The 72089-nt window shown below is 38.9% G+C and overlaps 1 protein-coding gene across 2 annotated transcripts; it reads left to right on the forward strand.

Moving 5' to 3' along the window:
* Positions 1-31039: 31039 nt before the first annotated feature.
* On the forward strand, positions 31040-55136 carry LOC132561615 (uncharacterized). Of its 2 annotated transcripts, none has more exons than XM_060226314.1 (3): positions 31040-31170; positions 42411-42572; positions 43451-43723. In XM_060226314.1, exons 1-3 carry the CDS (start codon positions 31119-31121, stop codon positions 43639-43641), a joined length of 405 nt encoding a protein of 134 aa, XP_060082297.1. In that variant the 5' UTR covers positions 31040-31118; the 3' UTR covers positions 43642-43723. The 2 variants fall into 2 exon arrangements, with proteins under 2 accessions (XP_060082297.1, XP_060082296.1); XM_060226313.1 differs by lacking the exons at positions 42411-42572; positions 43451-43723 and adding exons at positions 53020-53160; positions 53622-55136 and having other exon boundaries at positions 31051-31170.
* Positions 55137-72089: the final 16953 nt, after the last annotated feature.

Below are 72089 nucleotides of genomic sequence, written 5' to 3' on the forward strand. Positions count from 1 at the left end.
TTACCAAGACTTGATCTTTGTTTTCCAAGACTTGATCTTTGATTACCAGTACTTGATCTTTGTTTACCAGGACTTGATCTTTGTTTATCATGACTTGATCTTTGTTTACTAAGACTTGATCTTTGTTTATCACGACTTGATCTTTCTTACCAGGACTTGAACTTTGTTTACCAGGACTTGATCTTTCTTACCAGGACTTGAACTTTGTTTACCAGGACTTGATCTTTGTTTATCACGACTTGATCTTTGTTTATCACGACTTGATCTTTGATTACCAGTACTTGATCTTTGTTTACCAGGACTTGATCTTTGTTTATCACGACTTGATCTTTGTTTATCACGACTTGATCTTTGTTTACCAAGACTTGATCTTTGTTTATCAATACTTGATCTTTGTTTACCAGGACTTGATCTTTGTTTATCACGACTTGGTCTTTGTTTACCAAGACTTGATCTTTGTTTACCAAGACTTGATCTTTGATTACCAGGACTTGATCTTTGTTTACCAGGACTTGATCTTTGTTTACCAGGACTTGATCTTTCTTACCAGGACTTGATCTTTGTTTATCACGACTTGATCTTTGTTTACTAAGACTTGATCTTTGTTTATCACGACTTGATCTTTCTTACCAGGACTTGAACTTTGTTTACCAGGACTTGAACTTTGTTTACCAGGACTTGATCTTTGTTTATCACGACTTGATCTTTGTTTACCAAAACTTGATCTTTGTTTATCATGACTTGATCTTTGTTTATCAGGACTTGATCTTTGTTTATCACGACTTGATCTTTGTTTACCAAGACTTGATCTTTGTTTGTCACGACTTGATCTTTGTTTACCAGGACTTGATCTTTGTTTACCAGGACTTGATCTTTGTATATCATGACTTGATCTTTGTTTATCACGACTTGATCTTTGTTTATCAAGACTTGATCTTTGTTTACCAAGACTTGATCTTTGTTTATCAATACTTGATCTTTGTTTACCAGGACTTGATCTTTGTTTATCACGACTTGATCTTTGTTTACCAGGACTTGATCTTTGTTTATCACGACTTGATCTTTGTTTACCAAAACTTGATCTTTGTTTTCCAAGACTTGATCTTTGATTACCAGTACTTGATCTTTGTTTACCAGGACTTGATCTTTGTTTATCACGACTTGATCTTTGTTTACCAAGACTTGATTTTTGTTTACCATGACTTGATCTTTCTTACCAGGACTTGATCTTTGTTTATCACGACTTGATCTTTGTTTACTAAGACTTGATCTTTGTTTATCACGACTTGATCTTTCTTACCAGGACTTGAACTTTGTTTACCAGGACTTGATCTTTCTTACCAGGACTTGAACTTTGTTTACCAGGACTTGATCTTTGTTTATCACGACTTGATCTTTGTTTATCACGACTTGATCTTTGATTACCAGTACTTGATCTTTGTTTACCAGGACTTGATCTTTGTTTATCACGACTTGATCTTTGTTTATCACGACTTGATCTTTGTTTACCAAGACTTGATCTTTGTTTATCACGACTTGGTCTTTGTTTACCAAGACTTGATCTTTGTTTACCAAGACTTGATCTTTGATTACCAGGACTTGATCTTTGTTTACCAGGACTTGATCTTTGTTTACCAGGACTTGATCTTTCTTACCAGGACTTGATCTTTGTTTATCACGACTTGATCTTTGTTTACTAAGACTTGATCTTTGTTTATCACGACTTGATCTTTCTTACCAGGACTTGAACTTTGTTTACCAGGACTTGATCTTTGTTTATCACGACTTGATCTTTGTTTACCAAAACTTGATCTTTGTTTATCATGACTTGATCTTTGTTTATCAGGACTTGATCTTTGTTTATCACGACTTGATCTTTGTTTACCAAGACTTGATCTTTGTTTGTCACGACTTGATCTTTGTTTACCAGGACTTGATCTTTGTTTACCAGGACTTGATCTTTGTATATCATGACTTGATCTTTGTTTATCACGACTTGATCTTTGTTTATCACGACTTGATCTTTGTTTACCAAGACTTGATCTTTGTTTATCAATACTTGATCTTTGTTTATCACGACTTGATCTTTGTTTACCAGGACTTGATCTTTGTTTATCACGACTTGATCTTTGTTTACCAAAACTTGATCTTTGTTTATCATGACTTGATCTTTGTTTATCAGGACTTGATCTTTGTTTATCACGACTTGATCTTTGTTTACCAAGACTTGATCTTTGTTTGTCACGACTTGATCTTTCTTACCAGGACTTGATCTTTGTATATCATGACTTGATCTTTGTTTATCACGACTTGATCTTTGTTTACCAAGACTTGATCTTTGTTTGTCACGACTTGATCTTTCTTACCAGGACTTGATCTTTGTTTACCAGGACTTGATCTTTGTATATCATGACTTGATCTTTGTTTATCACGACTTGATCTTTGTTTACCAGGACAAGTTCTCCATCAATGACACAGTGTACTGATAGTGAAATTTTTCTAATCATTAAACACTAACATATTTTAGTAGTTAATTTGTTCCTTATATCTCAGTGAAGACAATACATACTCTAAGTTGTAATTGAATATGATTATAACAAACCGTGTTTTTTTTACTTTGTGTTAAATTTACTGTTGTTTTGTTCTTCATGTCAGTTTAGATAAGAATCTCGGTTGTACACCATGCTATTGCTAAGCTTTCAAGAAAATTACTTTGTTTTGTTTTTAGTCAGCCTAAGTATACTGTTAGGATGTAGAGAGTTGTGTGTTTTGTTTTTAGTCAGCCTAAGTATACTGTTAGGATGTAGAAAGTGACATTTGCTATTTTTTTCACTTTTAATTACTTTCACATATATGTTCTTTGTCTTCCCACATGTTTCTATTGCTTTGTCACTTGACTCTGCATGGACTAATTCCAAACCAATAGAATGAAATATCTTCTCCAGCAATACATTTTACAATCAAAATGGATAATTTTACCCTCAATTATTGTATTGACATATACTGACTTGGCATGGGAAACAATCTTGGTAAACTGACGTGCCTAAATTGTACACAGAAGACCAAATGTAGACAAATGTATGTGAAGTTAGAAAAGTCTGCCAAATATGACAAAATTTACATTTTTGTTTAATTACGAATGATGTCAACCAGGAGGAATCTCAGTCCTACACACTATACCTGACTCAGTGCTACACACTACACATGACTCAGTCCTAACACACTATACCTGACTCAGTGCTACACACTATACCTGACTCAGTGCTACACACTACACATGACTCAGTCCTAACACACTACACAGACTCATTCCTAACACAATATACGTGACTCAGTCCTACACACTTTACGTGACTCAGTCCTAACGCACTATACATGACTCAGTCCTATACACTGTACGTGTCTCAGTCCTAACACACTATACGTGACTCGGTCCTAACACACTATACGTGACTCAGTGCTACACACTATACGTGACTCAGTGCTACACACGCTACACACTATACGTTACTCAGTGCTACACACTATATGTGACTCAGTGTTACACATTATACATGACTCAGTGCTCCACACTATACGTGACTCAGTGCTACACACTATACCTTACTCAGTGCTACACACTATACCTGACTCATGCAAATTCCTTGTAAAGAAACATATTGTTAATTTTATGTATATTTTGTGTGTTTTATTCAGAAGTTAAATATTTTATGAACTAAACAGAATTGCTTGCTTTATTGTATTGACCAGAACTAATGGATATCAGAAATCAAAATACATTTATATTTTCAATTTGCTTTGAGGACGAGCTAACCTTATTTGGTGTTCATCACTTAAGGATGATACATGTGTATATTTGCTAGAATCATGTTCAAATTTATTTCTTCCTGTTCATATTTTTACAGAGTTGAATCAAAATTGAGTAAGTAGATAGTACAAAAGAGACACAAATTAATACAATATAGCACCCTTTAAGAATTAGATACCGTAGAGCTAAAAAATGAATTAAAATTATCATACAGCTGTTTCATCCTTCAAGGGCGCGCCATTGATGGTAAGAACCTAATTTAACTATGTGACACATTGATTTTGGGAATGAGTGACCTGGGTTTTTTTTTAACTGTTTGTTGTATAATTTGTTCTCGAATACTAGTATAAATCGTTTAATGACCAAAAATACCTTGATATTTCTGTCTTTATTTTCTACTAAGATGGCGTTAAAATCTGGACAAATGGACTTGGAAAGGGATGATGTTGGACATAGAAAGGGATAATGCTGGACATGGAAAGGGGTGATATTTGACTTTGAAAGGGTTAATATTGGACATGGAAAGGTATGATGTTAGACATGCAAAGGGATGATATTGGATATGGAAAGGGGTGATGTTGGACATGGAAATGGATGATGTTGGACATGGAAAGGGGTGATATTGGACATGGAAAGGGTTGATGTTGGACTTTGAAAGGGATGATATTGGACATGGAAAGGGGTGATGTTGGACATGGAAAGGGGTGATGTTGGACATGGAAAGGGATGATGTTGGACATGGAAAGGGGTGATGTTGGACATGGAAATGGATGATGTTCGACATGGAAATGGATGATGTTGGACATGGAAAGGGATGATGTTGGACATGGAAAGGATGATGTTGGACATGGAAAGGGATGATGTTAGACATGGAAAGGGGTGATTTTGGACATGGAAAGGGATGATGTTGGACATGGAAAGGGGTGATGTTGGACTTTGAAAGGGTTGATATTTGACTTTGAAAGGGTTTATATTGGAAATGGACAGGGAGATGTTGGACATGGAAAGGGGTGATGTTGGAAATGGAAAGGGGTGATGTTGGACATGGAAAGGGGTGATATTTGACTTTGAAATGGTTAATATTGGACATGGAAAGGTATGATGTTAGACATGCAAAGGGATGATATTGGACTTTGAAATGATGGTGCTGTACATGGAAAGGGGTGATGTTGGACATGGAAAGGGATGATGTTAGACATGGAAAGGGGTGATGTTGGACATGGAAAGGGATGATGTTGGACATGGAAAGGGGTGATGTTGGACATGGAAAGGGGTGATGTTGGACATGGAAATGGATGATGTTGGACATGGAAAGGGGTGATGTTGGACATGGAAAGGGTTGATGTTGGACTTTGAAAGGGTTGATATTAGACTTTGAAAGGGGTGATGTTGGACATGGAAGGGGTGATGTTGGACTTTGAAAGGGTTGATATTAGACTTTGAAAGGGGTGATGTTGGACATGGAAAGGGATGATATTGGACATGGAAAGGGATGATGTTGGACATGGAAAGGGGTGATGTTGGACATGGAAGGAAAGGGATGATGTTGATGTTGGAAGGGGTGATGTTGGAAAGGGATGATGTTGGACATGGAAATGGATGATGTTGGATGGAAAGGGGTGATGTTGGACATGGAAAGGGATGATGTTTGACATGGAAAGGGGTGATGTTGGACATGGAAAGGGGTGATGTTGGACATGGAAAGGGGTGATGTTGGACATGGAAAGGGAAAAGTCTCAACTACAGTCAACATGTTGAAACTCGACAGGGATGATGTTGGACATGGAAATGGATGATGTTGGACATGGAAAGGGGTGATGTTGGACATGGAAATGGATGATGTTCGACATGGAAATGGATGATGTTGGACATGGAAAGGGGTGATGTTGGACATGGAAAGGGATGATGTTGGACATGAAAAGGGGACATGGAAAGGGGTGATGTTGGACATGGAAAGGGGTGATGTTGGACATGGAAAGGGGTGATGTTGGACATGGAAAGGGATGATGTTGGACATGGAAAGGGGTGATGTTGGACATGGAAAGGGATGATGTTGGACATGGAAAGGGATGATGTTTGTTCAACATGGAAAGGGGTGATGTTGGACATGGAAAGGGATGATGTTGGACATGGAAAGGGATGATGTTGGACATGGAAAGGGGATGATGGAATGGAAAGGGGTGATGTTGGACATGGAAAGGGTTGATGATGGACTTTGAAATTGTTGACATTAGACTTTGAAAGGGGTGATGTTGGACATGAAAAGGGATGATGTTGGACATGGAAAGGGGTGATATTGGACATGGAAAGGGGTGATGTTGGACATGGAAAGGGGTGATGTTGGACATGGAAAGGGATGATGTTAGACATGGAAAGGGGTGATGTTAGACATGGAAAGGGGTGATGTTGGACATGGAAAGGGATGATGTTAGACATGGAAAGGGGTGATGTTGGACATGGAAATGGATGATGTTGGACATGGAAAGGGGTGATGTTGGACATGGAAAGGGTGATGTTAGACATGGAAAGGGGGATGTTGGACTTGGAAAGGGGAAAGGGGATGATGTTGGACATGGAAAGGGGTGATGATGATGTTGGACATGGAAAGGGATGATGTTGGACATGGAAAGGGGTGATGTTGGACATGGAAAGGGGTGATGTTGGACATGAAAGAATTTTGGAATGGAAAGGGTGATGTTGGACATGGAAATGGATGATGTTGGACATGGAAAGGGGTGATGTTGGACATGGAAAGGGTTAATATTGGACATGGAAAAGGGTGATGTTGGATATGAAAAGGGATAATGTTGGACATCGAAAGGGGTGATGTTGGACATGGAAAGGGATGATGTTGGACATGGAAAGGGATGATGTTGGACATGGAAAGGGTTGATGTTGGACATGGAAAGGGGTGATGTTGGACATGGACATGGATGAAGATCGAAATAGAAAACGAGGAAAATCCACAAGCAAAGGGGTGAAGGTGGACTTGGAAAGGGTTGATATTGGACATGGAAAGGGATGATGTTGGACATGGAAAGGGATGATGTTGGACATGGAAAGGGGTGATGTTGGACATGGAAATGGATGATGTTCGACATGGAAATAGATGATGTTGGACATGGAAAGGGGTGATGTTGGACATGGAAAGGGATGATGTTAGACATGGAAAGGGGTGATGTTGGACATGGAAAGGATGATGTTGGACATGGAAAGGGGTGATCTTGGACATGAAAATGGATGATGGATGATGTTGGACATGGAAAGGGGATGTTGATGTTGGACATGGAAAGGGGTGGGATGATGTTGATGTTGGACATGGAAAGGGCATTGGGAAAGGGGTGATGTTGGACATGGAAAGGGGTGATGTTGGACATGGAAAGGGATGATGTTGGACATGGAAAGGGGTGATGTTGGACATGGAAATGGATGATGTTGGACATGGAAAGGGGTGATGTTGGACATGGAAAGGGGTGATGTTGGACATGGAAAGGGATGATGTTGGACATGGAGAGGGATGATGTTGGACATGGAAAGGGGTGATGTTGGACATGGAAATGGATGATGTTCGACATGGAAATGTATGATGTTGGATATGGAAAGGGGTGATGTTGGACATGGAAAGGGTTGATGATGGACTTTGAAATTGTTGACATTAGACTTTGAAAGGGGTGATGTTGGACATGAAAAGGGATGATGTTGGACATGGAAATGGATGATGTTGGACATGAAAAAGGGTTGATGTTGGACATGGAAAGGGATGATGTTCGACATGGAAATTGATGATGTTGGACATGGAAAGGGGTGATGTTGGACATGGAAAGGGTTGATGTTGGACATGGAAAGGGATGATGTTGGACATGGAAAGGGATGATGTTGGACATGGAAAGGGGTGATGTTGGACATAGAAAGGGGTGATGTTGGACATGGAAAGGGATGATGTTGGACATGAAAAGGGGACATGGAAAGAGGTGATGTTGGACATGGAAGGGGTGATGTTGGACTTTGAAAGGGTTGATATTAGACTTTGAAAGGGGTGATGTTGGACATATTGGACATGGAAAGGTATGATGTTAGACATGCAAAGGGATGATATTGGATATGGAAAGGGGTGATGTTGGACATGGAAATGGATGATGTTGGACATGGAAAGGGGTGATCTTGGACATGGAAATGGATGTTGGACATGGAAGGGTTGATATTAGACTTTGAACGGGGTGATATTGGACATGAAAAGGGATGATATTGGACATGGAAATGGATGGTGTTGGACATGGAAAGGGGTGATGTTGGACATAGAAAGGGTTGATGTTGGACTTTGAAAGGGTTGATATTAGACATGGAAAGGGGTGATGTTGGACATGGAAAGGGATGATGTTGGACATGGAAAGGGATGATGTTGGAAATGGACAGGAAGATGTTGGTCATGGAAAGGGATGATGTTAGACATGGAAAGGGGTGATGTTGGACATGGAAAGGGATGATGTTGGACATGGAAAGGGGTGATCTTGGACATGAAAATGGATGATGTTCAACATGGAAAGGGGTGATGTTGGACATGGAAAGACATGGAAAGGGGTGATGTTGGACATGGAAATGGATGATGTTGGACATGGAAAGGGGTGATGTTGGACATGGAAATGGATGATGTTGGACATGGAAAGGGGTGATGTTGGACATGGAAAGGGATGATGTTGGACATGGAAAGGGGTGATGTTGGACATGGAAAGGGAGATGTTGGACATGGAAAGGGTGATGTTGGGAAAGGTGATGTTGGACATAGAAAGGGATGATGTTAGACATGGAAAAGGGTGATGTTGGACATGGAAATGGATGATGTTGGACATGGAAAGGGGTGATGTTGGACATGGAAAGGGATGATGTTAGACATGGAAAGGGGTGATGTTGGACATGGAAAGGGTTGATGTTGGACTTTGAAAGGGTTGATATTAAACTTTGAAAGGGGTGATGTTGGACATGGAAAGGGGTGATGTTGGACATGGAAAGGGATGATGTTTGACATGGAAAGGGGTGATGTTGGACATGGAAAGGGATGATGTTGGACATGGAAAGGGATGATGTTGGTCATGGAAAGGGATGATGTTGGACATGGAAAGGGGTGATTGTAGACATGGAAATGGGATGATGTTGGACATGGAAGGGTTAATATTGGACATGGAAAAGGGTGATATTTGATATGGAAAGGGATGATGTTGGACATAGAAAGGGGTGATGTTGGACATGGAAAGGGATGATGTTGGACATGAAAAGGGGACATGGAAAGGGGTGATGTTAAATATGGAACGGGTGTTGTTGGACTTTGAAAGGGTTGATATTAGACTTTGAAAGGGGTGATGTTGGACATGATATTGGACATGGAAAGGGGTGATGTTGGACATAGAAAGGGGTGATGTTGGACATGGAAAGGGGTGATGTTGGACATGGAAAGGGATGATGTTGGACATGGAAATGGATGATGTTGGACATGGAAAGGGGTGATGTTGGACATGGAAATGGATGATGTTCGACATAGAAAGGGATGATGTTGGACATGGAAAGGGGTGATGTTGGACTTTGAAAGGGTTGATATTTGACTTTGAAAGAGTTAATATTGGAAATGGAAAGGGGTGATGTTGGACATGGAAAGGGGTGATGTTGGAAATGGACAGGGAGATGTTGGACATGGAAAAGGGTGATGTTGTACTTATATAGGGTTGATATTTGACTTTAAAAGGGTTAATATTGCACATGGAAAGGTATGATGTTAGACATGGAAAGGGATGATATTGGACTTGGAAATGATGGTGCAGTACATGGAAAGGGGTGATGTTGGACATGGAGAGGGATGATGTTGGACATGGAAAGGGGTGATGTTGGACATGGAAATGGATGATGTTCGACATGGAAATGTATGATGTTGGATATGGAAAGGGGTGATGTTGGACATGGAAAGGGTTGATGTTGGACTTTGAAAGGGTTGATATTAAACTTTGAAAGGGGTGATGTTGGACATGGAAAGGGGTGATGTTGGACTTTGAAAGGGTTGACATTAGACTTTGAAAAAGGTGATGTTGGACATAGAAAGGGATGATGTTAGACATGGAAAGGGGTGATGTTGGACATGGAAATGGATGATGTTGGACATGGAAAGGGGTGATGTTGGACATGGAAATGGATGATGTTGGACATGGAAAGGGGTGATGTTGGACATGGAAAGGGATGATGTTGGACATGGAAAGGGGTGATGTTGGACATGGAAAGGGATGATGTTGGACATGGAAAGGGGTGATGTTGGACATGGAAAGGGATGATATTGGACTTGGAAATGATGGTGCTGTACATGGAAAGGGGTGATGTTGGACATGGAAAGGGATGATGTTAGACATGGAAAGGGGTGATGTGATGATGATGATGTTGGACATGGAAAGGGATGATGTTGGACATGGAAAGGGGTGATTTTGAACATGGAAAGGGATGATGTTGGACATGGAAAGGGGTGATGTTGGACATGGAAAGGGGTGATGTTGGACATGGAAAGGGATGATGTTGGACATTGAAAGGGTTGATATTAGACTTTGAAAGGGGTGATGTTGGACATGGAAAGGGATGATGTTGGACATGGAAGGGGTGATGTTGGACATTGAAACGGTTGATCATGAAATGGATGATGTTGGACATGGAAAGGGGTGATGTTGGACATGGAAAGGGGTGATGTTGGACATGGAAAGGGATGATGTTAGACATGGAAAGGGGTGATTTTGGACATGGAAATGGATAATGTTGGACATGGAAAGGGGTGATGTTGGACTTTGAAATCGTTGACATTAGACTTTGAAAGGGGTGATGTTGGACATGAAAAGGGATGATGTTGGACAAGGGATGATGTTGGACATGGAAATGGATGATGTTGGACATGGAAAGGGGTGATATTGGACATGGAAAGGGGTGATGTTGGACATGGAAAGGGATGATGTTGGACATGGAAAGGGGTGATTTTGGAAATGGACAGTGTGATGTTGGTCATGGAAAGGGGTGATGTTGGACATGGAAATGGATGATATTGGACTTGGAAATGATGGTGCTGTACATGGAAAGGGGTGATGTTGGACATGGAAAGGGATGATGTTAGACATGGAAAGGGATGATGTTGGACATGTTCGACATGGAAATGGATGATGTTGGACATGGAAAGGGATGATGTTGGACTTTGAAAGGGTTGACATTAGACTTTGAAAGGGATGATGTTGGACATGGAAAGGGATGATGTTGGACATAGAAAGGGGTGATGTTGGACATGGAAAGGGATGATGTTGGACATGAAAAGGGGTGATGTTGACTTTGATGATTTGGAAAGGGATATTGGACATGAAAGGGGGGTTGGACATGGAAAGGGGATGATGTTGGACATGGAAAGGGGATGTTGATGTTGGACATGGAAAGGGATGATGTTGGACATGGAAAGGGATGATGTTGGACATAGAAAGGGGTGATGTTGGACATGGAAAGGGATGATGTTGGACTTTGAAAGGGTTGACATTAGACTTTGAAAGGGATGATGTTGGACATGGAAAGGGATGATGTTGGACATGGAAAGGGGTGATGTTGGACATGGAAAGGGGTGATGTTGGACATGGAAAGGGGTGATGTTGGACATGGAAAGGGGTGATGTTGGAAATGGACAGAGAGATGTTGGTCATGGAAAGGGGTGATGTTGGACATGGAAAGGGATGATGTTGGACATGGAAATGGATGATGTTGGACATGGAAAGGGGTGATGTTGGACATGGAAAGGGATGATGTTGGACATGGAAAGGGATGATGTTGGACATGGAAAGGGATGATGTTGGACATAGAAAGGGGTGATGTTGGACATGGAAAGGGATGATGTTGGACATTGAAAGGGGTGATGTTGGACATGGAAAGGGGTGATGTTGGACATGGAAAGGGATGATGTTGGACATGGAAAGGGGTGATGTTGGACATGGAAAGGGGTGATGTTGGACATGGAAAGGGAGGGGTGATGTTGGACATGGAAAGGGATGATGTTAGACATGGAAAGGGGTGATGTTGGACATGGAAATGGATGATGTTGGACATGGAAAGGGGTGATGTTGGACATGGAAATGGATGATGTTCGACATGGAAATGGATGATGTTGGACATGGAAAGGGATGATGTTGGACATGGTAATGGATGATGTTGGCCATGGAAAAGGGTGATGTTGGACATGGAAAGGGTTGATGTTGGACGATGATGGACATGGAAAGGGTTGATGTTGGACATGGAAAGGGGATGATGTTGGACATGGAAAAATGGGACATGATGGATGTTGGACTTTGAAAGGGATGATGTTGGACATGAAAAAGGGTTGATGTTGGACTTTGAAAAGGGTGATGTTGGACATGGAAGGGTTGATATTAGAGTTTGAACGGGGTGATATTGGACATGAAAAGGGATGATATTTGACATTGAAAGGGGTGATGTTGGACATGAAAAAGGGTTCATGTTGGACTTTGAAAGGGATGATGTTGGACATGAAAAAGGGTTGATGTTGGACTTTGAAAGGGGTGATGTTGGACATGGAAAGGGGTGATGTTGGACTTTGAAAGGGTTGACATTAGACTTAGAAAGGGATGATGTTGGACATAGAAAGGGACTGACGTTGTCTGGACATTTATTGTGATAGAAAGGGATGATGTTGTCATGGATTAGGGATACTTTGATGGAAAGGGACTGATATTGGTACTTGATAGAAAGGGATTATTTATTTATACGGTGATAGAAAGGGACTGACGTTGTCTGTATTACTTTTGTGATAGAAAGGGACTGACATTGTCTGGATTATTGATACTGTGATAGAAAGAGACTGAAGTTGTCTAGATTATTCATACTTTGATAAAAAGGGACTGACGTTTTCTTGACTATTCATACTGTGATAGAAAGGGACTGACGTTGTCTGGATTATTTATACTGTGATAGAAAGGGACTGACATTGTCTGGATCATTTATACTGTGATAGAAAGGGACTGACATTGTCTGGATTATTTATACTGTGATAGAAAGGGACTGACATTGTCTGGATTATTTTTGTGATAGAAAGGGAGTGACGTTGTCTGGATCATTTATACTGTGATAGAAAGGGACTGACGTTGTCTGGATTATTTTTGTGATAGAAAGGGACTGACGTTGTCTGGATCATTTATGCTGTGATAGAAAGGGACTGACGTGATAGAAAGGGACTGACGTTGTCTGGATCATTTATACTGTGATAGAAAGGGACTGACATTGTCTGGATCATTTATACTGTGATAGAAAGGGACTGACATTGTCTGCATTATTTATGCTGTTATAGAAAGGGACCGACATTGTCCGGATTATCTATACTGTGATAGAAAGGGACTGACATTGTCTGGATCATTTATACTGTGATAGAAAGGGACTGACATTGTCTGGATCATTTATACTGTGATAGAAAGGGACTGACGTTGTCTGGATTATTTATACTGTGATAGAAAGGGACTGATATTGTCTGGATCATTTATACTGTGATAGAAAGGGACTGACATTGTCTGGATCATTCATACTATGATAGAGAGGGACTGCCATTGTCTGGATTATTTTTACGGTGATAGAAAGGGACTGTCATTGTCTGGATCATTTATACTGTGATAGAAAGTGACTCTCATTGTGTGGATCATTTATACTGTGATAGAAAGAAATTGTCTGGATTATTTATACGGTGATAGAAAGGGACTGACATTGTCTTGATTATTTATACTATGATAAAAAGGGACTGACGTTGTCTGGATCATTTATACTGTGATAGAAAGGGACTGACATTGTCTGGATTATTTATACTGTGATAGAAAGGGACTGACATTGTCTGGATTATTTATACGGTGATAGAAAGGGACTGACGTTGTCTGTATTATTTTTGTGATAGAAAGGGACTGACATTGTCTGGATTATTTATACTGTGATAGAAAGGGACTGACATTGTCTGGATCATTTATACTGTGATAGAAAGGGACTGACATTGTCTGGATTATTTATACTGTGATAGAAAGGGACTGACATTGTCTGGATTATTTATACTGTGATAGAAAGGGACTGACGTTGTCTACATCATTTATACTGTGATAGAAAGGGACTGACGTTGTCTGTATTATTTCTACAGTGATAGAAAGGGACTGACCTGGTCTGGATTATTTTTGTGATAGAAAGGGACTGACGTTGTCTGGATTCTTTATACTGTGATAGAAAGGGACTGACGTTGTCTGGATTATTTATACTATGATAGAAAGGGACTGACGTTGTCTGAATCATTTATACTGTGATAGAAAGAGACTGACGTTCTCTGGATTATTTATACTGTGATAGAAAGGGACTGACATTGTCTGGATCATTTATACTCTCATAGAAAGGGACTGACATTGTCTGGATCATTTATACTGTGATAGAAAGGACTGACAGTGTCTGGATTATTCATACTATGATAGAGAGGGACTGACATTGTCTGGATTATTTTTACGGTGATAGAACGGGACTGACGTTGTCTGGATTATTTATACTATGATAAAAAGTGACTGACGTTGTCTGGATTATTTATACTGTGATAGAAAGGGACTGATATTGTCTGGATTATTTATACGGTAATAGAAAGGGACTGACATTGTCTTGATTATTTATACTATGATGAAAAGGGACTGACGTTGTCTTGACTATTCATACTGTGATAGAAAGGGACTGACGTTGTCTGGATTATTTTTGTGATAGAAAGGGACTGACGTTGTCTGGATTATTTATACTGTGATAGAAAGGGACTGACATTGTCTGGATTATTTATACTGTGATAGAAAGGGACTGACATTGTCTGGATTATTTACACTGTGATAGAAAGAGACTGACGTTGTCTGGATCATTTATACTGTGATAGAAAGGAACTGACGTTGTCCGGATTATTTATACTATGATAGAAAGGGACTGAAGTTGTCTAGATTATTTATACTGTGATAAAAAGGGACTGACATTGTCAGGATTATTTTTGTGACAGAAAGGGACTGACGTTGTCTATTATTTCTACAGTGATAGAAAGGGACTGACGTTGTCTGCATTACTTATACTGTGATAGAAAGGGACTGACGTTGTCTGGATTAATTATACTGTGATAGAAAGGGACTGACATTGTCTGGATTATTTTTGTGATAGAACGGGACTGACGTTGTCTGGATTATTTATACTGTGATAGAAAGGGACTGACATTGTCTGGATCATTTATACTGTGGTAGAAAGGGACTGACATTGTCTGCATTATTTATACTGTGATAGAAAGGGACTGACATTGTCCGGATTATCTATACTGTGATCATTTATACTGTGATAGAAAGGAACTGACGTTGTCCGGATTATTTATACTATGATAGAAAGGGACTGAAGTTGTCTGGATTATTTATTCTGTGATAGAAAGGGACTGACATTGTCTGTGATAGATAGGGACTGACATTGTCTGGATCATTTATACTGTGATAGAAAGGGACTGACGTTGTCTGGATTATTTATACTGTGATAGAGAGGGACTGACATTGTCTGGATCATTTATTATTGATACTGTGATAGAAAGGGACTGAATTGTCTGGATACTTTGATAGAAAGGGACTGACGTTGTCTGGATTATTTATACTGTGATAAAAAGTGACTGACTTTGTCTGGGTCATTTATACTATGACAGAAAGGGACTGACATTGTCTGGATTATTTATACTGTGATAGAAAGGGACTGACATTGTCTGGATTATTTATACTATGATAGAAAGGGACTGACGTTGTCTTGACTATTCATATTGTGATAGAAAGGGACTGACGTTGTCTGGATAGAAAGGGACTATTTGGATACTGTGATAGAAAGGGACTGACGTCTGGATAATTTATACTGTGATAAAAAGGGACTGACGTTGTCTGGATAATTTATACTGTGATAGAAAGGGACTGTCATTGTGTGGATCATTTATACTGTGATTGTCTGGATCATTTATACTGTGATAGAAAGGGACTGACATTGTTTGGATTATTTATACTGTGGTAGAAAGGGACTGACATTGTCTGTATTATTAATACTGTGATAGAAAGGGACTGATGTTGTTGTCTGTGATGACGTTGTCTGGATCATTTATACTGTGATAGAAAGGGACTGACGTTGTCTGGATTATTTATACTGTGATAGAAAGGGACTGACGTTGTCTGCATTACTTATACTGTGATAGAGAGGGACTGACGTTGTCTGGATTAATTATACTGTGATAGAAAGGGACTGAGATTGTCTGGATTATTTATACTGTGATAGAAAGGGACTGACGTTGTCTGGATCATTTATACTGTGATAGAAAGGGACTGACGTTGTCTGGATTATTTATACTGTGATAGAAAGGGACTGACGTTGTCTGGATTATTTTTGTGATAGAAAGGGACTGACGTTGTCTGGATTATTTTTTTTATAGAAAGGGACTGACGTTGTCTAGATTATTTTTGTGATAGAAAGGGACTGACGTTGTCTGGATTATTTTTGTGATAGAAAGGGACTGACGTTGTCTGGATCATTTATACTGTTATAAAAAGGGACTGACATTGTCTGCATTACTTATACTGTGATAGAAAGGGACTGACGTTGTCTGGATTATTTATACTGTGATAGAAAGGGACTGACGTTGTCTGGATTATTTTTGTGATAGAAAGGGACTGACGTTGTCTGGATCATTTATACAGTGATAGAAAGGGAGTGACGTTGTCTGGATTATTGATACTGTGATAGAAAGGGACTGACGTTGTCTGGATCATTAATACTGTGATAGAAAGGGACTAACGTCTGGATCATTTATACTATGATAAAAAGGGACTTACGTTGTCTGGATTATTTATACTGTGATAGAAAGGGACTGTGATAGAAAGGGACTGACATTGTCTGGATTATTTATACTGTGACAGAAAGGGACTGTCGTTGTCTGGATTATTTATACTGTGATAGAAAGGGACTGACATTGTCTGGATTATTTATACTGTGATAGAAAGGGACTGACATTGTCTGGAATATTTACAATGTGATAAAAATGGACTGACATTATCTTGTACATTTATACTGTGATAGAAAGGGACTGACGTTGTCTGGATTATTTATACTATGATTGAAAGGGACTGACGTTGTCTGGATTATTTATACTATGATAAAAAGTGACTGACGTTTTCTTGACTATTCATACTGTGATAGAAAGGGACTGACGTTGTCTGGATTATTTATACTGTGATAGAAAGGGACTGATATTGTCTGGATCATTTATACTGTGATAGAAAGGGACTGACGTTGTCTGGATTATTTATACTGTGATAGAAAGGGACTGACGTTGTCTGGATTATTTTTTACTGTGATAGAAAGGGACTGACGTTGTCTGGATCATTTATACTGTAATAGAAAGGGACTGACATTGTCTGGATTATTTAAACTGTGATAGAGAGGGACTGACATTGTCTGGATCATTTATACTGTGATAGAAAGGGACTGTCATTATGTGGATCATTTATACTGTGATAGAAAAGGACTGTCATTGTCTGGATAATTTATACTGTGATAGAAAGGGACTGACATTATCTGGATAATTTATACTGTGATAGAAAGGACTGACATTGTCTGGATTATTGATACTGTGATAGAAAGGGACTGACATTGTCTGGATTATTCATACGGTGATAGAAAGGGACTGATGTTGTATTCATTATTTATCCTATGATAGAAAGGGACTGACGTTGTCTTGACTATTCATACTGTGATAGAAAGGGACTGATGTTGTCTGGATCATTTGTATAGTGATATAAAGGACTGACAGTGTCTGGATTATTTATACTAGGATTGAAAGGGACTGACATTGTCTGGATTATTTATACTGTGATAGAAAGGGACTGACGTTGTCTGGATTATTCATACTGTGATAGAAAGGGACTGACGTTGTCTGGATCATTTATACTGTGATAGAAAGGGACTGACATTGTCTGGATTATTTATACGGTGATAGAAAGGGACTGACGTTGTATTCATTATTTATCCTATGATAAAAAGGGAATGACGTTGTCTTGACTATTCATACTGTGATAGAAAGGGACTGACGTTGTCTGGATCATTAATACTGTGATAGAAAGGGACTGACGTCTGGATTATTTATACTGTGATAAAAAGGGACTGACGTTGTCTGACGTTGTCTGGATTATTTTTGTGATAGAAAGGGAGTTACTGTGATAGAAAGGGACTGACGTTGTCTGGATGATTTATACTGTGATAAAAAGGGACTGACGTTGTCTGCATTACTTATACTGTGATAGAAAGGGACTGACGTTGTCTGGATTAATTATACTGTGATAGAAAGGGACTGAGATTGTCTGGATTATTTATACTGTGATAGAAAGGGACTGACGTTGTATGGATTATTTATACTGTGATAGAAAGGGACTGACGTTGTCTGGATCATTTATATTATGCTAGAAAGGAATTGTCTGGATTATTTATACGGTGATAGAAAGCGACTAACATTGTCTGGATCATTTATACTGTGATAGAAAGGGACTGACATTGTTTGGATTATTTATACTGTGATAGAAAGGGACTGACGTTGTCTGGATTATTTATACTGTGATAGAAAGGGACTGACATTGTCTGGATTATTTATACTGTGATAGAAAGGGACTGACATTGTCTGGATCATTTATACTGTGATAGAAAGGGACTGACATTGTCTGGATCATTTATACTGTGATAGAAAGGGACTGACATTGTCTGGATTATTTATACTGTGATAGAAAGGGACTGACATTGTCTGGATTATTTATACTGTGATAGAAAGGGACTGACGTTGTCTGGATTATTTATACTGTGATAGAAAGGGACTGACGTTGTCTGGATTATTTATACTGTGATAGAAAGGGACTGACATTGTCTGGATTATTTATACTGTGACAGAAAGGGACTGTCGTTGTCTGGATTATTTATACTGTGATAAAAATGGACTGACATTATCTTGTACATTTATACTGTGATAGAAAGGGACTGACGTTGTCTGGATTATTTATACTTTCATCGAAATGCACTGACATTGTCTGGATTATTTATACTATGATAGAAAAGGACTGACGTTGTCTGAATCATTTATACTGTGATAGAAAGGGACTGACGTTGTCTGGATTGATTTATACTGTGACAGAAAGAGACCGACGTTGGATGGATTATTTATACTGTGATAGAAAGGGACTGACGTTGTCTGGATTATTTATACTGTGATAGAAAGAGACTGACGTTCTCTGGATTATTTATACTGTGATAGAAAGGGACTGACATTGTCTCGATCATTTATACTATGATAGAAAGGGACTGACGTTGTCTGGAATAATTATACTGTGATAGATAGGGACTGACATTGTCTGGATCATTTATACAGTGATAGAAAGGAACTGATGTTGTCTGGATTATTTATACTGTGGTAGAGAGGGACTGACATTGTCTGGATCATTTATACTGTGATAGAAAGGGACTGTCATTGTGTGGATCATTTATACTGTGATAGAAAAGGACTGACATTGTCTGGATCATTTATACTGTGATAGAAAGGGACTGACGTTGTCTGGATCATTTATACTGTGATAGAAAGGGACTGACGTTGTCTGGATTATTTATACTGTGATAGAAAGGGACTGACGTTGTCTGGATTATTTATACTGTGATAGAAAGGGACTGACGTTGTCTGGATTATTTATACTGTGATAGAAAGGGACTGACATTGTCACGATCATTAATACTGTGATAGAAAGGGACTGACGTTGTCTGTGATAGAAAGGGACTGAGATTGTCTGGATTATTTTTGTGATAGAACGAGACTGACGTTGTCTGGATTATTTATACTGTGACAGAAAAGGGACTAACCTGGTCAGGATTATTTTTGTGACAGAAAGGGACTGACGTTGTCTATTATTTCTACAGTGATAGATAGGGACTGATATTGTCTGGATTATTTATACAGTGATAGAAAGGACTGACAGTGTCTGGATTATTTATACTAGGATTGAAAGGGACTGACATTGTCTGGATTATTTATACGGTGATAGAGAGGGACTGATGTTGTCTGGATTATTTATACTGTGATAGAAAGGGACTGACGTTGTCTGGATTATTTATACTGTGATAGAAAGGGACTGTCATTGTGTAGATCATTTATACTGTGATAAAAAGGGACTGACGTTGTATTGATTATTTATACTGTGATAGAAAGTGACTGACATTTTTTGGATCATTTATACTGTGATAGAAAGGGACTGTCATTGTTTGGATAATTTATACTGTTATAGAAAGGGACTGACATTGTCTGGATCATTAATACTGTGATAGAAAGGACTGACATTGTCTGGATTATTTATACAGTGATAGAAAGGACTGACAGTGTCTGGATTATTTATACTAGGATTGAAAGGGACTGACATTGTCTGAATTATTGATACGGTGATAGAGAGGGACTGATGTTGTCTGGATTATTTATACTGTGATAGAAAGGGACTGACGTTGTCTGGATTATTTTTTACTGTGATAGAAAGGGACTGACGTTGTCTGGATTATTTATACTGTGATAGAAAGGGACTGACGTTGTCTGGATTATTTATACTATGATAAAAAGGGACTGACGTTGTCTTGACTATTCATACTGTGATAGAAAGGGACTGACGTTGTCTGGATCATTAATACTGTGATAGAAAGGGACTGACGTCTGGATTATTTATACTACGATAGAAAGGGACTGACGTTGTCTGGATTATTTTTGTGATAGAAAGGGACTGACGTTGTCTGGATTATTTTTGTGATAGAAAGGGACTGACTTTGTCTGGATCATTTATACTGTGATAGAAAGGGACTGACATTGTCTGGATTATTTATACTGTGACAGAAAGGGACTGACGTTGTCTGGATTATTTATACTGTGATAGAAAGGGACTGACGTTGTCTGGATTATTTATACTGTGATAAAAAGGGACTGACTTTGTCTGGATTATTTATACTGTGATAGAAAGGGACTGACATTGTCTGGATTATTTATACTGTGATAGAAAGGGACTGACATTGTCATGATCATTTATACTATGATAGAAAGGGAATGACGTTGTCTGGATTATTTACACTGTGACAGAAATGGACTGACATTGTCATGATCATTTATACTGTGATAGAAAGGGACTGACCTGGTCTGGATTATCTATACTGTGAAAGAAAGGGACTGACGTTGTCTGGTTTATTTATACTGTGACAGAAAGGGACTGACGTTGTCTGGATTATTTATACAGTGATAGAAAAGGATTGATGTTGTCTGTGTTATTTATACTGTGATAGAAAGGGACTGACGTTGTCTGGATTATTTATACTGTGATAAAAAGTGACTGACTTTGTCTGGATCATTTATACTATAACAGAAAGGGAGTGACATTGTCTGGATCATTTATACTGTGATAGAAAGGGACTGACGTTGTCTGGATTATTTATACTGTGATAGAAAGGGACTGACGTTGTCTGGATTATTTATACTGTGATAGAAAGGGACTGACATTGTCTGGATCATTTATACTGTGATAGAAAGGGACTGACATTGTCTGGATTATTTATACTGTGATAGAAATGGACTGACGTTGTCTGGATTATTTATACTGTGATAAAAAGGGGCTGACGTTGTCTGGATCATTTATACTATAACAGAAAGGGAGTGACATTGTCTGGATCATTTATACTGTGATAGAAAGGGACTGACGTTGTCTGGATTATTTATACTGTGATAGAAAGGGACTGACGTTGTCTGGATTATTTATACTGTGATAAAAAGGGGCTGACTTTGTCTGGATCATTTATAATACGACAGAAAGGGACTTACATTGGCTGGATTATTTATACTGTGATAGAAATGGACTGTCGTTGTCTGGATTATTTATACTGTGATAGAAAGAAAATTGCGTTGTCTGGATTATTTATACCGTGATAGAAAGGGACTGAATTTGTCTGGATTTTTTATAATGTGATAAAAAGTGACTGACTTTGTCTGGATCATTTATACTATAACAGAAAGGGAGTGACATTGTCTGGATCATTTATACTGTGATAGAAAGGGACTGACGTTGTCTGGATGATTTATACTGTGATAAAAAGGGACTGACGTTGTCTGCATTACTTATACTGTGATAGAAAGGGACTGACGTTGTCTATTATTTCTACAGTGATAGAAAGGGACTGACGTTGTCTGGATTATTTACACTGTGATAGAAAGAGACTGACGTTGTCTGGATCATTTATACTGTGATAGAAAGGGACTGACGTTGTCTGGATTATTTATACTGTGATAGAAAGGGACTGACGTTGTCTGGATTATTTATACTGTGATAGAAAGGGACTGACGTTGTCTGGATTATTTATACTGTGATAGAAAGGGACTGACGTTGTCTGGATTATTTATACTGTGATAGAAAGACAATTGCGTTGTCTGGATTATTTATACTGTGATGGAAAGGGACTGACGTTGTCTGGATTATTTATACTGTGATAAAAAGGGACTGACTTTTTCTGTATCATTGATACTATTACAGAAAGGGATTGACATTGTCTGGATTATTTATACCGTGATAGAAAGGGACTGACGTTGTCTCGATTATTTATACTGTATAGAAAGGGACTGACGTTGTCTTTATTATTTATACTGTGACAGAAAGGGACTGACATTGTCTGGATCATTTATACTGTGATAGAAAGGACTGACATTGTCTGGATTATTTATACTGTGATAGAAAGGGACTGACATTGTCTGGATTATTTATACGGTGATAGAAAGGGACTGACGTTGTCTGGATTATTGATACTCTGATAGAAAGAGACTGATGTTGTCTAGATTATTTATACTGTGACAAAAAGGGACTGACGTTGTCTGAATTAATTATACTGTGATAGAAAGGGACTGACGTTGTCTGGATTAATTATACTGTGATAGAAAGGGACTGACGTTGTCTGGATTATTTTTGTGATAGAAAGGGACTGAAGTTGTCTGGATTATTTTTGTGATAGAAAGGGACTGACGTTGTCTGGATTATTTTTGTGATAGAAAAGGACTGAGGTTGTCTGGATTATTTTTGTGATAGAAAGGGACTGAAGTTGTCTGTATTATTTTTGTGATAGAAAGGGACTGACATTGTCTGGATCATTTATACTGTGATAGAAAGGGAATGACGTTGTCTGTGTCATTTATACTGTGGTAGAAAGGAACTGACGTTGTCTGGATTATTTAGACTGTGATAGAAAGGGACTGACGTTGTCTGGATTATCTATACTCTCATAGAAAGGGACTGACGTTGTCTGGATTATTTATACTGTGATAGAAAAGGACTGACGTTGTCTGGATTACTTATACTGGGAGAGAGAACAATGGAATTAGCACTTGAACACTAGAAAGATGTAATCGGTAAAAGCTGCCGAAGTGTTCCGATATCAAGGAAAGGTAGATATACCTAAATCACCCACTGACGACCATGGTAACATCCCTGTCAGCAATCCATTTACATATTTGTCATTACCTTGTTTGAAGCAACCCTTAAATGTTTTTGCTTGCTTGTGTGTTTTAGTACATTTTACAAGTACATGCAGTATAAAAGTTTCAGACAGCAACAATTTCACTATTTCACAATTACTGACATAGAAATACGTCACTTTTTCCAAAGATAAAGAAAAATTGAACATCTAATTTAATACGTCTCATTCATAGCCAAAGTTGTTTCACCACAACTTAGAAGTAACGTTGTAATTCATGCAAATCTTCCATTTTGTGGTCTAAAAAGATCCTTACATTTAATAGTGCACACTATTTTTCCACATAAATAGCATTCCAATGCACATAAAAACGTCAAGCGGGAATGGTGTTTTATCGCGGTAAATCCATCATACAAACTTGGCTAGGTGACAATACACAGACGGGGAGGCTACTAGGTGACTAAAATACACAGACGGGGAGGCTACTAGGAAATTACAATACACAGACGGGGAGGCTACTATGTTATTACAATACATAGACGGGGAGGCTACTTGGTGACTACAATACACAGACGGGGAGGCTATTTGGTGGCTACAATACAGTCTTTTTTTTCCAATTTCTAGAGGATGTCGTGTGACGGTATGAAAATATCAATGACGGGGATAATACCAGCAAATGAGTTGTGGCGCAGGGTCTGTCAATTTAGAAAAAATTAGTCTTTGATTACCAAAGGACCTTGATACAAAGTCAAAGTCAAATTTGTTGGCCTCCCCCGAGAAGGTAAATGACTAGAATCATTACATTTTGCCAAGAGAGCGCGAAAAGTCGTTTAAAGATTAAAAAAAGGAAACATTTGCTCTTTTTTAAAACACTTACATGACGTATTTTACTGAAATTGATGAAAGTTTCGCAGTTTCGGGCTTAAGATTTCGAGAATCGGACAGGGGTTATCCGATAAAGAAAAGAGGTTAGTGAGGTGAAGCCGGACAAAAAGGATTGACATCTGTATAAGGTGACAGAGGTCAAATTTGCTAAAAACATTTACTCGGTATCTTCCGATAGGTTAAAAGAAATATGATTCACATCTTTGTCTGATATATATAGTACATATATATGTATATGCACACGTTTATGTTTATGAACACTTTCAAGTTTTCCTTATGGTCATGTTTTAATCTATATTATTTCATTAGTGTGTTATTACAACTGGCGCTGCCATCCAATGAAAGTTTTTGTACTCTATTTTTAGACATAGTCTTAATCATTTAAATGTTTGTTCTAATTTGTAGTAAGTATGGAAGAATAGATCTGTTGGACGAAAGTGAAGGCATGCGGTGTGAGATCCTTTTTCTACCAAATGTTAAGAAACCACCAGGGCCTGATAATATATCTCCGAAAATAATCAAAATGCTTTCTTCTTCTATCTCAACACATGAATACTTATTTGATAATATCCAACCATTTATAACAATTTGAAAGATTCAATGTATCAACTTCGAAATAACAGAATCTTTAATGAACCTACTTGTCGAACTGTTAGCTATATGGATAGTTTCTTTCCAAACATGATATCTGGATTTGATATAAAAAGTAATCTGATAACTAATATTCACTCTGTTAGGCACTTTGAAAAACACGGTTTAGGACAAATCATCCAGCTTGTAAGAATAACATATTTTTTAGAGAATGGGGACCAAGGATATTAAATATTTTCTGTCAGCTAAGGAATTCAGCCAGCTCTCTAAATCATGGTCTAAATAAAGACCATCTTTATGGTGACCCATCTTGTGCATGTGGTACCCCAACTGAAACAGCTCAACATTTCTTTTTTGACTGCCCTAGATATATTAACCTTAGACAAAGTTTATTACAAACCCTAAACAACCATAATCATAACCACTAGGAACTAAACTATGTTTTGCATGGCTGTCCAGTCTGTACCACCCACATCAATAAACCATAGTTTATTACTGTAGTTAAGTATATTGATGACACAGAGAGGCTTTAAAGTCTAACTAAACATCTACTGACATAAGATAAAAATTATAGAACAAATCTAAAACTAAGACAAAATTTAATTGGAAAAAAAATCTTTCTGATTTTATTTCCAATATTTCAGTTATCATCTTATAATAAGGAAACAACTCTGATCAGTTCTTTATCTTGGTCAGAATATCCTTTTTGTTTAGAATAATAATCCTTTGATATAAGAAAAATGTGCTTTATGTGTACTTGCTCCCACACTGAACTGGGAGAGGGCGAACTTTTATATCATGGACATTCTGACCCAAACCCCTTTTATATGGAAGAGAAAGTACATGTAATGCACATTTAATATTATAAGCCATAGTAAACTGAAAAGCTGGTGGATTGTTAATTATCTTCTTATAATCATAAGATTAAAGTATTAAAAATAACAATTTGTCTCCCATAATTTAAAATTGATTCGTCTGTCAACACTAAATTTATGATGTATGTATGTAATGTAAGGTGTGTGCGTGAGTGTGTACATGCGTGTGTGTTTGTTTATGGTGTATTATGTTTATGTCTGACCACCATGTTGTCTTGGGAGAAGACTTATATAGGTTCTAGCCTGCTCTCTAATCCTGGTGATTGTTTATATCAATAAAATATTCTGAAATAAAAATGAGAAAAGAAATTACTTTGACCGCGAGGTAGCATTAAACAGTTAATTTGCATTTTTCCTGAAATTGTAGGTCATGTTTGAGATATACAGGTATAACAGTTTGGTTATGAAAACTACATCATTACATGTACATATATTTATAAACTTCCTCACAATTACATTAATAGAAGAGAGATAAAATTTGAGTAAATCAAAAAAATCCACTGATTTCTGACATGTGATAGTCATGGTTACCAACCGAATAAAATGCTAAAAATGCCAAAATACTGCTAATTCCAACCTAACACTACAACTTTATACAAGAAATTTATTTCTGAACACCTGTTTTAAAATCAACAACAGTGTCATGGTAACAAAGTACTTACATATCAGCAAATTCCAATTCGGAAATCCTTGACAACATGACCACATCTAAACACTATGAAATTTGACATCCAGTAAAGCTAGTTTTTGGTGCGTAGACACAGATTCAAGACTACCAAAATATTAATCTCAGACGCAAAACTAAAATACTATTTTGAAAAAAAATGAAACCCCAAATTGTCCACTCGAACATGACAAGACTAATTTTAACAAGGATTTATTCTTTTAAATTTTAATTAAAACCTTTATAATGGGCAATCCAATGAACAGAAATATCATCCAGGCCACTCCGAGAAACTGTGTACTTCTGTCTATAGGAGTAGAGTGTAACATTCTAAGTGCTTCTGCTATTACATGGTTCATAAGAGGCGACTTAATTTTGTTCTGTCTTTCTAAACAACTCTTCGTTCCTACTGTCTCTCTTAGCAACTGCTTCATACTGTCACTGTAAAAACAACTACTTCACACTGTCTCTAAAAAGAACTACTTCATACTATCTCTAAAAAGAACTACTTCATACTATCTCTATAAACAACTACTTCATATTGTCTATCTAAACAACTACTTCATACTGTCTCTCTAAACAGACACTTCACATTGTCTCTCTAAACAACTACTTCATACTGTCTCTCAACAACTACATCATACTGTCTCTCTAAACAGACACTTCACATTGTCTCTCTAAACAACTACTTCATACTGTCTCTCAACAACTACATCATACAGTCTCTCTAAACAACTCTTCGTTCATACTGTCTCTCTAAATAACTACTTCATATTGATTCTGTAAACAACTACTTCATACTATCTATTTAAACAACTACATCATACTGTCTCTCTAAACAAGTATTTCATACTGTCTCTCTAAACAACTACTTCATACTGTCTTTCTAAACAACTACTTCATACTGTCTCTATTAACAACTAATCCATACTGTCTCTCTAAATAACTAATTCATATTGATTCTCTAAACAACTACGTCATACTGTCTCTCTAAACAACTACTTCATACTGTCTGTCTGAATAACTACTTCATACTGTCTCTCATAACAACTAATTCATATTGATTCTCTAAACAACTACGTCATACTGTCTCTCTAAACAACTACTTCATACTGTCTGTCTGAATAACTACTTCATACTGTTTCTCTTAACAACTAAATCATACTGTCTCTCTAAACAATTACTTCTTACTGTCTCTAAGCAACTACTTCATACTGTCTCGAAACAACTACTTCATACTGTCTCTCTAAATAATTACTTCATACTGTCTCTTTAAACAACTACTTCTTACTGTCTCTAAACAACTACTTCATACTATCTCTCGAAACAACTACTTCATACTATCTCTCTAAATAATTACTTCATACTGTCTCTTTAAACAACTACTTCTTACTGTCTCTAAACAACTACTTCTTACTGTCTTTCTAAACAACTACTTCATACTGTCTCTATTAACAACTAATCCATACTGTCTCTCTAAATAACTAATTCATATTGATTCTCTAAACAACTACGTCATACTGTCTCTCTAAACAACTACTTCATACTGTCTGTCTGAATAACTACTTCATACTGTCTCTCATAACAACTAATTCATATTGATTCTCTAAACAACTACGTCATACTGTCTCTCTAAACAACTACTTCATACTGTCTGTCTGAATAACTACTTCATACTGTTTCTCTTAACAACTAAATCATACTGTCTCTCTAAACAATTACTTCTTACTGTCTCTAAGCAACTACTTCATACTGTCTCGAAACAACTACTTCATACTGTCTCTCTAAATAATTACTTCATACTGTCTCTTTAAACAACTACTTCTTACTGTCTCTAAACAACTACTTCATACTATCTCTCGAAACAACTACTTCATACTATCTCTCTAAATAATTACTTCATACTGTCTCTTTAAACAACTACTTCTTACTGTCTCTAAACAACTACTTCTTACTGTCTCTAAACAACTACTTCATACTATCTCTCTAAACAACTACTTCTTACTGTCTCTCTTTACAACTACTTCATACTGTCTCTCTAAACAACTACTTCATACTGTCTCTCTAAACAACTACTTCATACTATCTCTATAAACAACTACTTAATACTGTCTCTCTTTACAACTAATTCATACTGTCTCTCTAAACAACTAATTCATACTGTCTCTCTAAACAACTACTACATACTGTCTTTCTAAATAACTACTTTATGCTGTCGCTCTAAGTAATTACCTCTTGGTATGACCCCCTTTGAATAAATTTTGATTAGTTTAAGCAAGTTTTATGGGCGTCCCTGTGTTTGTCAGTGTTAATATTGTATCATATTGTGTTTGTCAGTGTTAATATTGTAACATAGCTTGTGTTATTTTTTGTATTTTAGCGTTCGAACCTGTTAGGAATGCGTTGCGAGTGAAAACGTGCTCCACAGTGTAATTCTCTCCTACATTTCTATTGTGTATATGACAGTAAAGATTCCAGGTAAATAAGCAAGAGTTGGTGAAATCTTCCACTTTATATCACTAGTTATAGTAAAGTTAAGCCCTTCTGTTTCACTCTGAACCTAAGTTGTCTTCTGATAAAAAATAAGTGAAGAAAAAGACAGATTTACTTTAACATTGGGGAATTTATTTCACTCTAATGAAAAAGAGGTTCCTGCCACCATATAACTCCACTACGTGTATAATATCAGTAAAACACGTATGTGTGAGACATCAGCCACGTGTATTATTGTAAATAACATAACACAGAAAACCACACAGTTACAGAGAATGACATTGTTTTATCCGGGAGTGGATTGATGAAGATATAAGTACTGAAAATTTACCTGATGAATTCTGATTACTGCGCTTGTCAACTACTCCCCTGTCAATAAATCAACCCTTTGGAAACGGGTGTGAAAAAAAATTCAGACAAGAACAAAATGTAATCTGTCATGGTAACAGGGGATACCCTGAATTGGTAATAACCGAAAGTAAACAACGAATTTGATGAAAGCAAAAAGACTGAGAGACGAAATACAAAGGAAAGGAACTAATCATAAAAGACAGATAATCATCCTATATAACAAAGGCCTACTAGAAACCATTCACTTCCCGTGGTATTGTAACCGCTATGGAACATCACCAGACTCTCAGAAATGCATATACTATCACAGAATTTTTATGCAAAATCGGATGCAAGACGCATCGGAGAAACTGGCGGGAGATTTGAATCCGACTTAACAAACATCAGGAAGACGCGGAATCTCAAGAAGGCATAAAAAAACTCACTGGATCAGATGAAAAGGAATTCTTAGTCCTAGATCAACAAATCGGCACTTATTGACAACGACTGGGAAAAGTCGACAGTGAATGTGGAGGTCATCTGAATACGCCGCAGCAGGTCAGGACTGGACATGGACGAGGGGATGGGTGGGCAGCAGGTCAGGACTGGACATGGACGAGGGGATGGGTGGGCTGGCACAGACCCTTGCACGATTGTAACCAAGAGCTGTCGATAATAGTACGAGAAAGTTGGTCCATCTCGGACACAACGTAAGTAAGTGCTAGACGCTTCACTTTGGTCTTTTGTCTGAGGAAAGTGACCATGTGGTCATTAAAACGTCATACTTCTATTCCATTTATACGTTATTGTGACGATATTATCTTGTACGAAACTTTCTTGTATCGGCTGTTTTTAACCTTACACAAATACATACGGTAACAGAATAAAACTATATATGAGATCAGTATCGGCACAAGAATTGATGTTCTCCTGTATCAATGTTACGACTATCACTTCATTTCAATGTGTTTATTACTTTATTCATATTGATACGTTAGGGTCGCAGTGACGTAAAGGGAGATAACTCCGGTGTCATCTAATTACAGAATGGTAGTGATATTTGTGAGAGCAAATTTCTTTCATGTCTTCTTTTTCATGAAAGTTATTATGTAATTACCATTTCGATATGCTTGATCTTACCGTGCTGATGAATGATCGATCACTTAGATATATTTATATTTGTGAAACACTGCTAATGGTAACAGACGTGTGTGATTAAATTGTTGATATATCGTCTCTAATGTAGACATCTCACTGTTTATTATCAGAATACTGGATGTAAAATATATCGGTATGTTCATCATTTTTTTAACTTGAATGAAGTAAAGAGAATATTGATAATAACGGACCCCGGTAAAACAATGGTATTAAGTCTTTGTGTAAATGGTTCACGTCTGTTCTTCAAACTTGGCCTCAAAAAGTCTCAAATATCAGCATATCACAGAAAAGCGTGTCCAATCATTGTATCGCGACGTTGTACTACATAAATGCCCCAGGCTGAAGAATTCTGCTCCCTTACCTAGACTCCGTACGTATTTACATCCAGTTTTTACATTAACGGGTTTTCATATGTGTATCAAGCGGATGACGAGAGGTGAAGCTGGGGTGTCCATACTGATACATCATTTCTTAATGAAGCGACGAGCGGTTACATACTAGAGTCACTTCCTAAATCTTGCCACGGTTTGTTCTAATACAGAATTAAGGCTGTTATTGGTGTTATTTATCTTAAATCGATATCGACTGTCCTGTATGGGCCTCTTGTTGTCGGATGAAGCGCGGCTGTCAGTCTAATGAGCATGCGTGTGTGGATGTGTGTGCTACAATCGCGTCCATTTCACCTTGACATCAGCTGCAGGAAAATACACGCTGTGTTGTTTGTATACTCAAACGAACAAAAATGCAGAGAATAATTGTAACAACTGTGATATTAGGCAGCCTGGCCACTGTAGGTATGTATTTCATATCCCATATTTTGTTAAAAGTTAAATTGTCTCGTTATATTTGGTGATATAAAGACGTAAATTTATTGTGTAAACGAGAAGAAACACCCCTTTTTGGAGTGTTTGTGATCCACAAATCGTTCTTTTATGTTTCCATGACTACGCGGTACAGCATACAAACTATGTGCTGACGGTTTTCATTGGCGAAATACGTGGTAACATCAACAGACCTTTGTTAAACAATTTCTTAGTGTGATAAGCCAACAATCCAGGCCACGTCGTCGTTACCACTTCACCATGACCTCTAAAAACATCGCCGAGGGTATTTACCTGAGAAAAAATTCACAACGAAATGAAATGTTCTGTGGATAAAACTTTCTTATAAATCATGTATTTTTTACAAAATGAAAAAATACAAATTGAAATTGGTACTGAATTTATTTTCCTTGACCAGTTAAGCTTATGATAAGCTGTGTATAGTCCTATACATCCGACATCTCTGCTCCCTATATGTGAAGGTCACATAATGCTTGGTAGATTGTGACATTGACGAATCTGCGGTACTCTAACCGAAGCAGTATGTCTAGGGGAAAAGTTGATAATTTTAAATAAAATCGCGTTTGTTTTCAGCCATGCGTGTTCGTCTAAGCCTTTCAGCACAGACATCGCTGCTGCAAGCCAATCAATAATGAATCATATATATATAACTTAATACAACCGCTGAACCCTTTCAGTGGCGAATGCACTGTTCTTGCTTGTGAGCAGACTATTCGATATGAAAATCAAGGGGGCGTAGTATAACGAAGTGTTCGACCAGCAGAGATCGGATGATAATTTACATCCTTCCGACTGACTCAGATTTTCACGACTCAATGTAGAATGTTTGGAACTGTTTTTATTTCTATATTAACACTTCTCACGTTAGACTGGCTACTAGACAATGAAATATTTGTAAAGGATTGCTCTTCGAAATTCTTGTGTTAGCTTATCTCCCCTTGGTTTGGCACTATAGTCAGACAACTCTCAGAGAAATATACAATTGGGTTGTCTTCCCCTGGTTTGTAACTATAGTCAGACTTATCTTGGAGAAATTTACAATTAGCTTATATCCCCCTAGTTTGGAACTTAAGTCAGACCTATCTCAGAGAAATTACAATCAGCTTATCTCCCCCTGGATTGGAACTATAGTCAGACCTATCTCAGAGAAATTACAATCAGCTTATCTCCCCCTGGGTTGGAACTATAGTCAGACCTATCTCAGAGAAATTTTTCAAGTAGCTTATCTCCCCCTGGATTGGAAATATAGTCAGACCTATCTCAGAGAAATTTTTCAAGTAGCTTATCTCCCCCTGGATTGGAGCTATAGTCAGACTTATCTCAGAGAAATTTACAATTAGCTTATATCCCCCTAGTTTGGAACTAAAGTAAGACCTATCTCAGAGAAATATACAATTAGCTTATCTTCCCCTAGTTTGGAACTAAAGTCAGACCTATCTCAGAGAAATTACAATCAGCTTATCTCCCCCTGGGTAGGGACAGACCTATCTCAGAGAACTATGGATTGGAACTATAGACAGACCTATCTCAGAGAAATTTTTCAAGTAGCTTATCTCCCCCTGGATTGGAACTATAGTCAGACCTATCTCAGAGAAATTTTTCAAGTAGCTTATCTCCCCCTGGATTGGAACTATAGTCAGACCTATCTCAGAGAAATTACAATCAGCTTATCTCTCCCTGGTTTGGAACTATAGTCAGACCACTCTCAGAGAAATTTACAATCAGCTTATCTCTCCCTGGTTTTCAACTATAGTCAGACCTATCTCAGAAATTTACGATCATCTTATCTCCCCCTGGTTTGGAACTATAGTCAGACTTACAGAAAATGTAAAGACGATAAAGAATATATCAAATTATAGTATTTCGTTTTTATGACTGAGGCGGACTGTTGTATAATGTTTGTTATGTGATTAAATTTGTTATCTGATCCTTGACATAAGTACCGACTTAACAGATAACTGGATCCTGTCCAAAATAAGACCACTTTGTCAAGTACACAGTAACGATTAGACGCCAGTGATAAAATATTTGTATTTCGTAATCGTATGTATAAGAATGGTGTATTAAATGATAATGGTTTAACAATACGCCTTAGCATCACTGACATGTTCTAGAATGACAAAGCGTGTGTGATGCAATTTAATTCTACAACACAACTTTATCGAAACGAACGTTTTGTAGAATTCTGTATCCCAGGAAAATACTAGCCACAATGCATTGCTCGGTTAGTAACATCGCTTACGCTCGATCGGTTGGGCGCAAAACTGGCTGGATCCCAGGGGAGCATGTCCGATTATTTGGTGGTAGATCACACTGGTGGATTTCAGTCCCGGAGGTTTGCCGCGATGTCGCATGTCAGATTTTAATTCATACACGCTATTATTTTTGAAATCACGCAATAATGAAAGTTATAATGAAATCTAAAATTTAAATGTTTGGGTTCGTGCATTTTGCCGTCTTTATTTTGTCGTTTATGTAGCCTGATAAGTTTGAACACTTTCGGTCCTCACTTGGACGCAATTTAATTAACAATCTGGCTGTAATGTATATTTTCCAATTTTGCCACACATACAATTATAAATCTCTGTTTAGAGAGCTGTAGCTGCTGACCAACCTTTTTGGTAACTGGGACAATGCATTTTTAATTGCAGACTGATGGAGAGCTGAGTAAAGTAAAAGTCCTTGGTAGATACTTTTCTGGGCTAATTACTATAACATCGTTTTCTCTGTGCCGTGATTGCTGAAATGTTTTACTGTGTATAAATGTATATCAAGTATCCCCCTAGGCGGCGCCTGATGGAGCTGTTTGTCATCTTCATGTAGATTTCGTGACATACAGATAGGAATTTATGCACATCAAGAAAACATGTATATATATAATAGCAATACCTTCCCGACATTTCGAATAATTAACACATATTTATTGCGAGAATGTGTCATTTGTTTTCGCGTGTCCTAATATTGGAAAAAAAGGACAATAAGTGTTCCCTGAATTCACAAGAATCAGTATCAATTGTAAAATGTCAATAACTGAAACATTCTGCTGATACCGTCCTTTGTATATTAACATTCTGCTGATACAGAGTTGGTGTTGAGACCCTGTTACTGTTGATACAGGGTTGATGTTGAGACCCCTTACTGTTGATACAAGATTGGTGTTGAGACCCTGTTACTGCTGATACGGGGTTGGTGTTGAGACTCTGTTACTGCTGATACGGGGTTGGTGTTGAGACCCTGTTACCAATATGACAGGGGTTGTGTTGAGACCCCGTTATTGTTGATACGGGGTTGGTGTTGAGACCCTGTTACTGTTGATACCGGGTTGGTGTTGAGACCCTGTTACCAATATGACAGGGGTTGTGTTGAGACCCCATTATTGTTGATACGGGGTTGGTGTTGAGACCCTGTTACTGTTGATACGGGGTTGGTGTTGAGACCCCGTTACTGTTGATACAGGGTTGGTGTTGAGACCCTGTTACCAATGTGACAGGGTTTGTGTTGACCCTGTTACCAGGATTGGTGTTACTGTTACTGCTGATACAGAGTTGGTGTTGAGACCCTGTTACTGTTGAGGGTTGGTGTTGTTACCAATGTGACAGGGTTTGTGTTGAGACCCTGTTACTGCTGATACAGGGTTGGTATTGAGACCCCGTTACTGTTGATACGGGGTTGGTGTTGAGACCCCGTTACTGCTGATACTGGGTTGGTGTTACTGTTACTGATATTGGTGTTGAGACTCTGTTACTGTTGATACAGGGTTGGTGTTGAGACCCTGTTACCAATGTGACAGGGTTTGTGTTGAGACCCTGTTACTGTTGATACAGGATTGGTGTTGAGACTCTGTTATTGTTGATAAAGGGGTTGGTGTTGAGTCCCTGTTACTGCTGATACAGGGTTGGTATTGAGACCCTGTTACCAATGTGACAGGGTTTGTGTTGAGACCCTGTTACTGCTGATATAGGGTTGGTATTGAGACTCTGTTACCAATGTGACAGGGTTTGTGTTACTGTTACTGATACAGGGTTGCTGATACAGGGTTGGTATTGAGACTCTGTTACCAATATTACAGGGTTGGTGTTGAGACTCTGTTACTGCTGATACAGAGTTGGTATTGAGACTCTGTTACTGTTGATACGGGGTTGGTGTTGAGACCCTGTTACTGCTGATACAGGGTTGGTGTTGAGACCCTGTTACTGTTGATACAGGGTTGGTGGTGTTGATACCTTGTTACTGTTGATTCAGGGTTGGTGTTGAGACCCTGTTACTGTTGATACAGGGTTGGTGTTGAGACCTGTTACTGTACACGGGGTTGGTGTTGAGACCCCGTTACTGTTGATACAGGGTTGGTGTTGAGACCCTGTTACCAATGTGACAGGGTTTGTGTTGAGACCCTGTTACTGTTGATACAGGATTGGTGTTGAGACTCTGTTATTGTTGATATAGGGTTGGTGTTGAGACCCTGTTACTGCTGATACAGGGTTGGTATTGAGACCCTGTTACCAATGTGACAGGGTTTGTGTTGAGACCCTGTTACTGCTGATACAGGGTTGGTGTTGAGACCCTGTTACTGTTGATACAGGGTTGGTGTTGAGACCCTGTTACTGTTGATACAGGGTTGGTGTTGAGACCCTGTTACCAATGTGACAGGGTTTGTGTTGAGACCCTGTTACTGTTGATACAGGATTGGTGTTGAGACTGTTACTGATATAGGGTTGGTATTGAGATACAATGTGACAGGGTTTGTGTTGAGACCCTGTTACTGCTGATACAGGGTTGGTGTTGAGACCCTGTTACCAATGATGACAGGGTTTGTGTTGAGACCCTGTTACTGTTGATACAGGAGTTGAGACCCTGTGTTGAGACCCTGTTACTGTTGATACAGGATTGGTGTTGAGACTGTTACTGTTACTGTTGATACCAATGTGGGGTTTGTGACCCTTACAGGATTGGTGTTGAGACTCCGTTACTGCTGATATAGGGTTGGTATTGAGACTCTGTTACCAATGTGACAGGGTTTGTGTTGAGACCCTGTTACTGCTGATGCAGAGTTGGTATTCGAGACCCCGTTACTGTTGATACAGGGTTGGTGTTGAGACTCTGTTTACAGGGTTGGTGTTGAGTCCCTGTTACTGCTGATACAGGGTTGGTATTGAGACCCTGTTACCAATGTGACAGGGTTTGTGTTGAGACCCTGTTACTGTTGATACAGGGTTGGTGTTGAGACCCTGTTACCAATGTGACAGGGTTTGTGTTGAGACCCTGTTACTGTTGATACAGGGTTGGTGTTGAGACTCTGTTACAGGGTTGGTGTTGATACAGGGTTGGTGTTGAGACCCTGTTACTGTTGATACAGGGTTGGTGTTGAGACCCTGTTACCAATGTGACAGGGTTTGTGTTGAGACCCTGTTACTGTTGATACAGGATTGGTGTTGAGACTCTGTTATTGTTGATACAGGGTTTGTGTTGAGACGGTTGGTGTTGAGACCCTGTTACTGTTGATACAGGGTTGGTGTTGAGACCCTGTTACCAATGTGACAGGGTTTGTGTTGAGACCCTGTTACTGTTGATACAGGATTGGTGTTGAGACTCTGTTACTGTTGACCCTGTTACTGTTGATACAGGATTGGTGTTGAGACTCTGTTATTGTTGATATAGGGTTGGTGTTGAGACCCTGTTACTGCTGATACAGGGTTGGTATTGAGACCCTGTTACCAATGTGACAGGGTTTGTGTTGAGACCCTGTTACTGTTGATACAGGATTGGTGTTGAGACCCTGTTACTGCTGATACGGGGTTGGTGTTGAGACCCTGTTACCAATGTGACAGGGTTTGTGTTGAGACCCTGTTACTGTTGATACAGGATTGGTGTTGAGACTCTGTTACTGCTGATACGGGGTTGGTGTTGAGACCCTGTTACCAATGTGACAGGGTTTGTGTTGAGACCCCGTTACTGCTGATGCAGAGTTGGTATTCGAGACCCCGTTACTGTTGATACAGGGTTGGTGTTGAGACTCTGTTACTGCTGATACAGAGTTGGTATTGAGACTCTGTTACTGTTGATACGGGGTTGGTGTTGAGACCCTGTTACCAATGTGACAGGGTTTGTGTTGAGACCCTGTTACTGTTGATACAGGGTTGGTGTTGAGACCCTGTTACGAATGTGACAGGGTTTGTGTTGAGACCCTGTTACTGTTGATACAGGATTGGTGTTGAGACCCCGTTACTGTTGATACGGGGTTGGTGTTGAGACCCTGTTACTGCTAATACAGGGTTGGTGTTGAGACTCTGTTACTATTGATACAGGGTTGGTGTTGATACCTTGTTACTGTTGATACAGGGTTGGTGTTGAGACCCTGTTACTGTTGATACAGGGTTGGTGTTGAGACCCCGTTACTGTTGATACGGGTTTGGTGTTGAGACTCTGTTACTATTGATACAGGGTTGGTGTTGAGACCCTGTTACTGTTGAGACCCCGTTACTGTTGATACGGGGTTGGTGTTGAGACCCTGTTACTGCTGATACAGAGTTGGTATTGAGACCCCGTTACTGTTGATACAGGGTTGGTGTTCAGACCCTGTTACTGTTGATACAGGGTTGGTATTGAGACCCCGTTACTGTTGATACGGGGTTGGTGTTGAGACCCCGTTACTGCTGATACTGGGTTGGTTTTGAGACCCTGTTACCAATGTGACAGGGTTTGTGTTGAGACCCTGTTACTGTTAATACAGGATTGGTGTTGAGACTCCGTTACTGCTGATACAGGGTTGGTATTGAGACTCTGTTACCAATGTGACAGGGTTTGTGTTGAGACCCTGTTACTGCTAATACAGAGTTGGTATTCGAGACCCCGTTACTGTTGATACAGGATTGGTGTTGAGACTCTGTTATTGTTGATACGGGGTTGGTGTTGAAATCCTGTTACCAATTTGACAGGGTTTGTGTTGAGACCCTGTTACTGTTGATACAGGGTTTGTGTTGAGACCCTGTTACTGTTGATACAGGATTGGTGTTGAGACCCTGTTACTGCTGATACGGGGTTGGTGTTGAGACCCTGTTACCAATGTGACAGGGTTTGTGTTGAGACCCTGTTACTGTTGATACAGGATTGGTGTTGAGACTCTGTTACTGCTGATACGGGGTTGGTGTTGAGACCCTGTTACCAATGTGACAGGGTCTGTGTTGAGACCCTGTTATTGTTGATACGGGGTTGTTGTTGAGACCCTGTTACTGTTGATACGGGGTTGGTGTTGAGATACTGTTACTACTGATACAGAGTTGGTATTGAGACCCTGTTACTGTTGATACGGGGTTGGTGTTGAGACTCCGTTACTGTTGATACAGGGTTGGTGTTGAGACCCTTTTACTGTTGATTCAGGGTTGGCGTTGAGACTCCGTTACCGTTGATACAGGGTTGGTGTTGAGACCATGTTACTGTTGATACAGGCTTGGTGTTTAGACCCTGTTACGAATGTGACAGGGTTTGTGTTGAGACCCTGTTACTGTTGATACAGGATTGGTGTTGAGACCCCGTTACTGTTGATACGGGGTTGGTGTTGAGTGCCTGTTACTGCTGATACAGAGTTGGTATTCAGACCCCGTTACTGTTGATACGGGATTGGTGTTGAGACCCTGTTACTGCTGATACGGGGTTGGTGTTGAGACCCTGTTACTGTTGATACAGGATTGGTGTTGAGACCCCGTTACTGTTGATACAGGGTTGGTGTTGAGACCCTGTTACTGCTGATACAGAGTTGGTATTCAGAGACCCTGTTACTGCTGATACGGGGTTGGTGTTGAGACCCTGTTACTGTTGATACAGGGTTGGTGTTGAGACCCTGTTACCAATGTGTTAGGGTTTTTGTTGAAACCCTGTTACTGTGATACAGCATTGGTGTTGAGACCCTGTTACTGTTGATACAGGATTGGTGTTGAGACCCTGTTACTGTTGATACAGGATTGGTGTTGAGACCCAGTTACCATTGATGCGGCTCTGGGACAACAATACATCAATATAAACACGCTCGATATTAAATTGTCTCCTCGTCAGTTGATACTCCTATCGACAGGTCCTGATTAATACATGAAGAAAGCAGCCCAAACACAATCAACATTTGTTTTCTGATCTATTATATAATTCTTAATCGATGAAACCATGCAATTTAATACTGAACTGATATGGTGTTTTGAAACCATGATTATACAGACATTAACATAAAAATCATCTCAATCGAATCAGCTGCTCCTCAAACTCCTAACGAAACGATCCATCATCATCGATACTCCAGGCATCACGATCACTAGACCGTTACGGATCGTAACCCCTAAAATGTCGAGGATGCGATCGATAGGATCAAAACAAAGCAGCTAGCCAGGTTGATAAATTCCGCCTCTGACAAAGACAACAAACTAGAATTATATATGGAACCAGGAGAAGCAAAATACCTCAACTTTCAATTAGTGTCACCACATACAAATCTGACGTGTTATGGGTACGAACTATTTCCTTGTTTATGACATTTTGAACGTTACACGCCGTTACCGCGCCGTTACAACTATTGGTGTTTGCCATTTTCGGGCGTAAGATGGCGTTTTCTTTTTCAAATAAAACAGCAGTGTCAAAACTCCCGTTGTCCTACGTACAACAAATACGTGACTTGCTGGAGGCAGCCATTGGAACAAAAGAAATGTGAGTTTATTTCGCCTTGCTACTAACCATATCCTATGTCTGCTTAAGAAATATAACCTTTTCGCTCCACCTAGTTCAGACTAACATTCTTTAAGCTCTGTCCGGTTCGGGCTAACAACGTTTTTTGTTATTTCCGGTTTAGACAATTTTTTTTCTTTGTGACTTGTTGGTGGCAGACATTTGTAAAAAAAGATAGAAATCTTCATGCTAAAAACTGCAGCTGCTGTTAAGTGTCAGCCCCTTGTATGTGTGTATATGTCAAGGCTACACATGTCGTTGTTTTGTCGCACTAGGCTAGGTATTACATCAGCCTGTTAATTAATTAATAGAAATGGAAAATACGTCATGTTTACCGAGAAGTTACAAACTCCAAAGTGATATGATTAACAATGATGGCTATTTCGTTGCGTCTTTTCTGAAATATGGTAAACATGTTTAATCTATGTGTTGAGCACGTTTAGAGGAGTTATGATCGCCGGTATGTATGTGTATATAAATGTATATGTAGACGCTTAATCTCATTGTGACATCATTCCTTCTGCCTGGCAGACATTGCATGCGATCCTGTTAAAGGCATTAATGAAAAAAAAAAACCATTTAGCGCCTAATACCGCTATGAACTGCTGGGACTTTTGCTTGTTTTGAAATGTTCACATTAAGGAAGCTGTCATTTGCAAAATTGTGCTGGACGACATTTTTTAAGTGAAACATTTTACATCAAACGATAGTTTAGTAACGGTTAAGAAACTTCATCGCATGTGTGGACGTGTTCAATATAAATGATTGCGTACCCGTGATGCTTTGTGTTGATACGGTGATGGTGTGTTGTTTGTGATCGTTGTTGTTTGTTATAGTTATTTACTGATAATATGTTCCCGTATCATTAGGTGACGTCAAACCCACGTGTCATTAGGACCGTATCATTAGGTGACGTCAAACCCACGTGTCATTAGGACCATATCATTAGGTGACTCAAACCCACGTGTCATTAGGACCGTATCATTAGGTGAAGTCAAACCAATGTGTCATCAGGACCATATCTTTAGGTGACGTCAAACCCACGTGTCATCAGGACCGTGTCATTAGGTGACGTCAAACCCACGTTTCATTAGGACCGTATTATTAGGTGAAGTCAAACCCACGTGTCATTAGGACCGTATCATTAGGTGACGTCAGACCCATATGTCATTAGGACCGTATCGTTAGGTGACGTCAAACCCACGTGTCATTAGGACCATATCATAAGTTGACGTCAAACCCACGTGTCATTAGGACCGTATCATGAGGTGACGTCAAACCCACGTATAAATAGGACCGTATCATTAGGTGAGGTCAAACCCATATGTCATTAGGACCGTATCACTAGGTGACGTCAAACCCACGTGTCATAAGGACTGTATCATTAGGTGACGTCAAACCCACTTTTCATTAGGACCGTATCATTAGGTGACGTCAAACCCACGTGTCAATAGGACCGTATCATAAGGTGAAGTCAAACCCACGTGTCATTAGGAACGTATCATTAGATGACGTCAAACCCACGTGTCATTAGGACTGCATCACTAGGTGACGTCAAACTCGCGTGTCATTATGACCGATGTGCATAATGAATGAAACAACTACTAAAAACAATCATCCGGTCCACCCTGAATGTCACTGAAAACATCCTCATTAATTACATTGATCAATAACTTGTCCTTCAATACTCAATATATACATCCTGAATTTCCATACGGACAAGCAATCTGCGAACATAGACATTCTCTAACATTTCTGGTCATATTATGAAACGTTAAGTAGACATTTTTCCGTGTGTGTCAGCCTGCCCACACACTCGACTCTTTCATACTGAATTGCACAAAAGTACAGGGTATATTGTATGATTAAGTAAAGGCTGTTATCAAATTGAATTGCACAAAAGTATAGGCTATATTGTATGGTTAAGTAAAGGCTGTTATCAAACTGAATTACACAAAAGTACAGGCTATATTGTATGGTTAAGTAAAGGCTGTTATCAAACTGAATTACACAAAAGTACAGGCTATATTGTATGCTGTTTGCTTTGTTAGCATGCTCATGTTCTGCTTGGTTCTTTGTGCTATAAAGGCTGTAATTTTTATCTTAATTATGTCACACACACACACACACACACACACACATATATATATATACATATATATCTGTTTTCTGTATTGGTATATTAATCCTGTCTCTGATTCTTATATGTATATATTTTGTTGAATTCCTTAATATTTCTATTTCATTTCTCACAATTATGGCCCCGTTAAGAATGTTGCTTTCAGTCTTGTTTCGATCTTGTTTTCTAATTATCGCTTAGTTCATGTTTATGCTGTTTTTTTTATGTTTGGTAACAAAAGTAAGCCACGTTACATTAACCATTAGTTATACGTGGAATAAACTAAGGTTGTTTTTGTAAATAACCGTATGTTCTACATGAAAACGATTTACACGTGTTGTTAATTAAAAGTCTCGTGATTAATTTTCAGGCTATACACTATCGTGTTACAACTGTCGATCCGACCGAACTCCGGGCTGCGGAAGGACGCTCACTGTGGCGGAGAGGGAGAAGGGAAATTATATCTCCGAGTGTGACGCTTCTTTATCTCCTGTAGGGTGTAAGAAAATAATCACCAATGAATACATTCAAGGTAGCGTATTAGATTCTATTATATCATTTTTCATTAAAATTTAACATAATGGACAAATGCTATGGTGAATATTCACACTTATCGTGGTCGTAATTAACCAAATGGACAAATGCTATGGTGAATATTCACACTTATCGTGGCCGTAACTAACAATTAGTCAAATGGACAAATGCTATGGTGAATATTCCCTCCTATCGTGATCGTAATTAAGGTAGGCTGTGTACTGCCATTTGTAAACTTGAGAAAAATGTTGAAAAGTGATATTTCCAATTGTAAAAATATCTATATCAAGATTTGTTGGAGCATGCAATTTTACTTTGCATACAAAATTGGATTGGTATTGAATTGTGTTTTCGGAAGGTAGAATTCCAAGGCTGAAATCTTGACATGTAATATTGGTTGCTCGAGAATGTAAGTGTGAGGCTGTAAATTTGACCCTTTTTTATTTCAGAGCTTGTTGTTTGAGGCTGTAACCTTGACCCTGTTTTATTTCAGAGCTTGTTGTTTGAGGCTGTAACCTTGACCCTGTTTTATTTCAGAGCTTGTTGTTTGAGGCTGTAACCTTGACCCTGTTTTACTTCAGAGCTCGCTGATTGAGACTGTTACCTTGACCTTGTTTGTTTTAGAGCTGGTTTATTGAGATCGTAACCTAGATCTTGTTTGTTTCAGTTGTCCTAAGCTGTAATTGTGATGTTGTTTGTTGTAGAACTGGTTGTCCTAAGCTGTAATTGTGATGTTGTTTGTTGTAGAACTGGTTGTCCGTGGATGTAATTGTGATGTATTTTGTTGTAGAACTGGTTGTCCGTGGCTGTAATTGTGATGTTGTTTGTTGTAGAACTGGTTGTCCGTGGCTGTAATTATGATGTTGTTTGTTGTAGAACTGGTTGTCCGTGGCTGTAACTACAATATTTCCGCCAGTAAACACTTGCCGTTGGGCTGTAAGGAATACATGCATTCCAGTGTATGTCGCTGTGTTGGAGATGGATGTAATGGTCAAGGAAGACTGGTCAGTGACACGATGTTCCTGTTAGTAACAGCGATGACTACTGCAGTCCTGACCTTTTGCTGAAGAAATCGAGACTGACAACGCACGAGTGAACACACCAGTACCTGTTTTGATCGTTTGAACTGAAAATTGAAAGATTTCTTTAAGACGGAAAGAGGGGGGGTGGGGGGGGGGGGGGGGTGTTTTATTTTTTCTTCATTATGGGAATGTATTATCATATCAAATATTAAAAGAACGGAACCAAATTACAGTGGTGATGCACAATTCTCAAAAGCAGGGACGTATAATACATACATATTATATATCTCAGTCAGAAGTAAAAAGCTGGAGCATGGCGACAACAATTGATCTACCGCTTGTATAGCCGACTGACGGAAGAAGTGAGGATGGTTTACGAAAGAATTGGACCGTTCTAGTGTCCGATTCTTTATTCTGACGGCGTTTGTTTTATAACGATATTTATAACGTGTTCGTTAGTCGCGGTTAGTTGTTTATTAACAAACAATATATAGCTCAGCTCACCTATAGATAAACACGGTTAATAATATTAAATAATTGAGTTTTTTGGAACGGAATCCTTGTTCTCGTGCATATGCTGGTACTGTTGTTGTTGAGAAATGTGTAATTAGTGACACAGATATTGGGCCCAAAGGGGCACATTGATGTACTGATTTTATAGCTGAAGCAAAACTATATACACAATTCCTGCCGAAATTATTTATGAATCGAGGTTATGACCTTTTGAACTTGTCACAAAATGCACTTATGATTTCATATCAATTATTTGTACTCTCTTTTTAATGTTGTATGCTGTAATTTTGATGTTAGTCCACATTGTGTGTCTGCAGTATTGTTCAGATCCAATACTATATGCTTGTGATTGTCCATGGAGTCAGAGAATCGGACAACTACATGTTCCAAACAGAAATTACAGGATGATGGCTTATATAGGGTAGCCCCGTTCTGTCAGAGAAGATGAAAAAGTCGCTTGTTTATGTTTACAATCAGTAACATATTGTAAGGCATTCTTCTCCACCAGGACGGAAGTGTTTACCTAGCCATGGCATTGGGGTCAGCAGAGGTCATAACATGGTCTTAGAGTTAGAAGAGGATATTGGGGTCAGTAGGGTAGCAGGGTAAGGACATGATACTACGATCAGAGTAGGGCTTTTGAGTTAGAGTAGGATTTCGGGGCCAGAGTAGGATATTGGGACCAGAGTAGAATATCGGGGCCAGAGTAGGATATTGGGACCAGAGTAGAATATCGGGGCCAGAGTAGGATATTGCGACCAGAGTAGAATACCGGGGCCAGAGTAGGATATTGGGACCAGAGTAGGATATTGGGACCAGAGTAGAATATCGGGGCCAGAATAGGATATTGGGACCAGAGTAGGATATTGGGACCAGAGTAGAATACCGGGGCCAGAGTAGGATATTGGGACCAGAGTAGGATTTCGGGGCCAGAGTAGAATATCGGGGCCAGAGTAGGATATTGGGACCAGAGTAGGATATTGGGACCAGAGTAGAATACCGGGGCCAGAGTAGGATATTGGGACCAGAGTAGGATTTCGGGGCCAGAGTAGAATATCGGGGCCAGAGTAGGATATTGGGACCAGAGTAGGATATATATTTAGGTTAGAACAGAATATAGGTGTCAGAACTCGGGTAAAAAAATACGACCGGAAGACCAATGGAGGTACGTTTTAGAATTTCAAAGAAATATGTTGGATGTCTTGATTCACATTTTCTTACTTTTTTCATCGATTTTTCATTCCTGAATGTTGCTTTATTGTATTTGTGTGAATGTGCGTAAAGGAAATAACTCTCCGACTTACAAGTATATGGGTTACATATTGCTATTTAATTGAAACAAACAGTCCTATTGCATGAACAGCATTTCAAGGACCTTCGTGACATCACTGTCGCATTTATAAGCGATGTTCCGGCCCATTATTCAACTTGTCAGCCTCGGACTTTGTTTCCATATTGAGATATGACGGACACGTAAAGATATATGTATGTTTACCATCAGATCGTTCGTCTGTTATCTTTGTTTTTACCAAAAATAGAAATAAAAATATCGTTACAAAATATTAGAATGTTTATGTAATCATGTATGATGTGTTTATTTCTCACAGAAGTTGTTTATTGTTTGTTTCGTTATTGTAACAAAATAAAAGATTTTATAAAGCCGTTGCCTTCTTTGTCACATTAAGTGGTTTATGAATAGTGATATTCCTTCATGCTAATTTATTTATGGGATACACTGATATTAGTGAAAGGACGCAGGGCCCGAACCCCGGACAAGGATACGATAATAAATGGTTTATTTTATGGGGAAGTCGTCGCTTCAGAATGAGTCTAATGGCAAGGGGGGCGTCATCTAGTTTATTGTTTTTTAACCCGCCATTTTCAGATGATGGGCCTTTCAGATCGCCCTTTGTCCATGGTCCATGGTACGTCTGTCCGTTAACAACAACTTTATCGTTATATCTCGAGATGAAGAATCATATTCAAATTTCGATTGTAGGAATTTCAAGATTTTATATATCATTGGTAAAAACAACGAACAGACCACTTAAAGATACAAATTGGTTGGCGCTAGGATAGCCTGTGCGTTGTAAATTGATGATTATATTTATCATCTACAATGTGTGTTCATCTCTTCACATTTAAAACCATATATATCAATTGTGGTCTCATATCATATACTCTTGTGGTCTCATACTCTTTTGGTCTCATATTCATACTCTTGTGGTCTCATTCTATTGTGGTCTCAAAAACAACTTGTGGTCTCATAGATACAAATGTGGTCTAGGATACTGTTGTGGTCTATTTATTCTGCGTTGTGGTCTCATACTCTTGTGGTCTCATACTCTTTTGGTCTCATATGTCTCATACTCTTGTGGTCTCATACTCTTGTGGTCTCATATGTCTCATACTCTTGTGGTCTCATTCTCTTGTGGATACTCTTGTGGTCTCATACTCTTGTGGTCTCATAGGTCTCATACTATTGTGGTCTCATTCTGTTGTGGTCTCATACTATTGTGGTCTCATTCTGTTGTGGTCTCATACTCTTGTGGTCTCATACTCTTTTGGTCTCATATGTCTCATACTCTTGTGGTCTCATTCTGTTGTGGTCTCATTCTCTTGTGGTCTCATACTCTTGTGGTCTCATTCTGTTGTGGTCTCATACTGTTGTGGTCTCATTCTGTTGTGGTCTCATACTTTTGTGGTCTCATTCTGTTGTGGTCTCATAGGTCTCATACTCTTGTGGTCTCATTCTGTTGTGGTCTCATTCTGTTGTGGTCTCATACTATTGTGGTCTCATTCTGTTGTGGTCTCATACTCTTGTGGTCTCATATACTCTTGTGGTCTCATACTATTGTTATCTCATATGTCTCATACTCTTGTGGTCTCATTCTGTTGTGGTCTCATTCACTTGTGGTCTCATATTCTTGTGGTCTCATATGTCTCATACTCTTGTGGTCTCATTCTCTTGTGGATACTCTTGTGGTCTCATAGGTCTCATACTATTGTGGTCTCATTCTGTTGTGGTCTCATACTCTTGTGGTCTCATACTCTTTTGGTCTCATATGTCTCATACTCTTGTGGTCTCATACTCTTGTGGTCTCATATGTCTCATACTCTTTTGGTCTCATACTCTTGTGGTCTCATACTCTTGTGGTCTCATATGTCTCATACTCTTGTGGTCTCATTCTCTTGTGGTCTCATTCTCTTGTGGTCTCATATGTCTCATACTCTTGTGGTCTTATTCTTTTGTGGTCTCATATGTCTCATTCTGTTGTGGTCTCATTCTGTTGTTGTCTCATACTATTGTGGTCTCATTCTGTTGTGGTCTCATACTCTTGTGGTCTCATACTCTTGTGGTCTCATTCTCTTGTGGATACTCTTGTGGTGTCATACTCTTGTGGTCTCATTCTGGTGTGGTCTCATACTCTTGTGGTCTCATACTCTTTTGGTCTCATATGTCTCATATTCTTGTGGTCTCATACTCTTGTGGTCTCATACTCTTGTGGTCTCATTCTGTTGTGGTCTCATACTCTTGTGGTCTCATACTCTTTTGGTCTCATATGTCTCATATTCTTGTGGTCTCATACTCTTGTGGTCTCATATGTCTCATACTCTGGTGGTCTCATTCTGTTGTGGTCTCATTCTCTTGTGGATACTCTTGTTGTCTCATACTCTTGTGGTCTCATACTCTTGTGGTCTCATATACTCTTGTGGTCTCATACTATTGTTATCTCATATGTCTCATACTCTTGTGGTCTCATACTCTTGTGGTCTCATATACTCTTGTGGTCTCATACTATTGTTATCTCATATGTCTCATACTCTTGTGGTCTCATACTGTTGTGGTCTCATACTCTTGTGGTCTCATATGTTGTCTCATACTCTTGTTGTCTCATACTCTTGTTGTCTCATACTCTTGTGGTCTCATTCTGTTGTGGATACTCTTGTGGTCTCATACTCTTGTGGTCTCATTCTGTTGTGGTCTCATACTCTTGTGGTCTCATACTCTTTTGGTCTCATATGTCTCATACTCTTGTGGTCTCATACTCTTGTGGTCTCATATGTCTCATACTCTTGTGGTCTCATACTCTTGTGGTCTCATACTCTTGTGGTCTCATACTCTTGTGGTCTCATATGTCTCATACTATTGTGGTCTCATTCTGTTGTGGTCTCATGCTCTTGTGGCCTCATACTCTTTTGGTCTCATACTCTTGTGGTCTCATACTCTTTTGGTCTCATACTCTTGTGGTCTCATGTCTCATTCTTGGTCTCATTCTCTTGTGTCTCATACTCTTGTCTCATACTCTTGTGGTCTCATACTCTTTGTGTTCTGTTGTGGTCTCATACTCTTGTGGTCTCATACTCTTTTGGTCTCATATGTCTCATACTCTTGTTGTCTCATACTCTTGTGGTCTCATATGTCTCATACTCTTGTGGTCTCATTCTCTTGTGGATACTCTTGTGGTCTCATAATCTTGTGGTCTCATATGTCTCATACTCTTGTGGTCTCATACTCTTGTGGTCTCATATGTCTCATACTCTTTTGGTATCATACTCTTGTGGTCTCATACTCTTGTGGTCTCATACTCTTGTGGTCTCATATGTCTCATACTCTTGTGGTCTCATACTCTTGTTGTCTCATACTCTTGTGGTCTCATACTCTTGTGGTCTCATACTCTTGTGGTCTCATCCTCTTGTGGTCTCATACTCATTTGGACTCATATGTCTCATTCTCTTGTGGTCTCATTCTGTTGTGGTCTCATTCTGTTGTGGATACTCTTGTGGTCTCATACTCTTGTGGTCTCATATATGTCTCATACTCTTGTTGTCTCATTCTCTTGTGGTCTCATTTGTCTCATACTCTTGTGGTCTCATACTCTTGTGGTCTACTCTTTTGGACTCATATGTCTCATGGTCTCATATGTCTCATGCTCTTGTGGCCTCATACTCTTTTGGTCTCATACTCTTGTGGTCTCATACTCTTTTGGTCTCATATGTCTCATACTCTTTTGGTCTCATACTCTTGTGGTCTCATACTCTTTTGGTCTCATATGTCTCATACTCTTGTGGTCTCATATTCTTGTGGTCTCATATGTCTCATACTCTTGTGGTCTCATTCTCTTGTGGATACTCTTGTGGTCTCATACTCTTGTGGTCTCATATTATGTTGTGGTCTCATACTCTTGTGGTCTCATACTCTTGTGGTCTCATATGTCTCATACTCTTGTGGTCTCATACTCTTGTGGTCTCATACTATTGTTATCTCATATGTCTCATACTCTTGTGGTCTCATACTCTTGTGGTCTCATACTCTTGTGGTCTCATACTCTTTTGGTCTCATATGTCTCATACTCTTGTGGTCTCATTGTCTTGTTGATACTCTTGTTGATACTCTTGTGGTCTCATACTCTTGTGGTCTCATACTCTTGTGGTCTCATTATGTTGTGGTCTCATACTCTTGTGGTCTCATACTCTTTTGGTCTCATATGTCTCATATTCTTGTGGTCTCATACTCTTGTGGTCTCATATGTCTCATACTCTTGTGGTCTCATACTCTTGTGGTCTCATACTCTTGTGGTCTCATACTCTTTTGGACTCATATGTCTCATACTCTTTTGGTCTCATACTCTTGTTGTCTCATACTCTTTTTGTCTATTATGTCTCATAGTCTTTTGGTCTAATACTCTTGTGGTCTCATACTCTTTTGGTCTCATATGTCTCATACTCTTGTGGTCTCATCTCTTGTCTCATCTCTTTGTCTCATGGTCTCATACTCTTGTGGTCTCATGGTCTCTTGTGGTCTCATACTCTTGTGGTCTCATTCTCTTGTGGATACTCTTGTGGTCTCATAATCTTGTGGTCTCATATGTCTCATACTCTTGTGGTCTCATATGTCTCATACTCTTTTGGTCTCATACTCTTGTGGTCTCATACTCTTGTGGTCTCATATGTCTCATACTCTTGTGGTCTCATTCTCTTGTGGATACTCTTGTTGTCTCATACTCTTGTGGTCTCATACTCTTGTGTCTTATACTCTTGTGGTCTCATTTTGTTGTGGTCTCATTCTGTTGTGGATACTCTTGTGGTCTCATACTCTTGTGGTCTCATACTCTTGTGGTCTCATATGTCTCATACTCTTGTGGTCTCATTCTGTTGTGGTCTCATTCTCTTGTGGTCTCATATTCTTGTGGTCTCATATGTCTCATACTCTTGTGGTCTCATTCTCTTGTGGATACTCTTGTGGTCTCATACTCTTGTGGTCTCATTCTGTTGTGGTCTCATACTCTTGTGGTCTCATACTCTTGTGGTCTCATAGGTCTCATACTCTTGTGGTCTCATTCTGTTGTGGTCTCATAGGTCTCATACTCTTGTGGTCTGATAGGTCTCATACTTTTGTGGTCTCATTCTGTTGTGGTCTCATAGGTCTCATACTCTTGTGGTCTCATAGGTCTCATACTGTTGTGGTCTCATACTCTGGTGCATGCCTCATCGCCACGCACGAATATCGATAAATATGTGAATTTACAGTTGTGTTGGTTTGTATTTCGCGCGTTTAAATATGTCTCCGAGAAACAAAAACCGTTGTATAAAGTCTTACCCCTATTCCGTCAGAAATATGATCTTTTACGCTAATTTTTATTCCTAGAGGCTGAGAGTATCGACTGTTCCAAGGAGTGTGCATAGCTTTGAGGCTAGGCCAGCTAACCGAATGTTTTCGTTGAATTTGTGTTCCTAAACCTAGGAATAGATGTAAACTATATTTATTCAATTTACTCACATTTAATTGTAGTTATTTACCAAGATATTGTCGAAAGTCAGTTTTTAATTAATATTTACACATAAGTTGATGTACTCTCAGCGTGACGTATGGTGATGCATACGTATACTCTGTTTCTTGTTAAAAACTTTTATCAACCCTTTTCTTACCAAATGTCGTTTAGACATAATGGAATGGCAGTGTATTAGATATCTCAAAATTTATCCAATGCTTCTTCGCGCTTGCGTTGGACTGAGGTTAAAGATCAGTGTCACTGTTACAACTCGTCGTCCGTATGGCGTCCGTCAGCATTTTACTAAAAATCGCTACTAGTCATGGACGACTGAAAAAACGGTCAGAAGCATTCTTGGTGAAGGGGAACCAAGTTTATAAAAATGTTGGGTTTCTACACCCAGGGTCGGGAGGTGTGAGGCCCAAAAAGGGAAATTTGGCATGTTCTTTAAAATCCAATTCCTCTTGTAGTGATGAGTGGAAATTTCCCAATTTGATTTGAAGAATTTTTCAATGAGAGAAATCAGTCTTGTATAGACGTGTTGTCTCGGTCCCCTGGGTCGGAAGGATGCGGAACCCAATAAGGGAAATAGAGCAAATTCTTTAAAACCATTCTTCACCTGTAGGCAAGAATGTGAATATTTCCCAAAAACGGCTGAAGTATTCTAGGGTGAAGGAGAATTAATCCTGTATAACATTAGGCCTCGGTCCCTTGGGACGAAAGGGGCGTGGCTCAATACGGAAATAGAGTAAATTATTTAAAATTCTTCTCCTTCTGCAGTAAATTAATGACTTTTGCCCAAATTGGGTCTGAAGCATTCTTGGGTGAAGGGAAATCAATCTTGTACTGACATAAGGTCTCGGTCCCTTGGAGCGGGGGAGGTGGAGTCAAATTGGGGAAATAGAGCAAATTTTTTAAAACCCTACTCCTCCTGTAGGCCATTGGCCAAATTTGGTCTGAAGCATCTTTGGGAAAGTGGAACCAATTTTTTATGGATATTGGTGCTCGGCCTCCATGGGACGGAGGGAGGGGCCCAGAAATGTAAATTTTGCAATTCTACTTCTCCTGTAGGAATGAATTGATTTAGCCGAAATTTAGTCTGAAGCATCCTTGGTGGAAGTGGAATCAATCTCTAGGGGAAAGGTAAGGTTTAAAACATCAGTCTTCCATACAAGGATATTATCGAAGTTTGTCTGAAGCAATTTCTATGAAAAGTGAATCTGCCATCTGTTTGACCACAAGGTCGAGACCCGAAAGGCAAATAACATCAGAGATTGCTTGTCGTAATTGAAATTTAATGAATATGGGTGGAAACGATATCAAGATGGCGAGCTTAGTAGCCCTTAACCAAAGGCCCCTCATCCACCAATTCCATCATTTGAGTGTGTTACGTCATCGCTTTTGTTTACCTACCTATCTGTATCTAAGATGGCGGAGTATGTTGATTGACGAGTTGATTTTGACGACGTTATTGATGATTTTGGCTTTGGCAGAGTACGTATTTCGACTGACGGGTTAAGGGTAAACGTTTATGATAAAATGACACAAAATTGATAGAAATCAAATGAGAAGTCAATAGAACACAAGTAAAAATCACCGGGTTAAGGTCAAATTTGAACTATTTTCCTGGTTTTTTTTTATAATAATATGGAATAAAGCTGGCTAAAATCAAATACAAAGTTGCCAAACTGCAGGAGAAGGTCACCAGGTCAAATGTCAAAAGCTAAATTATTTAGTGATTGATAATTTGCAATAACATGAAGCAAAATTGGCCGGAGTCAAACGAGAAATCTCCCGACTACAAGTCTAGGTCACAAATAAATAAATCGATGATAAATTTTCTATGTTTTACAGGTAACTGCATGATAGAATCAAATGAGAAACAGGCAAAGCTCACGAGGTCAATCCGATTAATTTATACTTGTAGATAATTTTTAAGTATCATGATCATAACATGACGTCACAATAAGTCATTTACACGTGTGTAAATATTTTACATGAGTATATTCACAATGTTATTTTGTTTTTCGCATCGATGATTTACGTGAACTTAACCCTATCCATAACACAACCGTTTATAGTGTTAGTCAACATTCAGTTGTTTCCCGATGAACACGAGATGTTATCTGTTTTGCAGCCTGGGCTGGTATGTGTGTAGTATGCCGGTCAGACCGCGATTCCGGCTGTGGTGAGACGATGGACATGAAGATTGTGAACGACTATGCAATGAAGTGCAACTCAAGTGTATGCGACAAGAGGGTCAACGATGAGATTCATAGTAAGTACAAGTTTATAGTGACTTGCTGCAATTTCTGGACAACATTCTCAAATTACTTAGGAAGGTTCCACTTGGTCCTCTACTGTGCATGTTCTATTTTGGAGACAAAAAGGTCCAGAGGCGGCCATCTTGGATTTTTACAATTATACTAGCTTGTAGACCTGTGGTAAATTAAATATGCTGGTTCCCCTTTGTCCCTTGTTTTTCATATTCAATATGGAGGGCTGATACGAAAATAATATGGCTGACAGGTGACCATCTTGGATATTCGAAAGTTTGGTATTTTTAATCTATATCTCAGAAAGATAAAGATGAATTATATTTAAATTTCACGTGTAGGTTTCATGTAATTTTGATGTCATGCACCTTCCCTGACAAGCCAAGTTTACGCCATGGTATGTTTGAATCATACACATTAAACCCATGTCTTGTAACGAGTATGTTTACTTTTGTACTTACAGAACTCGTGATTCGGCAGTGTGGCTCGGACGCGGCAGTGGACGAGGAATACTTCTCCCACAAATGTAAGGAACTGACAAATATCAAGGTGTGTAAATGTAAGGGAGACATGTGCAATGGTCAGTCCCAAATAAGGTCCAGTCTGAGCATGCTTACCGGCGTTCTATTGGTCGTCATTGCAGTTATACGATAAAAAGCACTCGGACAATACTATAAGAAAAGACACATGTAAAACAAATATTGTATACCCTTATATGGACATCACAATTATCATAGGCTGTAAACGTGAACCATTGAAAAACTTGTTTTTTTGTACCAAAACTGAGACCATTAACATCACTATTGACCATGGAGGATGTTGGCAGTACTTTTCTACAGAGTGAATATACGTAACTCGACCGAGAATTTGTATATAACTTTGTATACTTTGAGACGTCTGTCACATTTGATTTTAATGATAGAATTTGAGGAATTGTAATGTCATTTTAGTCTTGAATATTAGTGATATCATGTTAGAATTTGAATGATGGCGACTTCATTGTTATTTGAGTGATGTTGTCGTCATTGTAGAGTCTGAGTGATGCTGACGTCATTTTAGCGTTTGAGTGATGCTGACGTCATTTTAAAGTCGGAGTGATTCTAAAGTCGCTTAAGAGTATGAATAACGTAAACGTCATTTTAAATTTTGAGTGATGCTAACGACATTTAGAGTCTGAGTGATGCTGACGTCATTGCAGAGTCTGAGTGATTGTGGCGTCATTTTAAAATCTGGGTGATGTTAACGATTTTATGCAAACTTTTACTTAACAGTTCCACGCATTATTGTATAAATTGTAGTCGTTGTTGCCAAGGTAACAGATCAAACAGCCAAAACGTTGCCAAACGCTATTCTGATTTATTATTGGATTTCAATACCTTTTGTGCTATTCTTGTGCAGTGTCTTAATTTGATAGTCGGAAAGTTGTGATATTCTTTGACACTATGTGTAATGTATGTAATCAAGAGAAGACTTGCATTTAAAAAATTACGAAACAAATAGAATGCCGAATGATTGTTTGATATTTCATCTTTTACCCAACATATTGATGCTTTGTATTTTGAATATTTTCTTCGTTTAGGTTGAAATGATGAGAATGTGTGTTGTTATCATGATACATGTCACATTATGTATAAATGATCATCTTCTAGGTCCTCATTTGATAACAGTATTCAGGAACTGATTTATAAAGTGTGGTGGTTGCCATAGACGTCGTTCGAACGTCATGTTGAAATGTATTCAAATGTATGATATTTTCATGTAGCTATGTAAACAATAGTTTTAGATGGCAGATATAGCCTCAGTAGTGTGAAATAAAGAATTCTATACAGATTGTTGGCAGTGTGTGTAAAACATAGCATGAAATAGACTAAGTCTAGGTAATTACACTATCATTCCTCTTAAGCTTTTCGGTGCTCAGTCTGGTTTTCTTTCCAGTTATGAATTTGATGTGCTGTACTTAAATAAAGAATTATTTCAATTTGTCTTCTTTTTCTTCTTTATCGAGTTAATTACTCTACAGAAATTATTTTCAGAATGTCCGAATAAGCTTTGCCTGAGAACACATATTTCATTAACATTAAATACTGATTGTTCAACTGGAGACGACGTCATGATTTAGCAAAACAATATACTGCATTGGTATCACTTCGAGAGTTTAACTCAATATGACGACGACAATGCCATGTAGAAGTGTCATATGAAGTTTGAAGTGTTCAGGAAAATTGTGTTACTGGCACAAGCCCCCGGTAATCAAATAAAGCGCAACTTGTTGGGAAGACTAAAATGGAGAAAAAACAACATGTACATATAATCATAATCCAAACTCAAATTCAATAAAACTAGAGCAAAATATGAACAACAGAAAAATTATACAGGGAATAGAATTAAAGAGAACCAGATGTTCTGCTTCATCGACGGCACTCGCCATGTAAACCTTGGTCTGTCCTTTTAACACTGGTGGCCTTAACTCCCAACTACGCATTTCTACGCATTGTAACGTCGGTGTTGGAAAAACCGTCATATCTCTCTTATTTGTGGAGGTATGGTCTACTGATTATATCTCTTGAAACTAGAGAAAATGCTGAACAACGGTGGTCCATAGAATATTTTATTTTGGAAAATATTTCTTGCATTTTTAGCGAGTTGAAAATACAAGGCATTTTTCCCCGAACACTTTTTTCGGATGACGCCGTGTGCACGGTGTACATAAATATCTATTCACGGATCCGGTTTGTATTACACATAAAGAACAAGAGATTTCACTCGAATTTCAATACACATATACCTAATGTCCTAAATCTTATGCATGTTCCATCACTTTTACAAAATTCGCTGCAAATATTTTGGTTAGACGAATAAAATGCAACCGATACTATTCAAACAGTCTCGTCAGCCTACACTACACACCGTCGGCCGATTCGAATGATATTGCTTTAAAATACTCTCTGAATTATATTGCCATTTGAAGACATGTGGAAAATTTGTCAATAATTTCCATTCAGAAAATACCTAAACAAAGAAATCACGAGTTTTCAAAAACAGTCCGCTTGTTCGTGAACAAACATCACATTAAGTTGACGTTATGTATCGGAGCAAGCACCTGTGCGATTACGATCATAGTGCAACCTTCAGTCGTTTTATAATACGCCAAGTAAACAGTCGTTTTACCAGAAATATATGACTTTATTTGCATGAGATAGACAACGGTAATATACGATATCCAAATAGATGAAAAAGGAACCTAATCATCAACAACAAACGCTATTCATAGTGTTCAGGTATTTCCAATATGATCACTTTTAGAGGAGCGAACACATATTTTATAGGACCCGACTTATTTTGCAGAGATTATTCATCACTACAGTAAGATATGCTACTAACTTTGTGCATATCACCAGTTATTACATGTGATAACTCAGCAAAATATTGACATGTCACAATCAAGGCGATAGAATTCACCCGTGTTGTGTCTTAACATGATCTAAATGTCAAAACTACGATCTAACAATGTTTACAAATGATGGAGTGATACGGTAAACATGTATGCCATAAAGAAATGAACAGTGCGTTCATCTTATCACCAAATCATATCATAGGTAAGTATTATATGAAAACAAAAATGTATTCGTGTTATGCCATCTATGATGATATTGTGATGATTTTATTCAGTTAGAATTATCTCCCTTCGTGTAACGTTTTGTATGCGTCTACTTTTGTAACATCACCACCTACCTAATTAATGTAATTAACGATGATTGACTGGTGAGTAAATGAAATTAGTGTTTTCTAAATATTTAATCATACTTTTATAAGTGAATAAATATATATGTCTTGCGTATTTTCGGTTATGAGATAGTTTTTGGTGGTTTATTTATCTGCAAAATAATGAAGACACCCAGAATGTTACATCAAATTTTATATAAAGACTAATTGAAACCAGTACTGGGGGCTGGAAGTTCTGACACATAACAGACCATAGAGTTAACGGCATATACGTGAATACAATAAGGTAATCATTCGCTTCTTACTGCAACCAGAAGCTCCTGCATAAGGGGTCGCCTGAATTAAGCTAATCTGGTATGGTAACCGTTATTGTACGTGTGGTTGGTGCCGGTAAGTTGACGGGTCATGTACGCCAGAAGCTCCTGGATAAGAGGTCGCCTGCAAAGGCTTCTCTGGTGCGCCTGACTGCTGATACAAGAACTGACACATTAATTAGTGCTTGGTAACAGCAGGACACTGGTAGGCGACGTCGGAGCTGCACGGTGGTCAGCTCAGCGATCGAGGACGTGCCTGTAGTGACCTTGTCGTGGTGCTGGCATGCTGTTGAGTGTTGCGGTGTGTTGAAGTCTTGTGGTGTAATCTACGTTCAGGCGATGGTGTAGGGAGGACAGGGGTACTGTCCTATTGTAGTATAGATTTATATATTGTTCGTTAGTTTGTATTATTTTGTTCATCTGTTCGGTCAGGTAGCCAAGGCTCCCGATCGCCCCTGGAGCACGTAGCTCCGTATAAATTGAGAGCCCGGCGTGCACGCACGCTACCAAAAGGGTGCATGTTACATTTTAATGGTGGTAGCGGTGGTATCATAGTTGAACGTAGCTGTATTTGTTGTATGTATTAATTTGCAATGGATGATATAAACAAAACGAATGAGGAGCTGGAGGCCCGCATCGCGTCCTATGGTGTAGGGCATAGACCAGGAGATGGTCCGGCCAGGCACTCGACTCCGAGGTGTACTAACACAGTGACCTTAGACGAGGAGAACACAGCTGACTCCAGAATAGTGCCTATGCGCAGTTCAGATGTTGATTCTGGTGCTGGTTTGGGGCAGACTTCGGAGGATGCTGACCTACGTACTAAGTTTGTACAGTTTACCCCTCAGACATCAGACAAGGAAAGATACGGAAATAATACTGGCGAAAGGTTGTTGCAGGAGCAACCAGGTCCCTTGTCTGATTACTACAGACATGAATCTGTATGTAGTGAACCACTGGCTCAACCGAAGTATCAGTATGATGACAGGGAATCCCAACCTCGCAGCAAGCGCCCGGATACAGACCGACACAAAGACCAGGCGTACACCATCATTTAATATTAAGCCTGCAACCTACGACGGCAATGGTTCATGGTTGGATTACAAGGCGCATTTTGAATCATGTGCTGCGCTAGCTAATTGGACCGAGGATGAGAAGGGTTTGTACCTAGCAGTTTCCCTCAGGGGCCAGGCACAAGGAGTACTCGGTAATCTTCCAGGTGGACCACCTAACCAATATAAGGACCTGGTATGTGTTATCAGTGAACGGTTTGCTCCACCCAACCAGACCGAACTCTATCGTGCTCAGTTAAGAGAAAAGCGACAAAAGGCAACCGAGTCACTACCAGAGCTGGGGCAAAGAATAAGGAGGTTAGCAAATCAAGCGTCCCCGACTGCACCGTCCGATATCATAGAGGTGCTTGCAAAAGAGCATTTCATTGACGCCTTGATAGATTCGGATATGAGATTGCGGATTAAACAAGCCTGGCCAGCTAGTCTCAATGAAGCTATACGCCATGCCGTTGAATTAGAGGCCTTCATTAAGTCAGACCACAAGCAAAAGGAGTCGCAAGGATTCTTAAGACCTATAGCACAGAAGGCGGTTAATGCCAAACAGACTGACCAGGGAATAAAAGCTTTGACTGAAGTTATGACCAAGATACAAGAATCCCTAGCTGGCCTAAAAACTCAAGTAGTCCATACACCGCAATTGGAGACCGACATCTAAATTCCGCAACAAAGGTACCGGCGGTAAATTTTTAAACTGTGGTGAAAAGGATCATTTTCAGGGGAATTGCCCAGAAGAGAGAAAGGATAATCAGCAAAGTAATAAAAAAGGAAAAGCCAACTCCGCGAAAAAGAAAGAACAAGTTGGTGTGAATAGACAAGATGGAGAGCCAGGAATGTGGACATTCAGAGAGTAAAAGGAACATTTCTAGTGGACACGGGAGCGACTGTTTCTGACTATGTGTTCAAAGCAATATGCAGTAGAAATAGGTACCAGCACCCCCTGACGAATGTGGCCCGCGACATCAGCGAACGGAGAACCACTGGCAGTAAGTGGCCCTACAGTTTTACCATTATCACTTGATAACCACTTGTACATGAAGGGACTGGTGGTAGCCAAGCTATCAGTAGATGGAGTCCTTTGGTTGGATTTTATGAAAGATGAAAAGTGTGTTGTCGATGTAACAAAACAGAAACTTACAATTGGACTGCAGGAGGTTGTGTTGTTCAGTATGGGGAAAATAGGTCCCCTCGGAATCTGAAATGGTTACATATGGACAGGTGATTCTTCCTCCTGGTACTGCTGTGCCCAAGCGTGTTATCATTATCGACACTGCACTGACATTCCTGGACTTTGATCGAGTTTTGATAGGAAAGACTTTGGTCAGCAATAGCGCAACAGTCCTTGTACGGATTATGAATGTATCCCCAGATGTGAAGGTGGTGCATGGAGGGACGGTTGCTGGGTCCGTGTGAACCAAGCAGCAAAGAGAAAGACATTTTAACGCTGGCACTTCAAGATCTGTTAGACACGACCAATGAAGGGCTTAGCAGAAATCAAGTGAAGCAAGTACAAGCATTGCTAGTTCGACATTCCAATGCCTTTGCAAAGGATAATCAAGACATTGGAAAGACCAGTGTTGTGAAACATTCCATCAGCGTTGGTGAGCATCCACCGATAAAACAACCCCTTCGTAGTTTCCCGGTGCATGCAACACAGAGAGAAGACGAGCATATTAATTAATATGTTGGACAGGGGGACCTTCAACTAGTCCTTGGTCGTCTGTTGTCGTCCTCGTAAAGAAGAAAGATGGCAGTACCAGATTTTGTGCGGACTACCAGCGCCTCAATGACGCAACCATCAAAGACGCTTACCCTTTTCCCAGAATTGACGAATCACTTGACCAGCTCTCTTGGGCAAGCTGGTTCTCTACCCTTGATTTGTGCTCTGGATATTGGCAAGTCAAGCTGGAGGCGGAAGATCAACTGAAAACTGCTTTCTCGACCAAACGTGGCCTTTATCTATTGAAGGTAATGCCGTTCAGTCTTTGCAACGCCCCGGCAACTTTCGAAAGGTTGATAGAAACCGTGCTGGGGGGACTGCATTGGGACATCTGCCTCATATACCTTGGCGATGTGATTGTCACTGGAAGAACTTTTGAAGAAATGTTAAGCAATTTGGGAAAGGTACTGGAGCCTTTGTCAGCTGCTGGTCTAAAATTGAAAGCGAAAAAATGTTCGCTCTGTGCCAGAAAAATTGAGTTCCTAGGGCATATAATTTCGCCTTAGGGGGTTTCCACAGACCCTGGCAAGATAGAACTAGTGAAGGATTGGCTAGAACCGACAACTGTAGCTGAGGTCCGATCTTTTCTCGGACTGAGTGGATATCACAGGCGGTTCGTCAAGGATTTCTCTGCCATTGCCAAACCACTGCATCGGCTCACCGAAAAACAAACGTTTCATATAGACTAAAGAGTGCCAGAAAGCCTTTGATTGTCTCAAAGCAAGGCTATGCCAGTCCCCGATATTAGCTTACCTGGACTTCACTAAACCTTTTGTACTTGACACCGATGCAAGTGACCTGGCTATAGGAGGTGTACTTGCCCATGTCCAGGATGAACACGAGATAGTTATTACATACGCAGGTCGAACACTGTCAAAGTCAGAAAGGGAATACTGTGTTACAAGGAAAGAGTTGCTGGCCGTTATCTCCTTTGTCAAGTATTTCCGCCATTACTTGTATGGAAAACATTTCTTCCTTCGTGCAAGTTCGATCCTGAATTGGGATAAGGTATCGAAGCTGTCTGTTGGTGGCTTGACAGAGACTGGGTCGGGCAAACAAGAAGAGGACGACAGGCAGAAAGATGAAACCGGAGAAAAATCTTTGTCAGTTCTCCAGCAAGAGGATCCAGATATCATGCTAATTAAGCGGTGGACAGAGGGCACAACCAAGCCAAACACTACAGACGTGCACATGGGCGGTACCATGTTGAAGTCCATGTGGTCACAACGGAATATGTTGATAGTCTGGGATGACGTGCTGTACCTCAAATGGCAAGAGTCTAAAGGCACCACGTTGCAAGTGGTTGTACCAATGGCTAAGCGCAGGAACCTATTGAAGAGGTGTCATGGTCATCGGACTTTTGGTCATCTGGGAGTAAAGAATACCTTGAGCAAGGTAAGACAAAGCTTCTACTGGCCTGGTCTACAGAGAGATGTGAGACAGTATATAGCAGGCTGTGAAGTGTGCTCAAAGAAAAAGGGACCACTGAAAACTCCGAAAGCGCCTATGCAAGTCGTTGGTGCCGGTATGCCTATGGAAAGGATAGCAACCAACATACTTGGAGATTTGCCAGTGACTAGCAAGGGGAATCGTTATGTACTAGTAGTGTCTGACTATTTTACGAAATGGACCGAGGCATTTCCAATGCCGGACATGACTGCAAATACCGTGGCCGATATTATTGTTAGGGAGATCGTCACTAAGTTTGGCGTGCTAACGGTTATCTACTCGGATCAAGGAAAACAGTTTGAAGGACAGCTCTTCTCACAGATGTGCGAGGTATTGCACATCAAAAAGACTGGAACCACTCCCTACCATCCAGAAGGAGATGGCATGGTTGAGAGGTTCAATCGAACGCTGATTTCCGTGCTGGCTTCCTACGTCAATGACCACCAAACAGACTGGGATGACCATCTGCCATTTGTTACTATGGCATATCGATCTTTAGTTCACGAAACTACTAGCAGCCCGAATGCCCTTATGCTTGGCACAGAGGCATGTGGTCTGGAAAACGACAAGGTACACTGAGGGAGATAAGGAAATCGAACTGGTGGGAATGCATGAGACGGAGACCTTCTGTGGTGTCTGCGGTGCTACAAAACTGGACAGTTAAATAAGAGTGGACGAAAGTGCTTGCGTCCTTTGGACCTACTGAAGGTTATAGTTTTATTAAATGTGGAAGACTGTTGTTGTTACCATGTGCTTTGCATGTTTGTAAATATTGTATCTGTCATGCGGAACGCATTGCCTAAAGGAGGGGAAAATGTGATAATTTTATTCGGTTAGATTTATCTCCCTTCGTGTAATGTTTTGTATGCGTCTACTTTTGTAACATCACCACCTATCTAATTAATGTAATTAACGATGATTGACTGATGTGTAAATGGAATTAGTGTTTTCTAAATATTTAATCATACTTTTATAAGTGAATAAATATATATGTCTTACGTATTTTGGATTATGTGATAGCTTTTGGTGCTTTATTAACCTGCAAAATAATGAAGACACCCAGAATGTTACATCCCAAATTTTATATAAAGGCTAATTGAAACCAGTACTGGGGGCTGGAAGTTCTGACACATAACAGACCATAGAGTTAACGGCATATACGTGAATACAATAAGGTAATCATTCGCTACATACTGCTACCAGAAGCTCCTGCATAAAGGGTCACCTGAATAAGGCTACTCTGGTATGGTAACCGTTATTGTACGTGTGGTTGGTGCCGGTAAGTTGGCGGGTCATGTGCGCCAGAAGCTCTTGGTTACGGGGTCGCCTGCAAAGGCTTCTCTGGTGCGCCTGACTGCTGATAAAAGAACTGACACCTTACTTAGTGCTTGGTAACAGCAGGACACTGGCAGGCGACGTCGGAGCTGTACGGTGGTCAGCTCAGCGATCGAGGACGAGCCTGTAATGACCTTGTCGTGGTGCTGGCATGCTGTTGAGTGTTGAAGTCTTGTGGTGTAATCTACGTTCAGGCGATGGTGTAGGGAGGACAGGGGTACTGTCCTATTGTAGTGTAGATTTATATATTGTTCGTTAGTTTGTGTTATTTTGTTCAACTGTACGGCCAGGTAGCCGAGGGATTCCTCTGGAGCAGGTAGCTCCGTAAAAATTGAGAGCCCGTCGTGCACGCACGCTACTATAAGGGAGCACGTTACAATATAAGTTTTCATGTACATTAATATCTTGATGTATGAGGCATATATAAGGTAAATATTTACATGTATACTGAAACGAAAAAAAAACCCGCAACTTGGAAAATTGTTATTAATTTTGTATTAAATATACATAGCTGTATAAAAATCGCGGAAATAAAAGCGCACCCTGCCCATCATCCTAACCAATGTTCAAAATCAACCAGGTGTGACGTGAAACCTATGCACTTCCGGCGCGGTAAAAACATCAAAAACCATGCCTGTACAAACATGTGCGTTCTTTTTCATTCAAACCAGTATCAATTTATCACTAACATCGAGACACATCATCGCCAATACTTTTGCAAACAATAATTCCTTTTACAATTATGCCACGGTTATCACAGGTTGATAGAGGACGTGCTATCGCGATGCTTATGGCAGGGAGCACGCAACTTCACGTCGCTCGACACTTCAGAGTTCACAAATCGACTATTAGTCGATTAGTTTCATGTCTGAACGCCACAGGAAGAGTCGATGACCGGCCGATATCAGGACGTCCACGAGTAACGTCGCGACGTCAAGACCGGGTTGTTAGGCTGGCACACTTGCGTAACAGGAGGTTAACGGCTGCTGAAACGGCAAGGAATACGATTGGTAATCATAACCATCGGATTCATCCCCAAACAGTGATCAACAGACTGCGTGAGGCTAATTTGCGTGCAAAGCGACAGTACGTTGGTTTACCACTAACACCGCAACGTCGAGCACGTCGTATGCAATGGTTGACGGCACATCTGCCCAGACGTTTTTCTATGAGACGTTGGAAGTCCATGCTTTTCACCGATGAATCTCGATTCACGTTATTTCGAGCAGATGGCCGTCAACGTGTGTACCGGCGTCGAGGCGAACGTTTTGCTGACGCCTGTGTTTTGGAGCATAACCGATTTGGGGGTGGATCAGTTATGGTTTGGGCGGGAATCTCCCATGGTTTGAAGACACCTTTGGTGATAGCCAATGGGAATTTAACGGCCGTACGCTATCGGGATGAGATCCTTAGGCCCCATGTTGTGCCGTTTGTTAGGCAGCATCATCTAACCTTGCAGCAAAATAACGCGAGACCACACGTTGCAAGAGTCTGTAGAGACTTTCTTGCGACACAGAACATTGTTCCTATAGATTGGCCTCCATATAGCCCGGATTTGTCCCCAATCGAGCATTTGTGGGATGAACTAGACAGAAGAATTCGCAATCGCCGTAACCCCCCAAAATACCCTCCCCCAGTTAGCAAATGCACTCGTCCAAGAATGGAATAACATTCCAATACGGACAGTCAATGCCCTGTTGAACTCGATGTAACGAAGAATTAGAGATGCTATAGCTGTTCGAGGAGGACACACACGATATTAGGGCACGGTTTCAAAACTGCTGCCATTTCAACTTGGATTCACGTAGGGTACTACCAATCATGACCTTCTAGCGAAGTGACCTTCTCTTAAAAATCTCCAAACATTTAGAGGATGTTACATCAATATTCAACATTAACTATTACATATGAAATTTAGACATAATGCTCACAAGTATTATCTTATTAAACCTACAATTTTAAGTTGCGTTTCTTATTCGTTTCAGTATATATACTGAACTACTGACTGAAATATCTTAATCAATACTGTATCTTTCTCAGCTAAAGACAAGTTCTGTAATTTTTTCATCTGAATTAACCATTTTTTCTCATTTTTGTTTGTTTGTGTAAGGTACTCAGTGTATTCTAAATAATTTCTCCACTACTGTAAAAGATATTGTTTGTAACATAACCATATAATGCATTCACAAAATACACATTATTGTATGGAAAGGACAAATTTACAGGGATCAGTTCCTATCGGCCTTCATTAGAAAGAGGTGATGATATGATACCTTTACATATTGGAGGTAGTGGGGACATATGAATGCTAGGTGATTAGAGATGTACAATATAACCTGAATAAAGTGGCTCCTGTCTTATTCAGATCCCTGGTGTTACTATCTTTGATGTTTGGTCCTTATATATTTTTTTCTTAAACACTGTCAAAACTAATCTACAACTTAGTTTAGTTTAGTTTCTAATTGATTTAGAAAATGATAGCTGAAATAGCCAAGACAGGCAATGAAAAAAATATGGATTCTGGTCAAATTGTGTTAGATTATGAGGAGCCATATAAGTAATTAAGTTGTGATTTTAAACATCAGCCTAAGATGGTCGAAAGACTTTCACTAGACCACAAATATCCTGAACAGACTTGGCAACTGTTTAAAAAAAAAAAAAGAAAACACATCTTTGAAGTAGCTTGTGTAATGACAAGTAATTGCTATATTATATTTTTTTCACTGTTTGAGTTTAGAATGAGCCTTACACATTGTATTTTGAATATGAAGATCCACCAATCCCTATAATTTGGAAACCTCTGTAATTAGGAAAATAGTTTGAAAAAATGTAGCATTACAATAATGGCGATACTCTCAACCCTTACTTGCTTGAACTTCAGCAAACTTTGTTTTTTATAATGTCTACATGTAAAATTGTCTGAATTGCTATCCATATAGGTACTCACTAATACATTTGATGACTTTGATATCAAAATTCCTGAATAAATCCTTTCAATAGATCTGTTAGTACATGTACTGATGTGATACAATCTGTAACATGAACATCACATGTCTATTTTATTCAAACCTTCAACTATTTTGTGATGAAGTATTAATTAACGGATGCTTATATCAACTTTTTTTTTTCTAATTGCTAACTTCAGGTATCAACACAGGACTGCTGTAGCATGGACTGTGATGATACTGAAGCATCCAAGTCAAGCAAGTGCCATCAGAACCAGCAAGTTTTTTCACTTATCTTTCCTCCTCATTATTTATTTGTAAGGAGGGTTATGTAAGATTCAAATGATTTCATCTAAATTATTTGTTGTTTTTGTAAATGTTAGTAAGTGTTGCAGAAAAAAACACTTCAATATGGTACAAGTAATTAGTTTTGGAAACATCATAATGGTTTTAGAAATAATATGATTACTCTGAAAGCAAAATGTTTAGATAGAAATGTATAGATATACATTTGTATGTTACCATTTGATAAGATACTACAATAAGCACATTTTGAGTATTGTTATGTCTAATTTTGAGTAATATATTAATTGTTTTACAAGTGTCTGTTATTATCCTATATGCCTTTTTTGAATGAAACCCGACAAGTGGAAATGTCAAATGATCAATCAAGTTTGAACTTCTTGGCCATCATATCAACTAAAATCACATACAGAATAAATATTGGTTTTATATTTCTACCACATGTAGTTTATGTTAATATGATGAACAAATATGATCACTGTCTACATCATAATTTGAAAAATACAAGTGCAGCTATAATAATTACAAGAGATATGATTAAAAACTGGAAGAAACAGCTTAAATCAAATCTTCTGACAATTATTATGTTTTTTATGTTATCTACCCTGACATATGAAAATGAATATTTAATAATGCTTATAATTGCATTTAGAACACTTCTGTAATAGATCAGAACTTACAAAATACGTACAAAATAACTTTTCATTCAATGCCGAGATTCAATTCAATTTTTCAAAAATTTCAAATTTTGGTGGCCATGGTAATTTTAAAATATAAAAAGAAAATAATTTGCTCTGAAATTTTAAGCTTTTTCAGATTCCTATTTTATATTCTGGTGGTTGACTAAACTACTAATTTTGTAATAAAAATGTAATGAAATTTGGGCAGACAGAAAAAATTTTCTAATTTTAACAACTTGTTATAATTGAAAATCGAACTGGTAACCTACTCCTACTCCAGAAGTTCACAATACTATGAAGTTTGGATTTTTTTTATTCATTTGCATCCTCAAAAACATTTGCTAATGATAGGAAATTATTTTTTTTTCAAATATTCAAAATTCTGATTGCTATGGTAACATCATTATTGATAAAACATTATATTTGTCAAAGGATGCGAAAAGCTTGTATTCCCATGTTTTTAAGTATATAGGGGTTGCTACAAAAAGTTGACTGGAAAAGGGTTAAAATTCATGTTGAAGCAAAATGACAGATTTTCTTTAGTTTCATTAAAAAGGGAGTTAAGGGGTTAAGTAACATCAGGTTTTCAAATGACAACAAAGTATACAACAACAGAAACCAATAGGCAAACGACCGAGCATAAAAATACTTTCAACGTCAAATACTCCGACAAAGTTAAAATATTCCTGCTTTCCTAGCTCCTCCATTGTCCTTTCTTTACCCCACTGTTCCTCCTCTGGTGAGACCCCATTGCTTACAGTTCTGTCTCTTTGTCCTGTAGTTCCATGGAGCTCTCTGATTTAGAGAACCATTAATGGCCTGTCATCATGACCACCTTAACCTATCTTACCGTCTCTGGGATACTTCCTGGTTCTAATTAGCTGTAAGTTGCTTGTAGTTTCATCCTCACACATTGCTCAAAGGATTTAACCCTTGTCAGTGGTAATGTGAACGACATTGCTCGTAGCTTCATACTCGCACATCACTAAAAGAATTTAACCCTCGTCAGTGGTAACGTGAACGACATTGCTCGTAGCTTCATACTCGCACATCACTAAAAGGATTTAACCCTCGTCAGTGGTAACGTGAACGACATTGCTCGTAGCTTCATACTCGCACACCACTAAAAGGATTTAAACCTCGTCAGTGGTAACGTCAAAAACATTGCTTGTAGCTTCATACTCGCACATCACTAAAAGGATTTAACCCTCGTCAGTGGTAACGTCAAAAACATTGCTTGTAGCTTCATACTCGCACATCACTAAAAGGATTTAACCCTCGTCAGTGGTAACGTCAAAAACATTGCTTTTAGCTTCATACTCGCACATCACTCAAAGGATTTAACCCTCGTCAGTGGTAACGTCAAAAACATTGCTTGTAGCTTCATACTCGCACATCACTAAAAGGATTTAACCCTTGTCAGTGGTAACGTCAAAAACATTGCTTGTAGCTTCATATTCGCACATCACTGAAAGGATTTAACCCTCGTCAGTGGTAATGTGAACAACATTGCTCGTAGCTTCATACTCGCATATCACTAAAAGAATTTAACCCTCGTCAGTGGTAACGTGAACGACATCGCTCGTAGCTTCATACTCGCACATCACTAAAAGGATTTAACCCTCGTCAGTGGTAATGTGAACGACATTGCTCGTAGCTTCATACTCGCACATCACTAAAAGAATTTAACCATCGTCAGTGGTAACGTCAAAAACATTGCTTTTAGCTTCATACTCGCACATCACTCAAAGGATTTAACCCTCGTCAGTGGTAACGTCAAAAACATTGCTTGTAGCTTCATATTCGCACATCACTGAAAGGATTTAACCCTCGTCAGTGGTAATGTGAACGACATTGCTCGTAGCTTCATACTCGCACATCACTAAAAGGACTTAACCCTCGTCAGTGGTAACGTCAAAAACATTGCGTTTAGCTTCATACTCGCACATCACTAAAAGGATTTAACCCTCGTCAGTGGTAACGTCAAAAACATTGCGTTTAGCTTCATACTCGCACATCACTAAAAGGATTTAACCCTCGTCAGTGGTAACGTCAAAAACATTGCTTTTAGCTTCATATTCGCACATCACTGAAAGGATTTAACCCTCGTCAGTGGTAATGTGAACGACATTGCTCGTAGCTTCATACTCGCACATCACTCAAAGGATTTAACCCTCGTCAGTGGTAACGTCAAATCATTGCTCGTAGCTTCATACTCGCACATCACTGAAAGGATTTAACCCTCGTCAGTGGTAATGTGAACGACATTGCTCGTAGCGTCATGCTCGCACACCACTAAAAGGATTTAACCCTCGTCAGTGGTAATGTGAACAACATTGCTCGTAGCTTCATACTCGCACATCACTGAAAGGATTTAACCCTCGTCAGTGGTAATGTGAACAACATTGCTCGTAGCTTCATACTCGCACATCACTGAAAGGATTTAACCCTCGTCAGTGGTAATGTGAACGACATTGCTCGTAGCTTCATACTCGCATATCACTAAAAGGATTTAACCCTCGTCAGTGGTAATGTGAACGACATTGCTCGTAGCGTCATGCTCGCACACCACTAAAAGGATTTAACCCTCGTCAGTGGTAATGTGAACAACATTGCTCGTAGCTTCATACTCGCACATCACTCAAAGGACTTAACCCTTGTCAGTGGTAACGTTATCAGTATTAGTGTCCAGGACAGTTCAAGGAGAATTCGGTGTATTTTAGTACTGACTACCAAAGCGTCAGAAGAGGGGTTCCCGAAGAAAATTAAAAGCAAAAACAGGTGGTTGATGTCTCCAAGAGATGAATTGCTGTTGTTGTCAGAATACTCAACATCCACGACCTTGTACATGTGTCTGTGTGTAAATGTGTATGAACATCTTCAGAATATGAATATGAAATATTATTATCAGATGGATCGTGATGTCCAATATTGTTTGATCTTTATTTGGTATTTGAAAGTTGGACCGTTTTCCTTCTTTTCTTTGATTTTGTTATTTATTTTATGAAATTCGAAAAAACACCTTTAAAAAAATGAAATAACTTTCAATCCAAGATGGTCGACAAGTGGACATTTTGTTAGGTTGATCAGTCCTAAAATCAAAATACACAAACAGGGGAAAGGGGATATATATATATATATATATATCAAATCTGAGAAAGATCCCTCCAGTTCCTATTAACAAGAAACAAATTTTCAGTAAAATTCCAACCTACATATGAAATTTGGTCCAGTTTAAAAACTAACAATAACAAACATTTAATGTCAAATCAAAAATGGCCACCTGTTGTCTATTTTGATTTTTGGATCAATCAAAAAATGAGACTATGCACAACAAGGGACTATGGATAAAAAACATCCGATCCATTAGGTATATCTAAAAAAGAAAAAACGATAAGTTTCTATTGTCAAATTCCAAGATGGCTGCCTGTTGAGCATTCTGTTTTTCAGATGAATCCAATGGCTGACCGGTGGAAACATACATGTATATATAAGATTTGAAATGATCCATGCATTACTTCTTAAGAAATAATGATAAGAGATTTTTAAGGACAGATGTCATATGGTGGACCATAGATAAAGGGTGATAAGTAGGGACCATGGGGAACTTACCAACAAAATTTGTTCCATGTTGTATGATAAGGACCATGAACCACCACTGATAGACCATTTGCACAGCCAACCAAACTAATATGGTGGGCTAAAAATCACAACTCGTTAAAAGGCCAAAATAAAATTCAGTTATTCCAATAACTACTGTATGAATTTTATTTTTTCCCAAAGTAAATAATGGTTATGTGCTACTCCAGGTAAGTTTGTTGATGGTTATTATTCTGACTGCAGCCAGAACCACAAGAGAATGGGATGTCTTATATCAATAATACCAATTGAAGTTGTGACACAGAGAGTGTGACAGTTGGGCAATAGCTCTGTTACAGGATATTACCTCAGAAACACATTCATGAAGTTTTGGAAAATATAGCATCTAAATTGCAATTTACAGAAGAATTCTTACAATTCAAAAACAAATTTATTCACAATTGGTTTTCAAAACAATATATTTTATTTTTATAATAACACAAAGTTGACACTTTTTCTCTCTGAACACAGGCAAATCATTGTATATATATCTCTCCTTAACTTCCTGGTAAATAACATTGACTCTCAAGACTCTCTTACTGAATCAAAAATAAAACAAAAATCACTCAAGTAAGTGTATTCTTCCCACAAAATGAGAATGACATCATTATCCTGTATGTACAATGTAGATGATCAAAGTCACAAAAATAGAAAAAGGAATCCAAGCTGTTTCATGATACCATTTAATCATTTTCCACGCAGTTCAATCAGGCGTCACAAGTTGATATTGGTACCACCAGGAGTCGCCAGTAAAAGTTGTTAATGTTGGTACCACCAGGTGTCACCACTACATGTAGTTGATGCTGGTACCACCAGTTGTCACCACTACATGTAGTTGATGTTGGTACCACTTGTTTTCACCATTAGTTAATACTGGTTCCACCAGGTGTCGCCACTATTAATGTTGTTTTAAGGTTTCACCTGGTATAACCGATATATCCAGCTGAGTGTACTTGGTATCTGCTTTACGTAGTCAATTCTGCTGCTCTTTGTTTTTTAGCTATGTACTCTTCTTCCTTTTCTTTCTTAAGTTTCTTTTGGAATGCCTTGCTATCAAGTTGTTTTTCAAATCTCTAAAAATTAAGAAAACAATGGAATGATGTATGACAAACAAGACAATTTGTCTAATGAGAGTCCCCTACCAATACTTTGCCTCACCAAGGTTAACCCATACCCCAAGTATAAAGTTACAGTGGTTGGTAATGACCTTAACAGTCATCTGACAATTGACAAATTGATGGACAAACCACAGAATTTGCTAATGGTGGTCTGACAGATTTGATTAATTCAAATTTTGGACAGTCCTTGAAAGTATCAGAAACTCATGAATGGTAGGTTCTGTGCATGAAAAACAGTTGCACCATCATGCTACAAAATATCTACTGCGGTGAACATGTTGTAAGTTTGATCAAACTGAAAAGAAACAACAAACATCTCTTTCTTTCTTTAAAAAAAATCAAACTCCCAAATATTTTTCTCATTGGTGTGAATGAAACATGAGAAATTGTTCATGATGAGTTATGTTGGATTTTAGACCAAAGCGTAAAATAAGATTTAGTCAGGATTCCTTGATGCATGTTTGATATCATTGCCACTCCCTGATAACCTTTCAGGCCAAATTGGGTTGATATCTACCATGGCATCAAGAAGAAGTACCATTTTGAAGCAAAATATTGTCTTACTTTCCCTTTTGGGGTCTTGCTCTCAAGTCCCTAGGGGTTGAATCAAATCTCTGAATTTATGAAATGATCTT

The sequence above is a fragment of the Ylistrum balloti genome, unplaced genomic scaffold (genome assembly GCF_031769215.1).
Source record: "Ylistrum balloti isolate Yb309-2 unplaced genomic scaffold, AGI_CSIRO_Ybal_v1 Utg371242, whole genome shotgun sequence".
NCBI lineage: Eukaryota > Metazoa > Mollusca > Bivalvia > Pectinida > Pectinidae > Ylistrum > Ylistrum balloti.

Coding starts and splice junctions, on each gene's coding strand:
- LOC132561615 (XM_060226314.1), top strand. CDS start 31,119: ATGCAGAGAATAATTGTAACAACTGTGATATTAGGCAGCCTGGCCACT. Junction 31,171..42,410: donor AGGCAGCCTGGCCACTGTAG/GTATGTATTTCA, acceptor ATTAATTTTCAG/GCTATACACTATCGTGTTAC. Junction 42,573..43,450: donor CACCAATGAATACATTCAAG/GTAGCGTATTAG, acceptor TGTTTGTTGTAG/AACTGGTTGTCCGTGGCTGT.